Source organism: Pseudonaja textilis, chromosome 16 (genome assembly GCF_049901715.1).
Source record: "Pseudonaja textilis isolate UNSWEBS1 chromosome 16, rPseTex1.2, whole genome shotgun sequence".
Lineage (NCBI taxonomy): Eukaryota > Metazoa > Chordata > Lepidosauria > Squamata > Elapidae > Pseudonaja > Pseudonaja textilis.
Genome location: NC_142005.1, coordinates 9,505,277 through 9,577,365, shown reverse-complemented (window position 1 = coordinate 9,577,365; position 72,089 = coordinate 9,505,277). Strand labels below are relative to the sequence as shown.

The 72,089-nt window shown below is 43.5% G+C and overlaps 2 long non-coding RNA genes across 2 annotated transcripts; one reads left to right on the top strand and one right to left on the bottom strand.

The window, feature by feature from the left end:
- Nucleotides 1–11,606: 11,606 nt before the first annotated feature.
- On the top strand, nt 11,607–13,513 carry LOC148124597 (uncharacterized). The gene is made up of 2 exons (XR_015739714.1): nt 11,607–11,638; nt 12,700–13,513. It is a non-coding gene; the product is annotated as an uncharacterized LOC148124597 (long non-coding RNA).
- Nucleotides 13,514–48,883: 35,370 nt separating this feature from the next.
- Nucleotides 48,884–62,330, bottom strand: LOC148124596 (uncharacterized). The gene is made up of 2 exons (XR_015739678.1): nt 62,161–62,330; nt 48,884–50,100 (listed from the first exon to the last, which is right to left on the bottom strand). It is a non-coding gene; the product is annotated as an uncharacterized LOC148124596 (long non-coding RNA).
- Nucleotides 62,331–72,089: the final 9,759 nt, after the last annotated feature.

Genomic DNA, 72,089 nt, shown 5'->3' with positions numbered 1-72,089 from the left:
ACCATGACATGGAAACAGGACAGGACTTATGGACAGCGTCTTCAGAAAAACAAAACAAAACTCAGGGCCCAACCTGGGAAGGACTCTGAACTTCAAATGGTTTTTCTTTCTCACCTCTTGGAAAGGGAGGGTAATTTATTTTCTTTGACTCCTTCAAGCTTTTGTAAGTCAACCACCCCGCGGTGCTCTTCTGTGTATGTTTGGTTTTTGTTATGTTAAGGATATCACCCCCTCACCCTCTTTTTAATAAACGCTTCTCAGCATTGCAGTTACTGACTCTTGCATGGTTTTTGGTCTGACACAGGACGTCCACTTGGGGTAGAGTCTGCTTTAAAACCGTCCCTTAGAAGCAACCAGTGCCATCAAAGCATGCATAACTGGGAAGGATTGAGTTCCCAAGACAGGCTGAACCCACAGTCTGTCCAACTGCATATTCATTTAATGGAACATCTTGGGCAATTTTGGACAGCAATATTCAAGGAGAGGGCCTGGGTTTATGTTCCCCTCTTTTGCAAAAAGGGTAGCTGGGTTCCTGAGATTTGGAACTCTCAAAAGGCCCTTTGTTATTATCATTATTATCAAACGTATTTGTCACCACAATGGCGGCTCACAATCATAAACAATTGAAGAAATAGAAAGAAAGATTAAACAAAGAAAAGTAGAACAATAAAACAACCAAGGGGGAAAAAAAACACAAGGAATATATATGAATATGATTAACTTTAAAAAGTGTTAAACAATGCTGATGGTTCTGCATTATCCACACGGAGAACTAAAAGATTGCAGGACTTTTCACACAATGTACATAACATTGGAAAGCTCAACAACTGCACAGTGTTTAAAACTTGACAAGCTTTAACCTTTAGACTCTAATGATCCTACTTTGGATACAGGTGAAGGATCAGTTCTCTGGGGAAGGATTTAATTCTGGGGAAGATGGAAAGAAATAGAATGGAATGGAATGGAACAGAATGGAAAGGAATGGAATATCAGAATTGGAAGGGACCTTGGAGGTCTTCTAGTCAACCCTCTGCTCAACCAGGAGATCCTATACCATTTCAGACAGGTGGCTGTTCAGTCTCTTCTTAAAAGCCTCCTGTGATGGAGCCCCCACAACTTCTGAAGGACAGAAAAGAACGAGGACAGAAGAGGACAACAAGCAACAGGGTGGTTGGGCGCATTGGGAACCTGAAGGACCTAGTTAGAAACAAATCCTTCTGGAGAAAGTCTAAGGTAGATTCTAAGAGTTGACACTGACTTGACTATATATACTCAATCAAGTTTGAACCTGTGGCTTAGTATGTTGTACATAGATTCATATATGGTTTAATATCTTTTATGAGGGCTTTGTTGAATAACTAGGGCTAGCATCTTGCTAGACCTTAACAACACAACCTTCTCACTTCTCTCATCATGTCCATAAATGTAAATAGGCTTTGAATATATTTCTTACACACTCATGACCAGTTGTGCCAAAGTTGTTCATTTAAAGCTGACGACAGAAGAAAGTAGATATGAAACAATCCTATGGTATTCTTCAACTTAGCTTGTGATACAAGCTGTAGGTCAACCCAGCTTTGGCTTCATTGAGAAACAGATTTGGACATTAGAGAATGGCAACCAGGATAAATCCAAGTAAACCGGAATTGTCTATCCACAAAACTGCGAAGTTTGTGTGAAGACTCGCCAGTTGATGGCAAGCTAGAAGTTGGACAAAGCCAGAAGCATCAGTCCTTCTTATATACAACATTGTTGGGTGTTTCTTTTTGCTGGAGGAGATATCCAAACGCAGGGTGTTGGAGACCTAAGTTGTTATTATTCTTCCATCACTATCCCTTTGTCATCAGTTTTGCATTCCATTCATTTCAGGGGAATATTAAAAGCTGGAATCAGGTTGCTTCTCCTAATTTCCCCAAGCAGAATTAGTCTAAGTTACAGGCGTTAATTATTAGCAATGTAATTGGATGGAGAATTTCCCAGGTGACCTCTGCTGGTCGCCATCCAGATTTAGACTCCGGGATTGTTCTCAAAGCAAAATTCAATCTGTCTGTCTCTCCTTTTCGGTGGTCCTTTTCCTTCCCACACAAAGACTTGGGTCCCACCGCATGTTAAGCTATGTTTGACTAGTAATGATTTATCGAGTCGGCTAGAATTGGCTTGGCTCACCTGAGACCATTGACTCTAAACCAAATTTACACAGTCTACTAACCAACCAACCAACCAACCAACTACGTTTTAGGATGCAAAATGGTAGCCCTTGCTCATCGTAATCTTAAAAGGTTGTGAGGACCATCTCATTGGGAATCAACTTCCAGCTCACTTTTATATTTCTGATAAGGTGATCAAGCTAGCAGCATACCACACCTCTCATCTTTAGAAAAAAAAACAAACAGATGGAATTTTGCATTTAATTCAAAATTGTAACTGTCCTATGTATGGCGTTCAAATGTTGACTGTTTCAATGTCAAACCATGTCTTGGGAAACTAGTTCCATTCAGAAGGGAAAGGAAGGGAAGGGAAGGCTCCAGTTATTGAAACTGTATATATAAATTATTTTGCTTTAAATTTTTTTAAAAAAAGAAAGAAATATATGGAACACTGATGGAACAAAATAACAATCTAAAGTCATATGGTATTTCTAGAGGCTAGAAAAATGATGATCTAGGCCATTGCTGAACGTCCTTCTTCCTAAGCTCTGGAAATGCAGAGAGCAAATTATAAAAATGACTTGGCGAGACTAGCCATCATTTGATGACGATACAGAATTATATGGTGACTTTTCTTCTTCTAAGCTCTTAAATGGTAGGTATTTTCCTGGGTGATGGAAATTGAAGGCAGATAGTTTCAGATTTGGAACAGCAGGTGAAAAATTTAAAGAAGCCGCTGAACTGCAGGCTCCTGCCAATTAAAACCTGGCCATCTTCCAGGGAAGACAATAAACACAATAAACAAGACAATAAAGACAGCAGAGTGATGGGCCTACTTCCTCTAAAGTTCACCAATAACCTCAGGTCAAGGTGCTTCCAGATGTTTACACCCAGGAGGGAAATGCTTCTGATCCAAGCAATTTGGGATTGAGTGGGGAGGGAAGCTTCCTTCAACTCAGCCCATAGAATCCAAACATGTCATTTCCTTCTGGCTGTGATTTTGTTCTAAGAGACGCACGTAAGCACCAAAAGTGAGGGTTCCTCTTTGGCTGGACTAGCCAAAAACTTTGGAAGGGATCCCAAAATAAGGTTTTGATCAGGGAGATGAAGACCTTTGCCCCCCTTTGAACATTGATAAAAAGGTTAAAAGTAAATCTTTTTCAAGTTGGATTGAACTCCTGAGGACTTCAAGGAGATAGCCAAGTGTTTTTCTTGTCAATGATGCTGACTGTCATCTTTTTTTGACAATCAGTTCAATTCCTATTATTCTTCCATGAAATACCAGGAAATGTAAGGCAACTTCACTTTTTCATTGACCTTTGTGCTTTTTTTACAAAACCAACCAACCAACCAACCAACCAACCAACCAACCAACCAACCAACCAACCACTGAACCAGGGCAGACTGGATCTGGGCCCCCAATTTGATTTAATTTAGTTTCATGATATTTTATTGATGATGATGTCATACATTCAATCGAGTCCAACTCTGGATAATTCTATGGTTCAGGTTCCTCCCCATATTCTGATCTTGAACTGATCTTGATCTTGATATTCTGATCTTTGAGTTGTTCTACGCTCTGGCTGGCATCACTTTGATGGTGCCCAGCCACCGTGATCTTTGGCAGTCTGGTTTCCTTTTACCGCTAACTCTTCCCAACGCAATTGCTTTTTCCAGTGAATTCCCCTTGCATGACGTGGCCAAAATAAATAAGACACAATTTTATGATTTGGGTTCATTTATTACATTCCAGGTAATTCGACTATTTTATGGTATTTGAAGAACCTTCTATAATCTCAGGAGACTTCAGTGGGGCCATCTTCAAGAAGTTCAACCCAGGATTTTTTTTTAAGAATACCTGAGCTAGAAGATTTCTTCAAGGAAACGTACTCAACACGGGGGCTTCTCTTGAAGATAACAAGGATCACTTTTGTCTGCAGGAGCAAAAATGTATAAATTTGTGGAGGAATAAACACTTGAATTACATTGCCATGATGGGCTAGAGTTCTTCCTAACTTTCCTAACAATATTCCCTAAGTATGAGGAGATTTGTCCTTCTTAATTTTTCATACACATTTCCATCAAACTCAACAAAACACGGGCATTTAAAAATTCAGCTCCAAGAAATGTCTGCTCCTTCACCCGCACTAAACCAAGATCTTTAATTTGAAGGTTAAGGAGAAGTCTAAAATCACCGTAGAAACTAGTCAGCTGCGGAAGCTAGCTGTGGAAACTAGTCATCATTAATCCACCTGGTCTAATCCTTGTCCTTAGACTTTAATATACTCCAATGATAGGGAACATAACGCATAATATTAACACCCAAACACCCCAAAATTACTAGGGACACAATGACAACAAAGCAAGGATGGCTGTTCTAGAGCCCTTTCATTTGAGATGAGACACACATAATTGGTAGACTTTACTGGTCAAGGTGCTTGTCAGGTTCCCCAAGAAACTGTATAAAAGCTGCCGCCTGGGCTTCAGTTCTTCAGCAGCACTTCTTACTTCTCCTTCACCTCTCTTCTCCAGCTCTCTCCGGTAAGTTGGATTTGACGCTTTATTAAATGCATCTAATAACTTTTGAGAAGTCATTTTGGACTTTGACCAACAGCCTAACCCCAGGAGTCATGCTCCTCCTGGTTCAGTTATGAAGATCCTTGCTGATTGGTGTTTGTTTTCCTTGCTTGCTTCTAGCATGTAGTCCACACTAGCAGGTTGGTGGCCTAAGAGAGCTTAAATTTTGACTCGGTGTAAAAACCCTAACAAGTTTTTCTTTGCAAGTGTTAGAGGGATGTTGACCAAGTTTTCAACCAGGATTGATTCTCCAGGATTTTTGTCTGGACTTTTCCAGATCTACTTGGAGATGTAGAAGATCAGATAGCAACCTGAACATGGAAGGTAAAAGTAGGTTTCTTTGAGACCAGTTTAGGAAGATCTAGATTTGGGATTGGCTGACGATAGAGTTGTTACTCTACCTTATGAGTTTTGTTTTGTTAGAGAACCCTGTTTATTCTGAACCTATTGTAGACTTGCTTTTCAACCCATCTCTCTTTATTGATAGCATGGATCCAATGTTGACATGTTGCCATTGACCAAGGTGGCCAATTTATGAATGCAATCAACAAACTTATACATACTGAACATGCAGTTGAATATCTTACACTGTATGTATATCGGCTAGTTTGACTATCTAGCACATGATACAAAATTCAGGAGATCTCTTAACAATGGACTTGGGAAATTTACATGATGGTGGGCAAATGTTAGCTTTGGGGATAGTTAGAGGAAAAACATCTACAAGTATCATCCATCCTGCTTTCCCTGAGTCTTACATTCACAATATTCTGAGTTCTCAAGGAACCATAAGCTAGTTTCATGAGAACAAAATACTGGTTAATTGAGAAGGACAGGATGCTTCTAAGCTTGCTTGATCAGTGCTGGCTGAGTAGTTTAGAAATGCTATTTAAGTTTTCTTTGGAAGAAGTGGAATAAAAGTGTTGATTTGCTTGTAATGCTTACTGTTTCTTATCCTTTTTACCCGTTGCAGACTAACCTTCATTATCTCCAACATGGTGCTCAGCTGTCACAAACCATCTTGTTTCAGCCCATCTGGACCTATTTTCCCAGTCGGGGGTGGCTCCTCTTGCTGTGTCCCAGTCTGCCACTCCATGTCTTGTGGACCCTCCACTGTGTGTGTGCAACCTGTCCAGTCCTGCGTCCCAGTCTGCTCATCTCCGTGTGGCATGTCTTGCGGGTCGGCCACCGTGTGTGTGCAACCCCTCCAGTCCTGCATCCCAGTCTGCTCATCTCCTTGTGGCATGTCTTGCGGGCCGGCCACTGTGTGTGTGCAACCCCCCCAGTCCTGCTGCATCCCAGTCTGCTCATCTCCTTGTGGCATGTCTTGCGGGCCGGCCACTGTGTGTGTGCAACCCCCCCAGTCCTGCTGCATCCCGGTCTGCTCATCTCCCTGTAGCATGTCTTGTGGGTCACCTCCAATGTGTATTCGGCCAAAGAGCTGCTTTCCATCTTGTGTCTGCCCGTCTGGGCCTATCTTTCCTGTTAGCTCCTCCGGGTGTATGTCCATTGCTCCCATGTGTAAGCCATCCTGTGTCTGTCCCTCTGGCCCCATCTTCCCAGTCAGTGGTCATTCTTCCTGTATGCCAAGCTGTGCCATTCCTATCAGTGTCCACCCGTGCAGCCCCTGCCATTTGTTGTTTTGAACAACCATGGAGTGGCTCTCTAATATGGTCCTCCTGGAATTGAAAATTATGGCACAGATTAATGACCAAGGTTATGGCTTCTGGATCCTAAAATTCCATGAGCCTCCGCAGTTTTTAAAAACTTGATATATGGGGTTGCTCCACATCTCTGCAAGTTAATCTTAGTGTTTAAAGGGGTTGAATTCAAACTCAGCTATTTTTAATAGACACCTTGGAGTCAATTGGAGTTCAGATGAGTCTAGCTTAAGTATGTTGAAGACTCAATCCAAACTCCTTGTAACTGAGTTTCTTCTGTCTAAGTTCCAACAATTACATTCCCATAATGGTGGTAAATACTGTAGACTGTACATTGCAGCCAACCTTCTCATGAACATCTCCTGAAGAACTGAAGGAAGATATCATGGAAGCATGATGGAAGATGCCTTCAGAGACCATCATCGTGAGACAATACATGGCGTTCTGTGTAATCAAACAGGCCATCATCTCTCTGGGAATCATAAGATCTTCTGATTGCTTTCCATAGGCTTTGTTTACTTTTTGGAATGATGACACCTTAAAGACATTGGGGTTAAACTGGTTCTCATGGAATTCTCCAAAATCTTCACGTTTGCATGCATGTGCTTCTAGTTTAAGATCAACAAATGGCCTTTGCTTTTTCCCCATATGTTGAGAAAAAACAGTACCACACAATACTGTCCCTGGCATTTTAATCTGATTTCTCAAGCTTAGGATAATGCTTTAGAGTCTTTTTTTGTTTGTAACGCTGTTATGTTATGTTCTTCATGCATGGGACCCTGCACTTCCTCTGTTCACTCCTTGCTTCAACATTCAATAAAATTTCCTCTAGTGCACAAAAATATTTTCTGCTCTTCTGTTATTCTTTTGATACAACAATCCATCACAAAAGTGCTTTAATTCTTCCTCCAAGGATGTGCTGTCCTGCTCACACACACACACACACACATACACACACACACAATGTGGTGTAGTGGGTTTATTAATATTCCCCCTCAAACTCCCTTCACTAAAAACACAGGACTGTCCCGATTTTAAGTCCAGCCACAAGCAGACTGATGCTAATCTACAGAGCCAAGGAGTCCACAAAGCACTGGGAAGTTACCCAACCGAAATAAACCCACCAGGCAAAATTAAATCCACAACATCAGAGGGTTTAAGAGGCAAGAAAAGTCCAGAGTTCACAAGGCACGATCCAAGCCAAGGCACGGTGACAACTAGAAAATGAACACATTTTCCCCACCATCACTTCCATCTGTCTGCTGTGCTAAATAGTCAGCTTCTGGTGCAGCCCAGCAAGAAGGATGAGCCTGCTTCATCGGAGTAACCTGGTTGATCTTTGCTCCTGCCTTTTCTCTGCCCTATGTCTTCTTGGATCAGGTACAGAAGGCAGTTCCCCTTCCTCATTGCTGGCCGGCTGCAGCTGCATGCTTTCTCCACCTGAGGGCTCAGGGTTGTCCTGCTATAGCTGTTCTTCAGCCAAGTCCCTCTCAGGTGGCTGCTTGGAGCCATCGACCAGCTCCCCTCCAGATGTGCCTGGAACTGGTTCGTCACTCTCCAAGCTGACATCTGGAAAAGTATCTGAGGAAGTGTCCGGGGGATTCATCAAAAAGGATAAAAGTGGATCCTCCACATTGGAAAAGCCAAATTAATCGAGCATTCATGTTCAGGCAGGATTTGAGATGACTTTCCTCCCCAGAGGACACACGAGACAATCTTGTGTCATAATAAATAAGAGTTGCTTTTGGTTCCAGAACGGATCCAAACAAAAAACAATAGTCTGTGTATCAGTGGGATATTTCTTTGAACTTAGTATAACTCAGCTCAGCTCAGCTCCACTGAAGAATACCAATTGTTTGTTATCGTTAGAATTTTGTTTAGTTTCAACTAATTAAACAAACTCCACGTTTCATTTTGGAGTTTGTGGTAGTGATTTTCACACAGGAACCCAGGGACTCACGGTGCCTGGATAGTGAAATGGGCAGCACATAAATAAAATAAAAAATAAAATAAAATAATAAATTAAAATACAATAAATTAAAATACAATACAACACAATACAATAAAATATTAAATAATAAATAAAATACAATAATAAAAAATAAAATAAGTAAAATAACAAAACATAAATAAAATATAACGCAATGTAATGCGATACTACACAATACAAATACAAACACAATAAAAATGTCTGGCTCCTCCCTGCAAAGCAAAATGACACCCTGAAAACATTTGTTCCATAATCCGGGCTTTTGCATAGCAATGCCAAGTTTCTGTGGCAAAGAAATAATTGCCGGTAAATATTCAGATGATATTCAGATATCTGAACATGGGAACTAGATTTTAGGAGAGCTCAGTGGGCAACTTTATCCAAGTTCAGAGCTATTTTCCGTTTAATCTGAGGTAATGGATTCCTCCTCGTTGGCACAAAGAAGCAAAGCAGGGCAGTCTTGCTCCCCCTTCAATTCTGTGCCTCACGAAACTCTTTCTTGGTGCCATAATTGGCTTCTTTCTTCTGCCTCTTTCCTCAGTTTTTCATTTTTGTTTCTCTCTTGCTCTCAATTTATCTTGACTTTGCTTCTCCCGCCAAATTTCCTCTCTTTCTCTCCCCCTTGTTGCTACCCAGGCTATGTATTCTGATTGGTGGAGGACTGCCAGCCAATCAGGAACAACCGATTCTTTTACTGGTTCTCCTCAGCGGACACTTCAAAAATTTTTTAGTTTTTGCTCCCTGAGTGAAAAATGGTTTCCAGCCTTGTATTCCAACGGCTGATCTCTTCCACCTTCAGGATCTTGTGACACAAGACCACACATTCTTGATACACATAGTAACAAAATTCTGGCTTTGTGAGGAGAGCTCGGTGGAGATCTTTATTCAAGTTCAGTGGTATTTTCCAGTTGACATGAGGTAATGTATACCTCCTCATTGGCACAAAGAAGCCGAGTGGGGAAATCTTGATCTGTGCCTCACTAAACTCTTTCTCACCACCACAATCTGTTTCAACAACAACAATAATACCTAGGCAAGCACTTAAAAAACAATTGGTGCTGACAAGATCACCATTGGTCAGCTGCAGAAGGCCACCTTACTGGGATCTGCTCGCATAATCTCTAATCGATTTCTCCAAGAATTCTTTAAGTCATCAGATTTATTGCAGTGTGTGTGTGTGTGTGTGTGTGTGTGTGTGTGTGTATCTCTGTGTGTCTCTGTGTCAGCTTTGGAAGCCATATTGAGATGCGATGCTCCCACGCTGCCACAATTGAGCCTGGGAAAGTGGGAGGGAGGGAATTCATTTGAGTACATCTAGTTAGACAAAATAAAATTCTTTTTCAAGGTTACGCAGTGTTGCGCATAGTGAAAAGATGTCCAACTTCTCCAAGAACCTCAGTGACCTTCAGCTTCTGAATTTGTGGTTGCTTCTAAAGGGGTTCTTGGCTCCTTCGTTGCATAGTTCAACTCTTCCTTCTTCTTATGCTGCATCTATACATGTAACTGTGAGTGAGATCCTGAAGGGTCTAGAAAAACCACCATTTTTCTTCCATGGGAACTTCAAAATATGTGGAAGCAACTAGAAGTTTTTAGAAAAACCACCGATTTTCTTCCACAGGAATTTCAAAATATGCGGAAGTACCTAGAAGTATCTAGAAAACTACCAATTTTTTTCCCCGTCCGCAGGAACTTCAAAATATGTGGAGGCATCTAGAAGTATCTAGAAAAACTATGATTTGCCCCCACCTTCCACAGGAACTTCAAAATATGGTTGCACGCGCCATCGTATCTCACGTCTGCTGACATTTCCATCTTCTAAATAATTCTGGAGACCTTCTCGTTAGAACTGTGTGCTGAGACAAACGTTCTGGCTATTCTCCTCCGAGATTAATGCTCTTCCGACACACCAAACATGGTTCCTTTGTGTTTGTTCTACCTCTTCTCCCTGTGAGGATTATTATAATCCTCCACAGTGTAGAGAAACTGTTCCTGGGCACACTGGGACATGGAAGCATCTCTTGAGAAAAGTATCAGCAGGATTTGATCCTGTACATGGCACTGAAGGAATTGGCAGGTGTGTTAGCATGCACCTGTTCCTGCATTCCAGACGAAACCCATAATTATAGTTCACCCATGTCTTTTTTTTGACTCCCAACTCTGAAATTGTCTGAAATTACAACTCCGATTTTGTGGAACCTCCCTCCTTCTGGAGTGAGACCGCATCCCCACTTGACTGGCTGGCAAACCACAAAAACCACCCGATTGAATTGGTTGAGCCACCCAATCTCTTCGGTTCCTGCTGGTTCCATTTTTAGAATTTTTTAATGAAAGGTTGATCCTTAATCCTGATGGACTAATTCTGTCTTTGCTCGAAGATGTTCCTTAATAAGTAGTGTGGAAGCACCGAGAGGAAACGAAGCCATCATAGGAAGGGAATGGGAGAAGATTAGAATAGAATAAAATACCTTTATTGTCATTGCATTCTACGAATACAATGAATTTTGAAAGCTACTCCAGCACAGTACCCCAAACACCACATCACAATCACACTACAGAGTATTTAAAAATTAAAATAATTTAATAATAATAATAATAATAATAATAATAAACCTAGTCTAAAACATATCTAAAACAGATAGTAAGTTAGGTAGTTTAAAAATGCCACTATATACATAGGGCTAAATCACAAATGCACTGTTTGATTCAGGACAATTATTGCCTTGGAAAATAAACTTCTCAATCGATTAGTCCTCATTTTAAGACACCTATGACATCTCCCTGATGGTAACAGTTCGAAAGATGAATGACCAGGATGAGAACGGTCTGTGGAGATTTTTTGTGCTCGAGAGAGGAGTCTGCGTCTTCGCAATCTCTTCCAAAGAAGAAAGAGAGCAACCGACGATTTTTTTTGTGCTGTGTTTATAACTCTCTGGAGCATCTTCTTATCCACTACAGAGCATCCAGCATACCACACCATTACACAGTATGCCAAAATGATAAAATAAAAGCTAGCTCAATTCATTCCCTCAAGGTCTAATTGAGGCTGTGATCAAAGGACCCAGCCTTAATGCATAATCCGGATCTAATATCTAACAGCTGGTTGTAAATTACACAGTTTGCAAAATGCTGAATCGAAACAACAGGGTTAAATATGAGCCTTTAGCGAACCCCAGGGAGCAAAATCCTCCCCCCAAAAGGATATAAAAAGGGATTTGACTCTTCAATTCTTCCAACAGCATCTAGTCTGTTTCTCTGAGAACTCGGTAAGTGACTATATTCACCGTTCTCATTGCTCCATTCAGGGATTCCTTCTACCTTTCTGAGCTCAGACAACTTTCATTTATTAATAAGAGTACGGATTTTTTTAAAATAAATGCAGCATTGTGGAAACAGCCTGCATTTTGCGGATATGTCGGGATATCGGTTATCAGGCACCGAGCTATCGGGCTCCAATCCAGCACAGAATTATTCTGGCTTTTATTAGTAATGTTGTGGCAGAATTGAAGAATCGATAAGGTTAGGTTTTTGGGGAGGAAAACTAGAGTAGGTGTCTTCGTCCCTATATCAATTTCTGAAACAAGAAGAGGAAAGGAGGGGGGAAAAATCAATGATCTCAAGTGTTGTTTCTCAGAAAGAGAATTTAGTTTTAAAATTATATTCTATACCAGGTGGATATGGAGTATGCTACTTCTCTGTTTTCCTCTTTGGAGCAAGACCATTTTTTTTTTAGTAGCAAATCCTGTTTTTCACAACAATGTAGTGCAAGATTCTAAGGAATGAGATCCCTATTTTTTCAGGGTTCAAATTTATATTCTAATAATAAATGCAATCATTATTAATTTTTTGATTCCTAGGCAGCAGAGTTGTACAAGAAGTAGTCAATCGTTTGAGTTTTGTTGGGTTGGATTCCTAAACCCAAAGAAGTTTTTAAAAGGGGGAAGAAATGGAGCCTTCCTTCTTGTGAACCTGCACTAATAATAATAATAATAATAATAATAATAATAATAATAATAATAGGACAAGAAACAATGGATGGAAACTAATCAAGGAGAGAAGCAACCTAGAACTAAGGAGGAATTGTCTGACAGTGAGGAACAATCAACCAGTGGAACTACTTGCCTCCAGAAGTTGGTGGTTGTTCCATTACTGGAGATTTTTAAGAAAAGACTGGACAGCCATTTATCAGAAAGAGTGTAGATCTCCTGCAAGAGTTGGGTTGGACTAGATGACCACGGAGGTCCCTTCCCACTCTGTTACTGTTATGAGGGCTGCCATGATCCCCGTTCTCTCTTTTCTCCTAAAACCCTCCTGTGTTTCGTTTCAGACTTTCTTCCACGTTTCTCAAGATGTCCTGCTATGTCCCAACCTGCACCATCCCCACTTGCGTTCCTACGTGTATGCCGTCCTCCAGCTCTCCAATTTGCTATCCGGTCGGCGGTCTTGGGTCTCTCAGTTCAAGGGGCGGCATGATGAGTTCAGGGGGCAGCATGATGAGTTCTGGAGGCGGGGGTGCCACCACGGCGGCCAGCCTTGGCATAGCTCCCGGGGCCAGCGTGAGTTGTATCAACCAGACTCCCTCTTCCGAAATTGTGATCCAGCCGTCTCCTGTAATGGTTACTATTCCAGGACCCATCCTCAGTGCCTCATGCGAACCAGTTCGTGTGGGAGGATACACGGCGTGTGCTACTGGATCTTCTGGATCTTTGGGTAGAGCCTCAAGGTCCATGATGTACAACTCTAGACCTTACATTTGCAGAAGTTAATCAACACCCAGGAGGACAACCAGGAACCCAACTGAAGTGACCTAAAAGCCTTGGTGCCTGAATTCCTGGCTACCCTCACTCTCCTTCTTTCAAGCTGTCCACTTCTGTGGCTTCTCCGAGAACCACAGTGATCTGCGGCGTCTGAATTTGTGGCTCCGGATGTCTTGATTCTTTGCTTGCATAACTCCACTCTTTTCCTTAAGGTACAGAGTATGGAAGAGAAGCCCTGCAGTGTCCCGAAGAGCTACCTTGCTACAGATGACATTTCTATTCTATTCTGAATAGTTCAGGGCATTGCCTTCTCACTGGAAGTGTGTGTCGAGTAAAATGTTCTTGCTATTCTACTCTGAAATTAAAGTTCTTCTGCAATGCCAATATGGTTGTCTGTGTCTTTGTCCTCTCCTCTTCCTTTTAATTAATAGAATATGGTAGGGTATGGTGGGGTAGGGTAGGGTAGAATAGGGTAGGGTAGGTAGGGTAGGGTAGCATAGAGTAGGGTATACTCTACTCTATAGAATAGAATTGAATGTAGAATAGGAATTCAGAATGGAATGGAATGGAATGGAATAGAGTAGAGTAGAGTAGAATAGAATAGAATAGAATAGAATAGAATAGGATAGGATAGAATAGAATAGAATAGAATAGAATAGAATAGAATAGAATAGAATAGAATAGAATAGGCAAAGTGTGATTGGGCACACAAGGAATTTGTCTCTGACCCAGAAGTTCTCAGGGTACAATACAAACGACAAAGTGATAAGTCACCGATCATAAATCATAAGATACAATCAAAAGATACAAACAACAAGTGATAAGTCATATGATACCAATAGGGGGAGGTAGTAGGAAAGATGAGTAGGTGAGAAAGATGAGAAGATGACAAGGATAATAGCAATACAGTAAGCAATACAGTAAGCAATACAGCTTACTACATGGGTAGATATTGTTAGGCGTAAGACAACGCTGTGGGAATTAGGTGTTCAGTAGGGTGAAGGCATGGGGAAAAGCTATCTTTGTGTCTTGTTGTTTTGGCGTGCAATGCCCTATAGCGGCATTCTTAGGGGAGGAGTCGAAACCATTTATGTTCACAATCTGAAGGGTCTGTAAATATTTTCTCAGCCCTCATTTTGGATCCTGCAGTATACGCGTCCTCAATAGAAGGCAGGCTGGTTGCTATTGGTTCTTCTGCAGTCTGAAGTATCCACCGGAGTCTCTGTCTGTCCCGTTGAGTTGCTGTGCCAAACCAGACCATTATAAAGGTACAGACTCAATAATGTATCAGCAGATCCTTTGGGCAACTTGAGTTCTTTCTGTGTAATCATCCAGAACAAACAAAATCTATTCCCATACATTCCTAAAAGCCATCAATCTCCTCTCCACAGGACATTCATTCCTAAGTACCACCTTGGAAGCCTCCATGAGGAAATTATACCAGGATATACACATGGTAGTTCAAGAAGGATTGTTGGCAGGTGCATTGGTCTGCACTGTTCCTTAATTTAGAACAGCCCCGTAATTACAGTCCGTCGGTGTTCACTTTCTGCTCCAGATGTGTAGCCCAACTCTGTAGATCGCAGGTACCTTCTAAGGTGGGGTTCCAACCCAACCCAAAAGATAGACTATCTCTTAGCCCAACCAATCCTTCCCACTAAAGTTAACCCTCCTCCAAATTTGTTTAACAAAACTCTGCTTAACCAGAAATCTTTACGGTATTCCGGTTTGCTTCTAGACCAATTACACGTTCTCAGGTTGTGAGGAAAGAAGCAATCTAGAACTAAGGAGAAATTCCCGATTAGTCAGGTTTTGCCTAAACTGAACTGAATTCTTTTATTGGGCAAGTGTGATTGGACACACAAGGAATTTGTCTTGGTGCAAATGCTCTCGGTGTACATAAAAGAAAAGAGACATTCGTCAAGAGTCAAGAATCATCAGGTCCAACACTTAATGATAGTCATAGGGCACAATAAGCAATCCAATCATACCAGGAAACAATATAAATTATAAGGATACAAGTGACAAAGTTACAGTCACACAGTCACAAGTGGGAGGGGATGGGTGATAAGGAGTGAGGAGAAGATTAATAGTAATAGTAGTGCAGACTTTGTCAATAGTTGGACTAATCTGTGCTTAATTTTTCCTGCCTAAGTGAAAAACCTTGCTTTTCTCCACATTAAAATTCATTTTGTTGGTTAGGGCTCATTGTTCAAGTATGTCAAGAACTTTTGGGATCCTGGCTATTCCTGCCAGCTTAGTGTCATCTGCAAATTTGATGGGTTCCCCTTCTATTCCTCATCTAAGTCATTTATGAAGATATTGAAGTGCACTGGACCTAAGGCAGAACCTTGTGGTTCCCCACCGCTTACTTCCCTCCATGTAGATGTAGTACCATTAAGGGCTACTCGTTGAGTACAGTTGGTCAGCCAGTTGGCCAACTCATTTGTTGGTGATGCTCCTATCCCACATTTTTCTAGCTTACCAAGAAGTAGGCTGTGGTCTACTTTGTCAAATGCCTTTCCGAAGTCTAAGTATATTACGTCCCCAGTATTTCACTCATCTACCAATTGACTCACTTTGTCAAAGAATGAAATAAAATTGGTTTGGTGCAATCTGTTTTTAAGAAAACCGTGCTTTCATTTAGAATTTTATTTGTTTCTAGATGTTCGCAGATCTGTTTTTTGATCATCTTTTCTAGTATCTTCCCACATATTGATGTTAGACTGATAGCCTGTAGTTTCCTGGGTCTGTTTCCCCACCTCCCACTTCTTGAAGATGGAAACCACACCAGCCTTTTTCCAAACCTTGAGTAATTCCTCAGTGTTCCAAGGAAATGTTTGAAAGATATGGTACAATGATTGTGAGATAACATCTGCTAGTTCTTTCAGAAGCCTGGGATGTAAACCATCAGCTCTTAATGATTTATATTCATTGAGATCATATAGGTGTTCTCTAACCATTTCATTGTTTACTTTAATTTTTATTTCTAGTCTGTCTTTTTACAGTTAGGATTTTGGTAGTTTGGGCTAATAGTTTCTTTTTGTGTGAAGACTGATGCAAAAAATGAGTTAAGCAGTTCTGTTTTTTTTTCCTCAACTGCCTGTTACTTCCTTGCCACCTTCTCTCTTAAGTGGACCTACTGTTTCCTTGAGGTTTTTTCTTGTTATTAAAAGAAACTTTTTAAAAATTATATTTGACTTTTGTTGCAAGCCTTTGTTCATTCTGAGCCTTTGGTTTCCTGACTTCATCTTTCAATAAGAGACTGGACAATCATTTGTCTGAAATGGTATAGGATCTCTTCCTTGAGCAGGAGGTCAGACTAGAAGTCCTCCAAGGTCCCTTCCAACTCTATTATTCTAGGCTCTATGTTCCATGTTCTAGGTACACTGAGGTCAGAGTCATGAAAAAGTCTAGGGTGATTAAGGGGAAGCAGGATTTGATCTCAAGTCGAGATAAATATCCACAAGGTTGGAATTAGAAGTTCTAAAGGATCACCGACATTGAAGATATTTCTCCTACTCATTTATGGGAAGAAGGGATGTTGATAGATCCTCGGGTGGATTTCCTCCTTGTCTCAATTATTACAAGAGAAGACAACCTGACAACTTAAATGACATGATGATAATTCGTTACAGTGAAACCTTCTGAACCATTTCAAATGGAAAGTTCTTCCATCGGATCTTCCAAATTAGACGACCGTCCCCTGGCTCAGGTCCTGACTGTCAACTCAAAAGAGACTCCTTTGGTCTTTTTAGTTGCCAGAAAAGGGGAGTGGGGGAAAACAGTGCATTCTTGAAAGGCCTAGATTATCACCTTTGTTGCTACCAGCCACCGTCCCAAATCCAGTCTCCTCCAGGATGGAATGAGAAGAGCCAAACCTTTCCAGCTAGCGGGCATCATGAAATATCCAAATGCTAGGGTTGGATTTGCTTGGATAAACATACGACGTGGCCTCCTTTCCATCTTAGTTTTACACTGGAACCTGAGGCCATCTAGTTAAGAACATGTTGCTTTCTTGTCACCTTTTAATTATTTTAATGCTATGAAACCTCCCCTTGGCAAAGATTCCTTCGCCTGAGTGATGCCTTCATAAGGTTCTGAGCCATCCACCTGCTTTATAATTGCAGGAAACTTCCTTTCATGGGTGGAAATAAGAAAGAACCACTCTTGTGTCACCCAACACCTTCAGGCTGAATGTTTGAGTTGACCACTCAGGTTCAGGAAATGAAACAGGAAGAAGGCCAAACAAAAAAAAAAATGGGTCACTTGAGAAGCCAAATAACTTTCATGTTCATGACCACCTAAGCTGATCAATGCAAATATTTTGTGTAGACATATTTACTTACGATGACCCTGGACAAGGGGTGTCAAACTCAACTTCATTGAGGGCTGCATCAAAATTGGGTTTGACCTCGGGGGCACTGGTAGGATTCAAATTTTTTTACTACCGGTTCTGTGAATGTGGCTTGGTGGGCGTGGCAGGGGAAGGAGACTGTAAAATCTTCAGTCAGAGGTGGTATTTGCCGGTTCTCCGAACTACTCAAAATTTCCACTACCGGTTCTCCAGAACTGGTCAGAACCTAGATAGATGTTGTGTTTGGAAGTCCACACAACTGATTATGTGAGTATTGGCTGAGATGGGTCTGGAGTCACGTTTTCTGAGACTCCATCTTGGGAAACTTCATCATCATTAGAAGATAAATAAATAAATGCTACGAACTTTCTCAACTCTACAGCGAAATTCACCCCGTGTGCTCAAGTTTTACGGAACTTGACTTAGGACCACAAGTGAGTCCAGAATATCAGCCATTGTAGTCAAACCCTTTCAGAAACATATCAGGACACACCACCACGATGTCCCACCAAGCTCTATGGAATTTAAGGTCAGAATCTTCCATATGGAACAGCAGGTGCTGCTCCTCCAGGTGCAAACTCTTGACATTTTCTACATAATGGGAAATGAAGCAGACATAATCTCAAAGCTCATGATGAAGGGATGCGCCTAAAAGGTACTGTGCAGGGGTAAATTACACAGGGTTGAATTTAGGTGCAAATTGTTGAGTCAGGTTATTTGGTTAAGTATGGTCTCCTGCGAGCCTCAGGGCCACCATCTCAACTTTTGCATGGTATATAAGGACGCTTAGTCCTCAAGCTCACCATCAGCTTCTCTCTGCTTCTCCGATCTTCTCCTTTGAGAACTTGGTAAGTGTGAGATTATCTCTGCTGGTTTCTCCATTCAGAAATTCTTCTTCTCTCTCTCTCTCTCTCTCTCCCTCCCTCTCTCTCTCTCTCTCTCTCTTTTTCTGTTTGTCTATTTGGACTTCCTGGGACTACCTGATGGATTTTATTCAGCTGGGTAGAAATTGATACTCGGTTCTGATATCAGGAAGGATCTTCTAAGTGTATTGATCCTCATCTCCATTGTCAGTTTTGACCAAAAGACAAGCTAGGGAGAAATGAAGAACTACCCTGTGGAAGTTTATTGTCCATCAGGGATAGCACAGAAGGACAAAAGGATGAGAAGGGAAGAGGAAAGCAAGGAATCCTAAGGACAAGGTCCTCCAGAAGTTGTAAACGCTCCAACCCTGATGTTTTTAAGAAGAGACTGGATAACCACTTTTCTGAAGTGGGGGAGGGTTTCTTTCCTAAGCAGAGGTGGGTTGGACTAGAAGACCTCCAAGGTCCCTTCCAACTCTTCTGTTCTATTCTATTCATTTAGAAATCCCCTTGAGAGCAAGCAGCTGGCATGGACATAGTTCAGAGAGAGAATTCATCCTGCACTTTCCTTCATGCCATCATTTCCAAAGGTTGCAAGCTTAAAAGGGGACAGGAGAAACCAGGGGAAAAAAAAGAAATGAGAAGTTTAGCGGGATGGGTGGTGGGTGGAAGGGTAGTATGTAGTCAATGACCAAGAGGGGCTAGAATGATGTTCTCAAAAGAGGCCGATGGAACTAGATGGAACCACACAGAAGGAATCTTTCTCCATGCTCTCCTCAATACTTTCCATGTCACGTTTGACAATGGTTTTCCCTGCTCCCGAACCTCCCCAAATGATGCAATGTTGTGTTTCTTTTCAGACGTTCCTCCACCTTTCTCAAGATGTCCTGCTGTGCTCCAACCTGTGCTGTACCCACCTGCATGCCTTGTTGCAGCCCTTCCATTTGCTACCCAGTGGGTGGCTTGGGGTCCCTGACCTCATGTGGTGTTGGCTCCTATGGAATGGGCTCAGGTTCAATGGGTTCAATGGGTTCAATGGGTTCAATATCAGCGGCCAGCCTGGGTATAGCCCCCGGGGCCAACGTGAGCTGTATCAACCAGACCCCTCCATCTGAAGTTATGATCCAGCCACCTCCAGCTGCTATTGTCCTTCCGGGACCCATCCTCGCCTCCACGTGTGAGCCGGTTCGTGTGGGAGGATACACCGCATGTGCTTCTGGGTCTTCTGGTGGAAGCTCAAGGATGCGATACTACCCCTGTATGCCATGTAGAAGCTAAGGACAGGTCTTCTCCCAGAGGCACCACTGGCAAACGGACTCTTGAGACCTCAGTTTACAATGAAGATCTTGTAGATCTTGTTGCCGGTAGTCTCAAGCATCCTTACCTCGATCCCTCTACCATGGTCCAAAATCTCGGGTTTTCCAACAGCTACATTTTTCCATGTTCTCCAAGTTGTGTTATTTCAATGCTTCTTCCCTTCTTTGCTTTCTTTCATCTCCTGGGATGGCTCTTTCTCTCTCTTTCTCTCTCTCTGTCTCTGAAACGTGGAGAAAAAGCCATATTCTATAAGGGTTCTCATTTGATTTCATCCCTTGAATTTGGAAACGTGTAGAAATCTAGACAACAGTATTCCTGAACCTGGCCTTCATCTTCTTCTTCTGACTCCAGCATCTTCTTCATTTCATAACATCCAGATGGGATTCCAATTCTTTGCTTTGGACCACAGTTTCATGGCAAATGTTCTTAGGATTTCTGTTTGGCAATAAAGATTCACTTCAGCATCAACCTGAGTTTTTATGTGGTTCTTTCTTGTTCTGGGGGTTTCTTGGAAGTTCCTTGGTTTTATCAAATGCCCTTCAAAATTACTCCATTCTAAGGTGGACTTCCCTCCCTGGGGGCTTCCTTGATAAAGGTAAAGGTTCCCTTGCACAACCCTGCTAGTTGTTTCTGGCTCTAGGGGGTGGTGCTCACCTCCATGCTGTCCAAAGACATCTCTGTGGTCATGTGGTTGGCATGATTCAATGCCAAAGGCACATGGAACATTGTTACCATCCCACCGAAGGGGTCTCTATTTTTCTACTTGCATTTTGTATATGCTTTTGAACTGCTAGGTTGGCAGAAGCTGGGACAAGTAACGGGAGCTCCCTCCATCATGTGGCGCTAGGGATTCAAACCGCTGAGCTGCTGACCTTTCTGATCAACGAGCTCAGCGTCTTAGCCACTGAGCCATCGCGTCCTTGATAGGACCAACTTCAAAAGATCTATGACCTTTCTGTCCTAGAGCAGAGAAGAGGGGATAAGCTGTAGGAACAGGAGAAAGTGTGTTACCTACCAAGGTAACAACCAGCTAACAGCCTGAAAATCATGCTTGACATTGGTTTCATAGTCTGGTCCACCAGGGGGACCTGTGTCCATTGTGACACAGGTGCTGGTTCTTAGAGATACAGCATCAACAGGTGGCAGCACTTCTGCTCTGGATTTAACAGATTCCCCCAAAGCTAAGCAGGTAGGACCTCATCGGTCTGGAAAGGGAGAAGCCCAGAAAATTTTGGATGGAGAATTTAATCTATGAACAATGGAATGAGGGCAGTCCCAATGGATGGATGGACAGATGGATGGATGGATGGATGGATCCACTGGAAGGGGCACTACAGGCCAGTCCTTCACTGTTTCCAGGGTGGCCTCATGGGTCAGATCTAAATACCCCATGGGCTAAATTTGGCCCAAAGGCCTTGAGTTGGACACCCCTGGTATAGGGTTTATTTGACGTTCCCAAATGCCACTATAGCAGAGATGTCAACTCAAAAGATACTCCTTTAGTCTTTTTAGCTGCCAGAAAAAGGGAGTGAGGGAAAACAAGGCATTCTGGAAATGCCTAGATAACCAACTCGGCAGCCCAAAGTTGTCGGAGCATATGAAGGTTATTGGAGAGCATGATGGATGACTCTTGGAGACGGATATGTCCCTTTGGAGAAGTCACATCCAGGGGAGTGGGCTTAAGACCAGGGTCAAAGGGAAAATGTATGATGTGATTTCATACCGGCTGCACCCAGCCATCCACCAACATGGCAATTTCTAATAAACCAATTTACTTTTTCTGAGACGTGGCTAGAGACTTTTGATTTGAATGAGGGTGGATGTGTTGGAGCCCTGACACTGACATTTTCTGAGACAGGGGCAATGAAGTGGGTGAACTAATGAACTCAGAGTTCATTGAAACTATGATGAAAGGATGTGCCATCTTTATATTCCATGACTAATGGGTACCGTGCAATTCCTGTCACTCAGTGCAACAATGGAATCTTACGGTGGATCCTTATGAACTGCCTGACTTTCCAGAAGACACAACTTGAAAATGTCCAAAATTATACAAAAGGTAACCCGACAAAACACCAGGGACCCTATAGTTATCATGCACCAAGGTAGACTTCATTGAAAGATAACACTCTGGCATTGAAAAAAAAATAGACAAAGATGAAAGAGCATGTTGTTCAAATCTACCCTAGCATGAAGACAGAAAGCTCAGCTAGCTACACTGACGGACGTTTCCAGATACCTTGAGTCTGAGCAGAGCAATTATAAAAACTTATCAAGGAAAAATAAAATTCCCACTACTGAACAACCACAGGGTGTCACTAAGGAAAGGATCCTGGCTCTGAATACCAAATGGATGAAATAGGAAATACACAGAATATATATTTTTTTCTCTTCTTCCACTGGAATGGTGAATGATTGGAAACTTCAGTGTCCAGTTTCCAGGAGGTAGTCCGTGGATCCATCATCATAATGTTCTCAATTTTTTTTTTGAAAACAATTTTATTGTTTTTTTAACAAACAAACAAACAAACAAACAAAACATAAAAACATCAGCTCTCATCCGTATTTATATACAAACAGTGAGTCTGTTGGTTCATCAGTTTTGTGCATTCATTTCGTAGTCACAATTACAATTACCTTACATAATAACTCTTATTATCAATCCAAACTTATATATCCTCATATCATTATTAAAGAAAAAAAGATTTGACTATACTTTTATTCAATCATGCCTTATGAGATAACTATAATTTAAGTAATTTATTCTATAACAAATCATATAATCCTACCAATTCTATCCTAAATAAAAGAAAAAAAGAAAAAACATTTTATAAATATAATATCAAATACCAAAAAAGAAAAGAAAAGTGAAATCAATATTATTCCTTATTGTCTAACATTCTAAATATTCTATTTTTGTATTTCATCATTCAACCATTGATAGAAAAGATCCCAAATTATATAAAATTGTTTATCTTCTTGCTCTCTAATTTCAAAAGTCAATCTACTCATCTCAGCACATTCCAATAATGTTCTCAATTTTTGACCAAACTTGTACGAGGCAGCAACCATCCTTTGGAGGTTCAGCAAATGAAACAAGGGGAGCTTGACATAAAAAGAGGAAAACAGGTGGGTGGAGAATTAGACCTAGGAGAAAAGTTCATTGGGATGGAGATGGTAGGGCCAGAGCCAGAAGATGGTTGACTAGGGACAAGGGAAATACAAGGAGAACCATGGCCAGGGCAAAGGGGGAGAAAGCAAGGAGACTGGCTACTAGGAGATGGACTAGGTGCAAGTGAGATAGGGCCAGAACTGGAGGGCTGTAGACAAAGTGGGATGCAACAAGGTTGGCTATGAGGAGATGGAATGAGGGCACTCAATGAGATGGAGATAGTAGGGCTGGACCCAGAAGGTGGTTGACTGGGGGCCAAGGAGATAGAAGGAGGAGGTTGCATGGAGGACAACGAGATGGAGATGGTAGGGCGAGAGAGGGAAGATGGTTGGCTATGACAAAGTGGGATACAGGAAGGTGGTGGGCTAAAAGAGACTGGGATGGAGACAGATGGTGGCATGGGAGGTGGACGCGGGCTGCAAGAGATGTTGATGGAGGGCTGCTGAAGAGCCTGGGCACACAACGGGGAAATGGGTCGCATCTGGCATGATGGCAGGCAGAAGTGGAACATCTTGCTGGAGATGAAGAGGGCAGGTAGCCTGAAGCAAGAAGAAACATCAAACTGTCAGTCATGTACGTTGGACCAAATGAAGAAACCAATGTTGTATAGACCAGGACTTGTATTTTCATTGTAACTACAGTATCTTGGAAGTCTGAATCCATTCCTCTCACCATTCCATTACGTGTGTGTGAAGTAGGGATTTGTCTAAGATGTTTCCTCAAGTTATTGTCTTGAGATGTGGGCTCATGGCCAGTTATTTGACTATAGACCTGGTAGCATCTCTTCCTCCTGTCATACAACTCTGCTCTGTCCATCAACTCAACAGTTTATCACACCTTCCCTGTTAGCTACTCTACCAAATACCTGGGTGAGAATAACACTCGTTTGCCCATTCTGTTCAACTAGCCACCGTACAATGAAAAGACTTAGTGGTCTGTGGTCAGAGTGGATAGTTTTCCAGGCTACGAAAGGCCTTCATCCACCATAATGCCAAAGTCAAGAGCAGGAAGCACTTGGAGCTATGGATCTAGTAGGACGTTGGTTCCAACTAAGCCAAAGAGCTGGAGAAGAGAAGTTCAGAGGAGATGAGAGAAGCCGAGGGAGATCGGACTCAAAGCAGGAGCTTTTATACAAACCCCAGGAGCCCTGAAGGCAGAAGGGATTTCAATCAAAAGTATCCATCAATTACCTTCTATCTCACTTCAAAGAAACAGTACAAACTGTACCCTCTTTGCTTTGCCTCCACCTCTCAATTTGGAAATGGGAGAGCGATTATTATTTCTCTTCCTCCCCCTGATGAATATTAGAAGTCAGAAGAGGATGTCCTGCCAGGCGTTTGACCAACCTGGGTATTAGATTAATGGTAGATTACAAAAGCTTTTCTTCTACTTTCTGTGATCTTTAAGGGGTTAAGGAATTTGATGACTCCTCACTGACCTTCTATAATGACCGTTTACTTCCACAACATTTTTTTGTGCGGAAGTAGTCTCTCATTTTTGCCAGGATTGATGGGTACCACATCATGGTTCATCCCCAGAAGAGTTGTTGAAAGTCTCGCCCAAAAGTCAGTAGAAAGGATTCCTAATCTGGAGATGGCGACTTCCATGCTAGGGAATAGCTTCCTCTCTAATCTTTATGATTATGATTTCCCAATCTCTTACTTATTTATTAACACAGTTTTTTTATGGCCACCCAACTCACCCACAGTAATTCTGGGTGACTTACAGACGCCAAACCCAAATACACAACTCAGTTTTGTTAACCTTGCAAATCGCTTTAGACAACTTATCCGGCCAGTTTTGGGATGTTGATAGTGGTTTTGGACTGGCAGCTGGCAGTCAGCAGAAGTAGCCTGCAATACTGCACTCTAACCACTGTGCCACCAAGGCTCATAGTCCTTGACTTAGGACTACAGTTGAGTCCAGAATTTCGAGGGGCTCTGTCATAACTACAAACAGTCATTAAGTGACCACTGTAAGTTCATATGTAAACACAACAGCAAGCAGGTCAAGTGTCAAAGTGAACAAATTCCCAAACTGGGATGTGTCCTGTTGTAGAAGAGTTGCACCAAATTAACTCTTCGCCATTTTGAAATCTCTTCACAAAGATATTGGGAGGTGCCACCACGATGACCCACTAAACTCTATGAAATTTAACATTGGCACCATCCAAATTGAAGAGCAGGTGCTGCATCCGTAGGTTTCAACCACATGACTATATTTCTATACCTGGGGAAATGAAGTGGATGAGCCAAGAATTTGAAAGGTCATTGAAGCTACAAAAAGAGGAGTTAGGCTTATAATTCGGGCTTAATAGGAACCATGCAGAAGTAAATGATATAGATCTGAACTGGGGGTGCAAATTAATGAGTCTTGCACTTCAATTAATTTTTTTTAATGGTCACTTGTGAGGCTCGGGAGCCTCTCCTCAACTCTTGCACAGTATATAAGGATGTTTGGTCCTCAGGTTTTCCACAAGTTCATCTCTGCTTCTCCATTCTTCTCCTGGCAGAAGTTGGTAAGTGATGGGGTTGGCTCTGTCTCCTTCTGACTTTACTCAGCTGGGTAGAAATCTTGATTCTATCAGGATGTTGTGTAGGTTCTTATCCTAATCTCAATGGACATTTGGCCAAAAGACTTTGAAAGGAGAAATTAAGAACGACTCTATGGAGGTATATTGTCCATTTAGGATAGCACAGAAAGACAGAGGGATGACGAGGGATGGCAAGGTTTTAATATTACTCTGCTGAAGGTGGCTGTTTCTTCTCTTTGAACAAGGTCTATCTTCAGTAATCCATGTGTTCCCTGATTTTCAATTCTCGTATAGCCAAGTTGGGAGCACACGAGACATGGATCTACCAGTCGTGGAGGGTTCCATATTTTCCAAAATGTGCAAGCTATAAAGGGACATTAGAAATAAGAAGCAAAAAGTTTAGTGTGATGTGGTAGCATGTCGCCAATGGCCAAGAGGGGCTAGAATGATGTTCTCAAAAGAGGTTGAGGGAATTAGATGGAACCCCACACAAGGAATCTTTCTCCATGCTCTGCTTGATATTTTCCATGTCACGTTGGACCATGGTCTTCCCTGCTCACCAACCACCCTGAATAAAACAATGTTGTATTTCTTTTCAGACATTCCTCCATCGTTCTCAAGATGTCCTACTGTGCCCCAGCCTGTGCTGTACACACCTGCATCCCTCCTTGCAGCCCTTTAATTTGCTACCCGGTGGGCGACTTTGGCTCTCCGACTTCATATGTTGTTGGCTCCTATGGAATGGGCTCTACCGGGATTGGCTCAGCAGGTGACATGTCAGTGGCCTGCATGTGCCTAGACCCCATGGACAGTGGGAGTGACATCAGCGGGACCACTGCAGATGAAATTGTGGTCGAAGACACTCCGGTCGTTATTACCATTGCAGAAGGCATCCTCTCTCGCCGGTATCGCCCATTTCGTATCAGAAGATTCACCGCGTGAGCTTCTGGGTCTTCTTCTGGCGTAAGCTCAAGGTTCTGATACTTCCCTTGCAAGCCATGTGGTCCCTGTAAGTAGTAAGCATGTGTCTGCTCCCAGGGGGACCATTGGCAAACAGACTCTTGCAACCTGAGTTTACAATGAAGATCTCATAGACCTGGGTGCCCATAATCTCAAGCATCCCTAGATCGATCCCTCCAAAAGGTCCAAAACTCTGTGCTTATCCAATAACCAAAATCCTCCCCTGTTCTTCAAGCTTTACTTATGTCAATGCTTCTTTTGTTCTTTGCTTTCTTTTACCTCCTGGTGATAGCCCTCTCTGAAAGATGAAGACCAACTCACGTGGATTCTTTTTCGCTTCCTCCTTGGGCTTGTCAAAATAGTAGTGCCAAATGTGATTCTGATCTTTCTCTTCTGCTTCCAACATCTCCTCGTCCTGAGTTCTTTCCCTCCTATGGGATTCCACTCCTCCTTGTGGGGTTGGACTACAATTTCATGGGAAATGTTCTCAAAATTTCTATCTATTAAAGATTCACTGCAGCATCGACATATGTTCCTTTTGTGGTTCTTTCTTGTTAGCTCCTCCTTGGAGGATCCAAGTTCCTGGTTATGTCAGATCTCCTGCTCTGCCCTAGCGCAGGTTTTCCTTGCCAGCGTTGTGGCCCATCGGCTGCCAGCAGAGATAGCGGCAGAGTCAGAGGAGGAGGAGGGAGTGCCTGGGCCTTCTGGTGGGGAGGCAGCTGGGACTTTGGAGGTGTTCTAGTCCAGCCCCTGCTCAAACCAGGAGAACTATATCAGGGTCGGCTACGATAACTACTCCAAGAGCCAACAAAGGTTCTAATCAAAAGCCCCCCATTCAATTGTGGAGCTGACTGACAACAGGGAGCCATAGCAGAGGGATGAAAGAGCCACATGTGGCTCCAGAGTGGTGGGTTGCCAACCCCTGTCCTATACTGTCTCAGACAAGCGGTTGTCCAGGCTTTTCTTTGGACCCTCCAGTCATGGAGCACCTACAAGTTCTGGTGGCAAGTTCTTCCACTGATTAATTGTCCTCCTTATTAGGAACCTTCTCCTGAATTCCAGGTTGCTTCTCTCCTTGATCAGTTTCCAACCATTGTTTCTTGTCCTGCCCTCTGGTGCTCTGGAGAATAATTTGATTCCCCTCTCCTTTGTGGCAGCCCCTCAAATACTGGAGTGCTGCTCTCAGGACCTGTTTCCTCAAGTTATTTTCTTGAGATGTGGGCTCACGGCCAGTTATTTGACTATAGCCCTGGGAGCATCTCTTCCTCCTGTCATACAACTCTGCTATGTCCATCAACTCAACAGTTTATCACACCTTCCCTGTTAGCTACTCTACCAAATACCTGGGTGAGAATAACACTCGTTTGCCCATTCTGTTCAACTAGCCACCTTACAATGAAAAGACTTAGTGGTCTGTGGTCAGAGTGGATAGTTTTCCAGGCTACGAAAGGCCTTCATCCACCATAATGCCAAAGTCAAGAGCAGGAAGCACTTGGAGCTATGGATCTAGTAGGACGTTGGTTCCAACTAAGCCAAAGAGCTGGAGAAGAGAAGTTCAGAGGAGATGAGAGAAGCCGAGGGAGAGTGGACTCAAAGCAGGAGCTTTTATACAAACCCCAGGAGCCCTGAAGGCAGAAGGGATTTCAATCAAAAGTATCCATCAATTACCTTCTATCTCACTTCAAAGAAACAGTACAAGCTGTACCCTCTTTGCTTTGCCTCCACCTCTCAATTTGGAAATGGGAGAGCGATTATTATTTCTCTTCCTCCCCCTGAAGAATATTAGAAGTCAGAAGAGGATGTCCTGCCAGGCGTTTGACCAACCTGGGTATTAGATTAATGGTAGATTACAAAAGCTTTTCTTCTAGTTTCTGCGATCTTTAAGGGGTTAAGGAATTTTATGACTCCACACTGACCTTCTATAATGACAGTTTACTTCCACAACATTTTTTTGTGCGGAAGTAGTCTCTCATTTTTGCCAGGATTGATGGGTACCACATCATGGTTCCTCCCCAGAAGAGTTGTTGAAAGTCTCGCCCAAAGGTCAGCAGAAAGGATTCATAATCTAGAGATGGCGACTTCCGTGCTAGGGAATAGCTTGCTCTCTAATCTTTAGGATTATGATTTCCCAAACTCTTACTTATTTATTTACACAGGTTTTTTTATGGCCACCCAACTCACCCACAGTAATTCCGGGTGACTTACAGACAACAAACCCAAATACACAACTCCGTTTTGTTAACCTTGCAAATCTCTTTAGACAACTTATCCAGCCAGCTTTGGGATGTTGATAGTGGTTTTGGGTTGGCAGCTGGCAGTCAGCAGAAGTAGCCTGCAATACTGCACTCTAACCACTGTGCCACCAAGCCTCATAGTCCTTGACTTAGGACTGCAGTTGAGTCCAGAATTTCGAGGGGCTCTGTCATAACTACAAACAGTCATTAAGTGACCACTGTAAGTTCATACGTAAACGTAACAGCAAGCAGGTCAACTGTCAAAGTGAACAAATTCCCAAACTGGGACGTGTCCTGTTGTAGAAGAGTTGCACCAAATTAACTCTTCGCCATTTTGAAATCTCTTCACAAAGATATTGGGAGATACCACCACGATGACCCGCTAAACTCTATGAAATTTAACATTGGCACCATCCAAATTGAAGAGCAGGTGCTGCATCCGTAGGTTTCAACCACATGACTATATTTCTACACCTGGGGAAATGAAGTGGATGAGCCAAGAATTTGAAAGGTCATTGAAGCCATAAAAGAGGTGTTAGGCTTATAATTCGGGCTTAATAGGAACCATGCAGAAGTAAATGATATAGATCTGAACTCGGGTACAAATTAATGAGTCTTGCACCTCAGTTAATTTTATTTTATGGTCACTTGTGAGGCTCGGGGCCTCTCCTCAACTCTTGCACAGTATATAAGGATGTTTGGTCCTCAGGTTTTCCACAAGTTCATCTCTGCTTCTCCATTCTTCTCCTGGCAGAAGTTGGTAAGTGATGGGATTGGCTGTGTCTCCTTCTGACTTTACTCAGCTGGGTAGAAATCTTGATTCTATCAGGATGTTGTGTAGGTTCTTATCCTAATCTCAATGGACATTTGACCAAAAGACATTGAAAGGAGAAATTAAGAACGACTCTATGGAGGTATATTGTCCATTTAGGATAGCACAGAAAGACAGAGGGATGACGAGGGATGGCAAGGTTTTAATATTACTCTGCTGAAGGTGGCTGTTTCTTCTCTTTGAACAAGGTCTATCTTCAGTAATCCACATGTTCCCTGATTTCCAAATTATTGTATAGCCAAGTTGGGAGCACATGAGACACGGATCTACCAGTCGTGGAGGGTTCCATATTTTCCAAAATGTGCAAGCTATAAAGGGACATTAGAAATAAGAAGCAAGAAGTTTAGTGTGATGTGGTAGCATGTCGCCAATGGCCAAGAGGGGCTAGAATGATGTTCTCAAAAGAGGTTGAGGGAACTAGATGGAACTCCGCACAAGGAACCTTTCTCCATGCTCTGCTTGATATTTCCATGTCACGTTTGACCGTGGTCTTCCCTGCTCCCAACCACCCTGAATAAAACAATGTTGTATTTCTTTTCAGACATTCCTCCATTGTTCTCAAGATGTCCTGCTGTGCCCCAGCCTGTGCTGTACACACCTGCATGCCTCCTTGCAGCCCTTTAATTTGCTACCCGGTGGGCGACTTGGGCTCTCTGACTTCATATGGTGTTGGCTCCTATGGAATGGGCTCTAACAGTATTGGCTCAGCGGGTGATGTGTCAGCGGCCTGCATGTGCCTAGCCCCGTGGACAGTGGGAGTGGCATCAACGGGACCATTCCAAGTAAAGTTGTGATTGAAGGACCTCCGTTTGTTATTATCATTCCAGGAGGCTTCTTCCCTCCCTGGTATCCCCCAGTTCGTATGGGAAGATTCACTGCGTGAGCTTCTGGGTCTTCTTCTGGTGTAAGCTCAAGGTTCCTATACTTCCTTGCAAGCCATGTGGTCCCTGTAAGTAGTAAGGATGTGTCTGCTCCCAGGGGGACCGTCGGCAAACAGACTCTTGCAACCTGAGTTTACAATGAAGATCTCATAGACCTGGGTGCCCGTAATCTCAAGCATCCCTACGTCGATCCCTCCAAAAGGTCCAAAACTCTGTGCTTATCCAATAACCAAAATCCTCCCCTGTTCTTCAAGCTTTACTTATGTCAATGCTTCTTTTGTTCTTTGCTTTCTTTTACCTCCTGGTGATAGCCCTCTCTGAAACATGAAGACCAACTCACGTGGATTCTTTTTCGCTTCCTCCTTGGGCTTGTCAAAATAGTAGTGCCAAATGTGATTCTGATCTTTCTCTTCTGCTTCCAACATCTCCTCGTCCTGAGTTCTTTCCCTCCTATGGGATTCCACTCCTCCTTGTGGGGTTGGACTACAATTTCATGGGAAATGTTCTCAAAATTTCTATCTATTAAAGATTCACTGCAGCATCGACATATGTTCCTTTTGTGGTTCTTTCTTGTTAGCTCCTCCTTGGAGGATCCAAGTTCCTGGTTATGTCAGATCTCCTGCTCTGCCCTAGCGCAGGTTTTCCTTGCCAGCGTTGTGGCCCATCGGCTGCCAGCAGAGATAGCGGCAGAGTCAGAGGAGGAGGAGGGAGTGCCTGGGCCTTCTGGTGGGGAGGCAGCTGGGACTTTGGAGGTGTTCTAGTCCAGCCCCCTGCTCAAACCAGGAGAACTATATCAGGGTCGGCTACGATAACTACTCCAAGAGCCAACAAAGGTTCTAATCAAAAGCCCCCCATTCAATTGTGGAGCTGACTGACAACAGGGAGCCATAGCAGAGGGATGAAAGAGCCACATGTGGCTCCAGAGTGGTGGGTTGCCAACCCTGTCCTATACTGTCTCAGACAAGCGGTTGTCCAGGCTTTTCTTTGGACCCTCCAGTCATGGAGCACCTACAAGTTCTGGTGGCAAGTTCTTCCACTGATTAATTGTCCTCCTTATTAGGAACCTTCTCCTGAATTCCAGGTTGCTTCTCTCCTTGATCAGTTTCCAACCATTGTTTCTTGTCCTGCCCTCTGGTGCTCTGGAGAATAATTTGATTCCCCTCTCCTTTGTGGCAGCCCCTCAAATACTGGAGTGCTGCTCTCAGGACCTGTTTCCTCAAGTTATTTTCTTGAGATGTGGGCTCACGGCCAGTTATTTGACTATAGCCCTGGGAGCATCTCTTCCTCCTGTCATACAACTCTGCTATGTCCATCAACTCAACAGTTTATCACACCTTCCCTGTTAGCTACTCTACCAAATACCTGGGTGAGAATAACACTCGTTTGCCCATTCTGTTCAACTAGCCACCTTACAATGAAAAGACTTAGTGGTCTGTGGTCAGAGTGGATAGTTTTCCAGGCTACGAAAGGCCTTCATCCACCATAATGCCAAAGTCAAGAGCAGGAAGCACTTGGAGCTATGGATCTAGTAGGACGTTGGTTCCAACTAAGCCAAAGAGCTGGAGAAGAGAAGTTCAGAGGAGATGAGAGAAGCCGAGGGAGAGTGGACTCAAAGCAGGAGCTTTTATACAAACCCCAGGAGCCCTGAAGGCAGAAGGGATTTCAATCAAAAGTATCCATCAATTACCTTCTATCTCACTTCAAAGAAACAGTACAAGCTGTACCCTCTTTGCTTTGCCTCCACCTCTCAATTTGGAAATGGGAGAGCGATTATTATTTCTCTTCCTCCCCTGAAGAATATTAGAAGTCAGAAGAGGATGTCCTGCCAGGCGTTTGACCAACCTGGGTATTAGATTAATGGTAGATTACAAAAGCTTTTCTTCTAGTTTCTGCGATCTTTAAGGGGTTAAGGAATTTTATGACTCCACACTGACCTTCTATAATGACAGTTTACTTCCACAACATTTTTTGTGCGGAAGTAGTCTCTCATTTTGCCAGGATTGATGGGTACCACATCATGGTTCCTCCCCAGAAGAGTTGTTGAAAGTCTCGCCCAAAGGTCAGCAGAAAGGATTCATAATCTAGAGATGGCGACTTCCGTGCTAGGGAATAGCTTGCTCTCTAATCTTTAGGATTATGATTTCCCAAACTCTTACTTATTTATTTACACAGGTTTTTTTATGGCCACCCAACTCACCCACAGTAATTCCGGGTGACTTACAGACAACAAACCCAAATACACAACTCCGTTTTGTTAACCTTGCAAATCTCTTTAGACAACTTATCCAGCCAGCTTTGGGATGTTGATAGTGGTTTTGGGTTGGCAGCTGGCAGTCAGCAGAAGTAGCCTGCAATACTGCACTCTAACCACTGTGCCACCAAGCCTCATAGTCCTTGACTTAGGACTGCAGTTGAGTCCAGAATTTCGAGGGGCTCTGTCATAACTACAAACAGTCATTAAGTGACCACTGTAAGTTCATACGTAAACGTAACAGCAAGCAGGTCAACTGTCAAAGTGAACAAATTCCCAAACTGGGACGTGTCCTGTTGTAGAAGAGTTGCACCAAATTAACTCTTCGCCATTTTGAAATCTCTTCACAAAGATATTGGGAGATACCACCACGATGACCCGCTAAACTCTATGAAATTTAACATTGGCACCATCCAAATTGAAGAGCAGGTGCTGCATCCGTAGGTTTCAACCACATGACTATATTTCTACACCTGGGGAAATGAAGTGGATGAGCCAAGAATTTGAAAGGTCATTGAAGCCATAAAAAGAGGTGTTAGGCTTATAATTCGGGCTTAATAGGAACCATGCAGAAGTAAATGATATAGATCTGAACTGCGGGTACAAATTAATGAGTCTTGCACCTCAGTTAATTTTATTTTATGGTCACTTGTGAGGCTCGGGGGCCTCTCCTCAACTCTTGCACAGTATATAAGGATGTTTGGTCCTCAGGTTTTCCACAAGTTCATCTCTGCTTCTCCATTCTTCTCCTGGCAGAAGTTGGTAAGTGATGGGATTGGCTGTGTCTCCTTCTGACTTTACTCAGCTGGGTAGAAATCTTGATTCTATCAGGATGTTGTGTAGGTTCTTATCCTAATCTCAATGGACATTTGACCAAAAGACATTGAAAGGAGAAATTAAGAACGACTCTATGGAGGTATATTGTCCATTTAGGATAGCACAGAAAGACAGAGGGATGACGAGGGATGGCAAGGTTTTAATATTACTCTGCTGAAGGTGGCTGTTTCTTCTCTTTGAACAAGGTCTATCTTCAGTAATCCACATGTTCCCTGATTTCCAAATTATTGTATAGCCAAGTTGGGAGCACATGAGACACGGATCTACCAGTCGTGGAGGGTTCCATATTTTCCAAAATGTGCAAGCTATAAAGGGACATTAGAAATAAGAAGCAAGAAGTTTAGTGTGATGTGGTAGCATGTCGCCAATGGCCAAGAGGGGCTAGAATGATGTTCTCAAAAGAGGTTGAGGGAACTAGATGGAACTCCGCACAAGGAACCTTTCTCCATGCTCTGCTTGATATTTCCATGTCACGTTTGACCGTGGTCTTCCCTGCTCCCCAACCACCCTGAATAAAACAATGTTGTATTTCTTTTCAGACATTCCTCCATTGTTCTCAAGATGTCCTGCTGTGCCCCAGCCTGTGCTGTACACACCTGCATGCCTCCTTGCAGCCCTTTAATTTGCTACCCGGTGGGCGACTTGGGCTCTCTGACTTCATATGGTGTTGGCTCCTATGGAATGGGCTCTAACAGTATTGGCTCAGCGGGTGATGTGTCAGCGGCCTGCATGTGCCTAGCCCCCGTGGACAGTGGGAGTGGCATCAACGGGACCATTCCAAGTAAAGTTGTGATTGAAGGACCTCCGTTTGTTATTATCATTCCAGGAGGCTTCTTCCCTCCCTGGTATCCCCCAGTTCGTATGGGAAGATTCACTGCGTGAGCTTCTGGGTCTTCTTCTGGTGTAAGCTCAAGGTTCCTATACTTCCCTTGCAAGCCATGTGGTCCCTGTAAGTAGTAAGGATGTGTCTGCTCCCAGGGGGACCGTCGGCAAACAGACTCTTGCAACCTGAGTTTACAATGAAGATCTCATAGACCTGGGTGCCCGTAATCTCAAGCATCCCTACGTCGATCCCTCCAAAAGGTCCAAAACTCTGTGCTTATCCAATAACCAAAATCCTCCCCTGTTCTTCAAGCTTTACTTATGTCAATGCTTCTTTTGTTCTTTGCTTTCTTTTACCTCCTGGTGATAGCCCTCTCTGAAACATGAAGACAAACTCACATGGATTCTTTTTCGCTTCCTCCTTGGGCTTGACAAAATTGTAGTGCCAAATGTGATTCTGATCTTTCTCTTCTGCTTCCAACATCTCCTCGTCCTGATTTCTTTCCCTCCTATGGGATTCCACTCCTCCTTGGGGTTGGACTACAATTTCATGGGAAATGTTCTCAAAATTTCTACCTATTAAAGATTCATTGCAGCATCAACATATGTTCCTTTTGTGGTTCTTTCTTGTTAGCTCCTCCTTGGAGGATCCAAGTTCCTGGTTATGTCAGATCTCCTGCTCTGCCCTAGCGCAGGTTTTCCTTGCCAGCGTTGTGGCCCATCGGCTGCCAGCAGAGATAGCGGCAGAGTCAGAGGAGGAGGAGGGAGTGCCTGGGCCTTCTGGTGGGGAGGCATCTGTCTTCAGGGCCTGAGCTGAGTGAGGGGAAGAACAGATAGGGCCCATCCCATATACGTGTACGCAGGGAGAGGAGAGGAGAGCAAAGGAAAGCAATAAGCCGGCTCTCAGGGAAAGGCAGACATATTCGCTAGCCAGCCCCTCCCTGGGAAACAGTACATAGGTTTGGGAGGGGCCAGTTGTTGCAGACAACCATATATTTTTAGTCCACAACAAGCAATTTGGATTCCTACAATGTCCTACCTGTCAATGAATACTTCAGCTTCAACACACAAGCACACAATAGATACAAACATAAGGCAAACCACACCAAACTTGGTTGCAGAAAATACGACTTCGGCAACAGAGTGGTCAACGCCTGGAATGCCCTCCCTGACTCTGTGATCTCTTCCCCAAGCCCCCAAAACTTTAACCTTAGACCGTTGACCTCACCCCATTTCTAAGAGGTGTGTAAGTGGTGTGCATAAGAGCACCAATGGACCTACAGTTCCTGTCCTCATGTCCCCTGTTATTCGTACCCATTTCATGTACTCTTAATCATGTTTTCGATTATATCTGTTACCTAAAACATGCTTGACAAAAGAAATAAATAAAATAAATAAGAAAGACTCCCATTCAGGGTAGATAAAAACAAAATATGGACGGATGGATTTTGTCTTGTTTGTGACACCTTAATTTGGGGATTATAATATCATAATGGCAAGCCCTGGCAAAGTGGTCAGAATACAGGGGAGAAGAGGATGCGAGAGCAACCTGCAGAGGGGAGAATTATACCAGGTTTGCTTCAGAAAATGTTTGAGCAGCTGGGTGAGGTATGAGCAAAGGAATTTTAGTGGAAGAATGAAAGAAATTTCCAGAGGTGATAAATGTTTCTCAATAAGTCCAGATTTTTACATGGCAATGATGGATGCTAACCGAAAGAAAAATGGAAATGATGAACGACGTAAAGCCCAAAACTTTTGAGTTTGTGGATAAACCAGGGAAACGGCTTGGTTAAAAAAAAAAAAAAAGTCAAGTGGATTCGCTTAACAATGGTAGTGCTCCCTTAAGGACTGAGATGTATCTTTTATGATCTCCTCATCTGTTTAACAGTGGCTGCCAAAGCTGTGGTAAAACTGGGTGCAATGGCATGGTGAACCACTGAATGACCTGCGGGACTTATGACCCGTGAAGCTCCAAAAATGAAGTTGAAGTTAATAAATGAAGGTTAATGAGATGTTGGAGTTCCTTGGAAGAGCCAATTGGGGAACTGGATGAGATTTCTTGCCAAAAATTTAGAGTATCTTCTTTTAAAATAAAAATCATTTTTTACATTCCCCAGTTTCACCCTGATAATCTCAACTTCAAAAATTACAATAGAATAGAGATGGAAAGGGACATTGGAGGTGTTCTAGTCCAGCCCCCTGCACAAACCAGGAGAACTGTATCAGGGTCGGCTACCTTAAATATTCCAAGAGCCAACAAAGGTTCTAATCAAAAGCCCCCCATTCAACTGTGGAGCTGACTGACAACAGGGAGCCATAGCAGAGAGATGAAAGAGCCACATGTGGCTCCAGAGCGGTGGGTTGCCAACCCCTGCCCTATACCGTCTCAGACAAGTGGTTGTCCAGGCTTTTCTTTGGACCCTCCAGTCATGGAGCACCTACAAGTTCTGGTGGCAAGTTTTCCCACTGATTAATTGTCCTCCCTGCTAGGAACTTTCTGCTGAATTCCAAGTTGCTTCTCTCCTTGATCAGTTTCCAACCATTGTTTCTTGTCCTGCCCTCCGGTGCTCTGGAGAATAATTTGATTCCCCTCTCCTTTGTGGCAGCCCCTCAAATACTGGAGTGCTGCTCTCAGGACCTAAGATGTTTCCTCAAGTTATTTTCTTGAGATGCGGGCTCACGGCCAGTCATTTGACTATAGCCCCGGTAGCATCTCTTCCTCCTGTCATACAACTCTGTTCTGTCCATCAACTCAACAGTTTATCACTCCTTCCCTGTTAGGTACACTACCAAATACCTGGGTGAGAATAACACTCGTTTGCCCATTGTGTTCAACTAGCCACCTTACAATGAAAAGACTTAGTGGTCTGTGGTCAGAGTGGATAGTTTTCCAGGCTACGAAAGGCCTTCATCCACCATAATGCCAAAGTCAAGAGCAGGAAGCACTTGGAGCTATGGATCTAGTACGACGTTGGTTCCAACTAAGCCAAAGAGCTGGAGAAGAGAAGTTCAGAGGAGATGAGAGAAGCCGAGGGAGAGTGGACTCAAAGCAGGAGCTTTTATACAAACCCCAGGAGCCCTGAAGGCAGAAGGGATTTCAATCAAAAGTATCCATCAATTACCTTCTATCTCACTTCAAAGAAACAGTACAAACTGTACCCTCTTTGCTTTGCCTCCACTTCTCAATTTGGAAATGGGAGAGTGATTTTTATTTCTCTTCCTCCCCCTGAAGAATATTAGAAGTCAGAAGAGGATGTCCTGCCAGGCGTTTGACCAACCTGGGAATTAGATTAATGGTAGATTACTCAAGCTTTTCTTCTAGTTTCTGCGATCTTTAAGGGGTAAAGGAATTTTATGACTCCTCACTGACCTTCTATAATGACAGTTTACTTCCACAACATTTTTTTGTGCGGAAGTAGTCTCTCATTTTTGCCAGGATTGATGGGTACCACATCATGGTTCATCCCCAGAAGAGTTGTTGAAAGTTTCGCCCAAAAGTCAGTAGAAAGGATTCCTAATCTGGAGATGGCGACTTCCGTGCTACGGAATAGCTTGCTCTCTAATCTTTATGATTATGATTTCCCAAACTCTTACTTATTTATTAACACAGGTTTTTTTATGGCCACCCAACTCACCCACAGTAATTCCGGGTGACTTACAGACGCCAAACCCAAATACACAACTCAGTTTTGTTAACCTTGCAAATCTCTTTAGACAACTTATCCGGCCAGCTTTGGGATATTGATAGTGGTTTTGGGCTGGCAGCTGGCAGTCAGCAGAAGTCGCCTGCAATACTGCACTCTAACCACTGTGCCACCAAGGCTCATAGTCCTTGACTTAGGACTATAGTTGAGTCCAGAATTTTGAGGGGCTCTGTCATAACTACAAACAGTCATTAAGTGATCAATGTAAGTTCATATGTAAACGCAACAGCAAGTAGGTCAAGTGTCAAAGTGAACAAATTCCCAAACTGGGACGTGTCCTGTTGTAGAAGAGTTGCACCAAATTAACTCTTCGCCATTTTGAAATCTCTTCACAAAGATATTGGGAGGTACCACCACGATGACCCACTAAACTCTATGAAATTTAACATTGGCACCATCCAAATTGAAGAGCAGGTGCTGCATCCGTAGGTTTCAACCACATGACTATATTTCTACACCTGGGGAAATGAAGTGGATGAGCCAAGAATTTGAAAGGTCATTGAAGCCATAAAAAGAGGTGTTAGGCTTATAATTCGGGCTTAATAGGAACCATGCAGAAGTAAATGATATAGATCTGAACTGGGGGTGCAACTTAATGAGTCTTGCACCTCAGTTAATTTTATTTTATGGTCACTTGTGAGGCTCGGGGGCCTCTCCTCAACTCTTGCACAGTATATAAGGATGTTTGGTCCTCAGGTTTTCCACAAGTTCATCTCTGCTTCTCCATTCTTCTCCTGGCAGAAGTTGGTAAGTGATGGGATTGGCTGTGTCTCCTTCTGACTTTACTCAGCTGGGTAGAAATCTTGATTCTATCAGGATGTTGTGTAGGTTCTTATCCTAATCTCAATGGACATTTGGCCAAAAGACTTTGAAAGGAGAAATTAAGAACGACTCTATGGAGGTATATTGTCCATTTAGGATAGCACAGAAAGACAGAGGGATGATGAGGGATGGCAAGGTTTTAATATTACTCTGCTGAAGGTGGCTGTTTCTTCTCTTTGAACAGAGGTCGATCTTCAGTAATCCATGGGTTCCCTGATTTTCAATTCTCGTATAGCCAAGTTGGGAGCACACGAGACACGGATCTACCAGTCGTGGAGGGTTCCATATTTTCCAAAATGTGTAAGCTATAAAGGGACATTAGAAATAAGAAGCAAGAAGTTTAGTGTGATGTGGTAGCATGTCCCCAATGGCCAAGAGGGGCTAGAATGATGTTCTCAAAAGAGGTTGAGGGAATTAGATGGAACCCCACACAAGGAACCTTTCTCCATGCTCTGCTTGATATTTTCCATGTCACGTTTGACCATGGTCTTCCCTGCTCCCCAACCACCCTGAATAAAACAATGTTGTATTTCTTTTCAGACATTCCTCCATCGTTTTCAAGATGTCCTCCTGTGCCCCAGCCTGTGCTGTACACACCTGCATCCCTTCTTGCAGCCCTTTAATTTGCTACCCGATGGGCGACTTGGGCTCTCTGACTTCATATGGTGTTGGCTCCTATGGAATGGGCTCTATCGGGATTGGCTCAGCGGGTGATGTGTCAGCGGCCTGCATGTGCCTCGCCCCCGTGGACAGTGGGAGTGACATCAACAGGACCCTTCCAGATGAAACTGTGATTCAACTACCTCCGTTCGTTGTTATCATTCCGGGAAGAATCCTCTCTCCCTGGTATCGCCCAATTCGTATGGGAAGATTCACTGCGTGAGCTTCTGGGTCTTCTTCTGGCGTAAGCTCAAGGTTCCTGTACTTCCCTTGCAAGCCATGTGGTCCCTGCAAGTAGTAAGGATGTGTCTGCTCCCTGGGGGACCGTCGGCAAACAGACTCTTGCAACCTGAGTTTACAATGAAGATCTCATAGACCTGGGTGCCCGTAATCTCAAGCATCCATACGTCGATCCCTCCAAAAGGCCCAAAACTCTGTGCTTATCCAATAACCAAAATCCTCCCCTGTTCTTCAAGCTTTACTTATGTCAATGCTTCTTTTGTTCTTTGCTTTCTTTTACCTCCTGGTGATAGCCCTCTCTGAAAGATGAAGACCAACTCACGTGGATTCTTTTTCGCTTCCTCCTTGGGCTTGTCAAAATTGTAGTGCCAAATGTGATTCTGATCTTTCTCTTCTGCTTCCAACATCTCCTCGTCCTGAGTTCTTTCCCTCCTATGGGATTCCACTCTTCCTTGTGGGGTTGGACTACCATTTCATGGGAATGGTTCTCAAACTTTCTATCTATTAAAGATTCATTGCAGCATCGACATATGTTTCTTTTGTGGTTCTTTCTTGTTAGCTCCTCCTTGGAGGATCCAAGTTCCTGGTTATGTCAGATCTCCTGCTCTGCCCTAGCGCAGGTTTTCTTTGCCAGCGTTGTGGCCCATCGGCTGCCAGCAGAGATAGCGGCAGAGTCAGAGGAGGAGGAGGGAGTGCCTGGGCCTTCTGGTGGAGAGGCAGCTGGGACTTTGGAGGTGTTCTAGTCCAGCCCCCTGCTCAAACCAGGGGAACTATATCAGGGTCGGCTACCTTAAGTACTCCAAGAGCCAACAAAGGTTCTAATCAAAAGCCCCCCATTCAATTGTGGAGCTGACTGACAACAGGGAGCCATAGCAGAGGGATGAAAGAGCCACATGTGGCTCCAGAGCGGTGGGTTGCCAACCCCTGCCCTATACCGTCTCAGACAAGCGGTTGTCCAGGCTTTTCTTTGGACCCTCCAGTCGTGGAGCCCCTACAAGTTCTGGTGGCAAGTTCTCCCACTGATTACTTGTCCTCCCTGCTAGGAACTTTCTGCTGAATTCCAGGTTGCTTCTCTCCTTGATCAGTTTCCCACCATTGTTTCTTGTCCTGCCCTCTGGTGCTCTGGAGAATAATTTGATCCCCCTCTCCTTTGTGGCAGCCCCTCAAATACTGGAGTTCTGCTCTCAGGACCTAAGATGTTTCCTCAAGTTATTTTCTTGAGATGTGGGCTCACGCCTAGTCATTTGACTATAGCCCTGGTAGCATCTCTTCCTCCTGTCATACAACTCTGCTCTGTCCATCAACTCAACAGTTTGTCACACCTTCCCTGTTAGGTACACTACCAAATACCTGGGTGAGAATAACACTCGTTTGCCCATTGTGTTCAACTAGCCACCTTACAATGAAAAGACTTAGTGGTCTGTGGTCAGAGTGGATAGTTTTCCAGGCTACGAAAGGCCTTCATCCACCATAATGCCAAAGTCAAGAGCAGGAAGCACTTGGAGCTATGGATCTATGGATCCAACTAAGCCAAAGAGCTGGAGAAGAGAAGTTCCGAGGAGATGAGAGAAGCCGAGGGAGAGTGGACTCAAAGCAGGAGCTTTTATACAAACCCCAGGAGCCCTGAAGGCAGAAGGGATTTCAATCAAAAGTATCCATCAATTACCTTCTATCTCACTTCAAAGAAACAGTACAAGCTGTACCCTCTTTGCTTTGCCTCCACCTCTCAATCTGGAAATGGGAGAGCGATTATTATTTCTCTTCCTCCCCCTGAAGAATATTAGAAGTCAGAAGAGGATGTCCTGCCAGGCGTTTGACCAACCTGGGTATTAGATTAATGGTAGATTACCAAAGCTTTTCTTCTAGTTTCTGCGATCTTTAAGGGGTTAAGGAATTTTATGACTCCTCACTGACCTTCTATAATGACAGTTTACTTCCACATCATTTTTTTGTGCGGAAGTAGTCTCTCATTTTTGCCAGGATTGATGTGTACCACATCATGGTTCATCCCCAGAAGAGTTGTTGAAAGTCTCGCCTAAAGGTCAGTAGAAAGGATTCATAATCTAGAGATTGGCTCAGCGGGTGAGGTGTCAGCGGCCTGCCTGTGCTTAGCCCCCGTGGCCAGTGGGAGTGGCATCAACGGGACCATTCCAAGTAAAATTGTGATTGAAGGACCTCCGTTCGTTATTATCATTCCGCAAGTCATCTTCCCTCCCCGGTTTCGCCCAGTTCGTATGGGAAGATTCACCGCGTGAGCTTCTGGGTCTTCTTCTGGTGTAAGCTCAAGGTTCCTATACTTCCCTTGCAAGCCATGTGGTCCCTGTAAGTAGTAAGGATGTGTCTGCTCCCTGGGGGACCGTCGGCAAACAGACTCTTGCAACCTGAGTTTACAATGAAGATCTCATAGACCTGGGTGCCCGTAATCTCAAGCATCCATACGTCGATCCCTCCAAAAGGTCCAGAACTCTGTGCTTATCCAATAGCCAAAATCCTCCCCTGTTCTTCAAGCTTTACTTATGTCAATGCTTCTTTTGTTCTTTGCTTTCTTTTACCTCCTGGTGATAGCCCTCCCTGAAAGATGAAGACAAACTCACGTGAATTCTTTTTCGCTTCCTCCTTGGACTACAATTTCATGGGAAATGTTCTCAAACTTTCTATCTATTAAAGATTCATTGCAGCATCCACAGATGTTTCTTTTGTGGTTCTTTCTTGTTAGCTCCTCCTTGGAGGATCCAAGTTCCTGGTTATGTCAGATCTCCTGTTCTGCCCTAGCGCAGGTTTTCCTTGCCAGTGTTTTGGCCCATCGGCTGCCAGCAGAGACAGCGGCAGAGTCAGAGGAGGAGGAGGGAGTGCTTGGGACTTCTGGTGGAGAGGCAGCTGTCTTCAGGGCCTGAGCTGAGTGAGGGGAAGAACGATAGGGCCCATCCCATATACGTGTACGCAGGGAGAGGAGAGGAGAGCAAAGGAAAGCAGTAAGCCGGCTCTCAGGGAAAGGCAGACATATTCGCAAGCCAGCCCCTCCCTGGGAAATAATAAATAGGTTTGGGAGGGGCCAGGAGGTTCTAATCAAAAGCCCCCCATTCAAATCTGGAGCTGACTGACAATAGGGAGCCATAGCAGAAGGATGAAAGAGCCACATGTGGCTCCAGAGCGGTGGGTTGCCAACCCCTGCCCTATACCATCTCAGACCAGTGGTTGTCCAGCCTTTTCTTTGGAACCTCCAGTAATGGATCACCTACAAGTTCTGGTGGCAAGTTGTTCCACTGATTAATTGTCCTCAGTTTTAGGAACTTTCTCCTGAATTTCAGGTTGCTTCTCTCCTTGATCAGTTTCCAACCATTGTTTCTTGTCCTGCCCTCTGGTGCTTTGGAGAATAATTGACCCCGCCTCTTCTTTGTGGCAGCCCCTCAAATACTGGAATGCTGCTATCAGGTCACCCCTAATTCTTCTTTTCTTTACACTAGCCAGACCCAAAACCTGCAGCCGTTCTTCGTATGTTTTAGTCTCCAGGCCTTTGGTCATCTTAGTTGCTCTTCTCTGACTTTCCCCAAAACCCTCAACATCTTTTTTTGTAGTAGGCTGACCAAAATTAGTTGCAGTATTCCAGGTCTGGCCTTTCGAGGGTTTTGTAACACGGCACAAATACTTCCTGTGATCTCAATTCTATGCCTCTGTTTGTACAATCCAGGATCGGACTAGCTGGCCAGGAGGTTCTCTTTCAAGAAATACCGGTCAACCATGCCACGCAGTGGTAGGTTTCAAAACTTTTTCCTACCGGTTCGGGGTGAGCACGTGCTTTGCACATGCATGCATGCTTCATGCGCTTTGCATGTGCGCAGCGTTTGCAACTCACCTTCTCCTGCAAGCCCTGTGTGTAAAACGGTGGATGCGTAGCAATCGGCTGTGCCGCGCGAAGCAGCTGGGGTTGAAAAGCAGGAAATAAAGGTAAATAGAGTTGGGGCAGGTGGGAGGACCCAGCAGCTGATCGTTGGAGCGAACCATTTTGCTCACAGATGATCGTTGGAGCAACCGGTTTGGTCAAACCAGCCAAACCGATAGAATACTACCACTGATGCCATGTGATCCAACTGTTCTCTAGCTTTGAGACCTTTTCTTCCCCTCAAAGTTGACATTCTTGTCAACTTTTTAAAAAAAATATCTAGGATGGCTTTGTTGCTTCCAGCCACCGTCCCAAATCCAGTCTCCTCCAGGATGGAATGAGAAGAGCCAAACCTTTCCAGCTAGCGGGCATCATGAAATATCCAAATGCTAGGGTTGGATTTGCTTGGATAAACATACGACGTGGCCTCCTTTCCATCTTAGTTTTACACTGGAACCTGAGGCTATCTAGTTAAGAACATGTTGCCTTCTTGTCACCTTTTAATTATTTTAATGCTATGAAACCTCCCCTTGGCAAAGATTCCTTCGCATGAGTGATGCCTTCATAAGGTTCTGAGCCATCCACCTGGTTTATAATTGCAGGAAACTTCCTTTCATGGGTGGAAATAAGAAAGAACCACTCTTGTCTCACCCAACACCTTCAGGCTGAATGTTTGAGTTGACCACTCATGTTCAGGAAATGAAACAGGAAGAAGGCCAAACAAAAAAAAATGGGTCACTTGAGAAGCCAAATAATTTTCATCTTCATGACCACCTAAGCTGATCAATGCAAATATTTTGTGTAGACATATTTACTTACGATGACCCTGGACAACCCAGCAACTGGGCAAAGAACCCTTTGCTAAAATTTTTGAATCCCACCCCTGGCCAAATCTAAGCACCTTGCAGGCTGGACCCGGTCCACGGGCCTTGAGTTTGACACCCCTGTCTTAGAGGCTCCATTTTCTAGGATGTGGTAGAAAATCCCGGATTTGTGTTTAGATAGCAATAGCAATAGTGCCTAGACTTATATACCGCTTTATAGTGCTTTACGCTCCTCTCTAAGTGATTTAGAGAGTCAGGCTCTTGCCCCCAACAATTTGGGTCCTCATTTTACCCACCTCGTAAGGATGGAAGGCTGAGTCAACCTCAAGCCTGGTGGGATTCGATCTGCCAAATGGAAGTGGAAATAGCTCTCTAACCACTGTGTCACCGAGGCTCCAAATAGATGTTGTGTTTGGAAGTCCACACAACTGATTATGTGGGTATTGGCTGAGACGGGTCTGGAGACACGTTTTCTGGAAATTCCATCTTGGGAAACTTCATCATCATTAGAAGATAAATAAATAAATGCTACGAACTTTCTCAACTCTACAGCGAAATTCACCCAGTGTGCTCAAGTTTTACGGAACTTGACTTAGGACCACAAGTGAGTCCAGAATATCAGCCATTGTAGTCAAACCCTTTCAGAAACATATCAGGACACACCACCACGATGTCCCACCAAGCTCTATGGAATTTAAGGTCAGAATCTTCCATATGGAACAGCAGGTGCTGCTCCTCCAGGTGCAAACTCTTGACATTTTCTACATAATGGGAAATGAAGCAGACATAATCTCAAAGCTCATGATGAAGGGATGCGCCTAAAAGGTACCGTGCAGGGGTAAATTACACAGGGTTGAATTTAGGTGCAAATTGTTGAGTCAGGTTATTTGGTTAAGTATGGTCTCCTGCGAGCCTCAGGGCCACCATCTCAACTTTTGCATGGTATATAAGGACGCTTAGTCCTCAAGCTCACCATCAGCTTCTCTCTGCTTCTCCGATCTTCTCCTTTGAGAACTTGGTAAGTGTGAGATTATCTCTGCTGGTTTCTCCATTCAGAAATTCTTCTTCTCTCTCTCTCTCTCCCTCCCTCTCTCTCTCTCTCTCTCTCTCTTTTTCTGTTTGTCTATTTGGACTTCCTGGGACTACCTGATGGATTTTATTCCGCTGGGTAGAAATTTATACTCGGTTCTGATATCAGGAAGGATCTTGTAAGTGTATTGATCCTCATCTCCATTGTCAGTTTTGACCAAAAGACAAGCTAGGGAGAAATGAAGAACTACTCTGTGGAAGTTTATTGTCCATCAGGGATAGCACAGAAGGACAAAAGGATGAGAAGGGAAGAGGAAAGCAAGGAATCCTAAGGACAAGGTCCTCCAGAAGTTGTAAACGCTCCAACCCTGATGTTTTTAAGAAGAGACTGGATAACCACTTGTCTGAAGTGGGGGAGGGTTTCTTTCCTAAGCAGAGGCGGGTTGGACTAGAAGACCTCCAAGGTCCCTTCCAACTCTGCTGTTCTATTCTATTCATTTAGAAATCCCCTTGAGAGCAAGCAGCTGGCATGGACATAGTTCAGAGAGAGAATTCATCCTGCACTTTCCTTCATGCCATCATTTCCAAAGGTTGCAAGCTTAAAAGGGGACAGGAGAAACCAGGGGGAAAAAAAGAAATGAGAAGTTTAGCGGGATGGGTGGTGGGTGGAAGGGTAGTATGTAGTCAATGACCAAGAGGGGCTAGAATGATGTTCTCAAAAGAGGCCGATGGAACTAGATGGAACCACACAGAAGGAATCTTTCTCCATGCTCTCCTCAATACTTTCCATGTCACGTTTGACAATGGTCTTCCCTGCTCCCGAACCTCCCCAAATGATGCAATGTTGTGTTTCTTTTCAGACGTTCCTCCACCTTTCTCAAGATGTCCTGCTGTGCTCCAACCTGTGCTGTACCCACCTGCATGCCTTCTTGCAGCCCTTCCATTTGCTACCCAGTGGGTGGCTTGGGGTCCCTGACCTCATGTGGTGTTGGCTCCTATGGAATGGGCTCAGGTTCAATGGGTTCAATGGGTTCAATGGGTTCAATATCAGCGGCCAGCCTGGGTATAGCCCCCGGGGCCAACGTGAGCTGTATCAACCAGACCCCTCCATCTGAACTTTTGATCCAGCCATCTCCGGTCACTGTTGTCATTCCGGGACCCATCCTCGCCTCCACGTGTGAGCCGGTTCGTGTGGGAGGATACACCGCATGTGCTTCTGGGTCTTCTGGTGGAAGCTCAAGGATGCGATACTACCCCTGCATGCCATGTAGAAGCTAAGGACAGGTCTGCTCCCAGAGGCACCACTGGCAAACGGACTCTTGAGACCTCAGTTTACAATGAAGATCTTGTAGATCTTGTTGCCGGTAGTCTCAAGCATCCTTACCTCGATCCCTCTACCATGGTCCAAAATCTCGGGTTTTCCAACAGCTACATTTTTCCATGTTCTCCAAGTTGTGTTATTTCAATGCTTCTTCCCTTCTTTGCTTTCTTTCATCTCCTGGGATGGCTCTTTCTCTCTCTTTCTCTCTCTCTGTCTCTGAAACGTGGAGAAAAAGCCATATTCTATAAGGGTTCTCATTTGATTTCATCCCTTGAATTTGGAAACGTGTAGAAATCTAGACAACAGTATTCCTGAACCTGGCCTTCATCTTCTTCTTCTGACTCCAGCATCTTCTTCATTTCATAACATCCAGATGGGATTCCAATTCTTTGCTTTGGACCACAGTTTCATGGCAAATGTTCTTAGGATTTCTGTTTGGCAATAAAGATTCACTTCAGCATCAACCCGAGTTTTTATGTGGTTCTTTCTTGTTCTGGGGGTTTCTTGGAAGTTCCTTGGTTTTATCAAATGCCCTTCAAAATTACTCCATTCTAAGGTGGACTTCCCTCCCTGGGGGCTTCCTTGATAAAGGTAAAGGTTCCCTTGCACATCCCTGCTAGTTGTTTCTGGCTCTAGGGGGTGGTGCTCACCTCCATTACAAAGCCAAAGAGCCAGTGCTGTCCAAAGACATCTCTGTGGTCATGTGGTTGGCATGATTCAATGCCAAAGGCACATGGAACATTGTTACCGTCCCACCGAAGGGGTCTCTATTGTTCTACTTGCATTTTGTATATGCTTTTGAACTGCTAGGTTGGCAGAAGCTGGGACAAGTAACGGGAGCTCCCTCCGTCATGTGGCGCTAGGGATTCAAACCGCCGAACTGCTGACCTTTCTGATCAATGAGCTCAGCGTCTTAGCCACTGAGCCATCGCGTCCTTGATAGGACCAACTTCAAAAGATCTATGACCTTTCTGTCCTAGAGCAGAGAAGAGGGGATAAGCTGTAGGAACAGGAGAAAGTGTGTTACCTACCAAGGTAACAACCAGCTAACAGCCTGAAAATCATGCTTGACATTGGTTTCATAGTCTGGTCCACCAGGGGGACCCATGTCCATTGTGACACAGGTGCTGGTTCTTAGAGATACAACATCAACAGGTGGCAGCACTACTGCTCTGGATTTAACAGATTCCCCCAAAGCTAAGCAGGTAGGACCTCATCGGTCTGGAAAGGGAGAAGCCCAGAAAATTTTGGATGGAGAATTTAATCTATGAACAATGGAATGAGGGCAGTCCCAATGGATGGAAGGACAGATGGATGGATGGATGGATCCACTGGAAGGGGCACTACAGGCCAGTCCTTCACTGTTTCCAGGGTGGCCTCATGGGCCAGATCTAAATACCCCATGGGCTAAATTTGGCCCAAAGGCCTTGAGTTTGACACCCCTGGTATTTGACGTTCCCAAATGCCACTATAGCAGAGATGCCAACTAAAGAGATACCCCTTTAGTCTTTTTAGCTGCCAGAAAAAGGAAGTGGGGGAAAACAAGGCATTCTGGAAATGACTAGATAATCACCTCGGCAGCCCAAAGTTGTTGGAGCATATGAAGGTTATTGGAGAGCATGATGGATGACTCTTGGAGATAGATATGTCCTTTTGGAGAAGTCACATCCAGGGGGGTGGGGTTAAGACCAGGGTCAAAGGGGAAATGTATAATGTGTTTTCATACCGGCTGCACCCAGCCATCCACCAACATGGCAATTTCTAATAAACCAATTTACTTTTTCTGAGACGTGGCTAGAGACTTTTGACTTGAATGAGGGTGGATGTGTTGGAGCCCTTACAACAGACGCAAATGGACATACACGAAAAAAGCGGAGAATCTATTCCTACAATATCCTTGTCAGACATCAACTATGTTACATCTCCTTTCTGGAGATTCTTGTGCTCACTTTCTCCGGGATGTTCCTAGTATCCCATCATCCTTTCTTGTCCAAAACTTCGTTCCGCCCCGCACAGAAGCCACTCAGAGCCAGACACAAGAGATGGATTTTTGCAAACCGTTTATTGACATGTTTCAGGAAAAGGTCTCACTCCAGTTTTGGGAGCTGAGACCACGAACAACAGCAGCTCACGATTTCTTACACAGTTGATTTCCAGAAATAAGAAAGTAACATTTCACAAAGCCATTATGCTGTGGGTTTTTTTTTGGGGGGGGGGAGTTCTATCTTGCTTTTAGTCTACATTGTCTGTTTGTCTACGGAGTTATGCCTTCTTTGAGCACACACACCATAAGTTCTACGTGTCCTTTTTTCCCTCCTCGGGGTTTTTGCTGTTTATTTTCTTGTTGCCTGTCTTGTAACTTCCTATCTACTCTTGAGTATGCGTTATTACAGTTCCTTCATCTCTAACTGACACATTGCACATTCGTTCTACTAAATCTATACTCCTTCCTACGATGGGGTGGTATTGCTTCTCAATGGGTAATCCATCATCTTTGGGCTGGGAAACTACTGACATATCTCCAAGGTTACTCCTTTCCATTGGCCGGTGGGCAGCAATAGGCGCGGTTTGACCTATTCAGCCAATGTTCTCTTCTTCTAGTCTTGACAACGTGGTAAGACTTCTTTCATCTCCTCCTCTCTTTCTTGGAGGACTAAGTTGGCAGAAGTGGTCAATTGATTGGGTTGAGATGTTTCTACACCTTGGTTGATAGGAGGAAAATGACCCTTAACTCTTGCCTTCCCCTTTGTTTTGTGTTTTCCCACCCCAAATGTCCTGGACATGGATGAACAAAACTGGAAAGATCAATCAATCAATCATATTTATTAGATCCATGATCAGCAAAATTTCAAAAAAGAAAAGAATCAGGTCCATGTCCATGCTCTGGACACGGATGGATAAATCCATGAAGAAAGACTCAGGTTACCGTTCAGTCTCTATGATGATTATAAGGTCTTATTCGTCAAACTACACCTACATGACTATGCAAAATGTTCTAACATTTCTACTCTGGTCCCTACGGAGTAAGGAACTCCATATTTTGTTGTTTCAAGAGTCTAACTCCAGCCCTATCTAAATTGGATTCCTCTCTCAGACTTACACTGGTCTGTAGCTTCCTTCATGACCCTGGCCTCTCCACAAATGGACATTACGTTGGGCCTGCTTATATCACATGCAGGCTAGTTTCGAAGAAACCCACCACGACTGGAGGTTCGTGGTAGCAAAAGGCAGGTGGGCTACAGGGGTGTGAGCAAACATCTGGGACTTCCCAAGGTATGTGTTCTGGAACCAGGATTTCCAGGTCTGTTAACCTTGTTTCGGCCACAAACGATGGAGGTTGCAGCAAGAATGCCTTTGAAGGCAGGCTGGTGCTATAAGCTGGGTTGTAGCTGCAGAGCCCAGGACAAGCCATGGTTAGGTGGTGGAAGATAACTGTGAAAGGAGAAAATGGTCATTGGTTTCCAGTATGGTTTTTTTTGTTCATAGTTTAATTTGCTATTACAACATATCTTGTCCTCTCTCTTTCCCCAAAGAATAATCCTACAAAATGGCAGAAACTTCTTTCTGGTCTGAATCCAAGTTCTTCATCATTGGTTTCTCCAACCTGGCAACTTTCCAGGGGTGTGAACTCCAGATCCCAGAATCCCCCCAGTCAAGATTCAGCTTACCAAGAATTCTGGGAATGGATATTCCCTGGTATGTAAACTTCAGTTCCCAGAATTCCTCAGCCAAGATGGACAATGCTGAGAATGTGGGAAACTGAAAACCTGGTATCAAAATTCATGTGCCTTTCCTCCTTAATTTATTTCCTTCCTTCCTTCCTTCCTTCCTTCCTTCCTTCCTTCCTTCCTTCCTTCCTTCCTTCCTTCCTTCCTTCCTTCCTTCCTCCCTCCCTCCCTCCCTCCCTCCCTCCCTCTCTCTTTCTCTTTCTTTCTCTCTTAATGAGAATTGTGTGGGCAGTTTTTAAAAAAATATTCATGGGTAAGTTTGATCTAAAAACAAACTGAGAAAAATCCAGTTATTCAGGGCCGAATTACACTTTTTACTGTGACAAAATAATAGTAATAATAATAATAATAATCCATCGTACTAATTGTCCTACAACTCTTATCCATGCTGAGCTCCTGAGGGGTGAGAAGAAATGATGCAAACAGGATAAAATACTCAAAAATCCAAATATTTTGTTTCCTTCCTCATCTGATTCTTTTTTAAGGTCACAAGTTTCCATCCTCTAAAGAAAAGAAAAAAATATCAAGATTTTTATGAAATAAAAACAAAGGCGCCTCGGATATTGGCTTTGAAAAATAAAGACCGGAGTAAATTTAATGCAGGAAACACCTGTTTTTCTGATGTGGGAATCTCCCAATTCAATTATTTTGTCCACAGATATTCCTTAATTAAAGGAACAAAATGCCACAAAACGTAAGAGAAAACTCCTGACTTAGACAGCTTGAGTATCTTTCCATCTTCAGCTTTGTGGCCAGAATCGAAAAACAAAAGCTGCTTTCTGAAATTGAAATCAAGGAATCAGCAAAATCAGTAAACAAATAACACGAAATGGTGCCCTGGCATTTCTCAGCTGGCAGCAACGCGTCAACGGAAACCAAAATTGCTCTGAAAATTTAACTTGAAGAACGGGCTCGAGCAAAACTTGAGAAACCAGCCAGATTTGCTTCGGTTGGGAGTTCTCCACAAAGGTTGGGCCTAAATTTCCCCACACATTTTCCTCACGCAGTCTGAGAAAAGAGAACATCTGTGAATCTTCTTCTGATGGAAAGGAGAAGAAAGGTGGAAAGAAGAGGTTCCCATCCAGGAATGGGCCTCGCAGGTCTGAACGCCTGCTTCGCCATAATCAACCTCCTCTCTGGACAATTCTGCCACCTTCCTTTCTCGCCACATTTCTCCATCCTTGCCTCTCCCAGCATCAAAATCACCTCAAAGTGTGTGTGTGAGAGAGAGAGAGGGAGGGAGAGGGAGGGAGAGATATACAGAGAGAGAGAGGGAAAGAAAGAAAAGAAAGAAGAGAGAGAGAGACAGAAAGAGATACAGAGACAGAGAGAGAGAGAGAAAGAGAGAGAGAGGGAGAGAGAGAGAGACAGAAAGAGAGAGGGGGGAGGGAGAGACAGAGACAGGGAGACAGAGAGAGAGAAAGGAAGGAAGAGAGAGAGAGAGATACAGAGATACACAGAGAGAGATATACAGAGACAGAGAGAGAGAAAGAAAGAAAAGAAAGAAGAGAGAGAGACAGACAGAAAGAGATACAGAGACAGAGAGAGAGAAAGAAAGAGAGAGAGAGGGAGAGAGAGAGAGACAGAGACAGGGAGAGAGAAAGAAAGAGAGAGGGGGGGAGAGGGAGAGACAGAGACAGGGAGACAGAGAGAGAGAAAGAAAGGAAGAGAGAGAGAGAGATACAGAGACACACACAGAGAGATATACAGAGACAGAGAGAGAGAGAAAGAAAGAAAAGAAAGAAGAGAGACAGACAGAAAGAGATACAGAGACAGAGAGAGAGAAAGAAAGAGAGAGAGAGGGAGAGAGAGAGAGACAGAGACAGGGAGAGAGAAAGAAAGAGAGAGGGGGGGAGAGGGAGAGACAGAGACAGGGAGACAGAGAGAGAGAAAGAAAGGAAGAGAGAGAGAGAGATACAGAGACACACACAGAGAGATATACAGAGACAGAGAGAGAGAGAAAGAAAGAAAAGAAAGAAGAGAGACAGACAGAAAGAGATACAGAGACAGAGAGAGAGAGAGACAGAGAGAAAGAGAGAGAGAGAGAGAGAGAAAGAGAGAGAGGAGGAGAATGTCAAATCTTCTGAGAATGAAGCAGAAAATGAGGTGCCCTGGTTGAATTTGGGGGCAAAGGGGGTGATCTGGGAGACCTCGCAAAGGACGGGCTGCTAAGTGGGCAGGACTTACCTGGTCTGTATGTTGTTCAGGAGCAACAGCTAGTGAAGCAGGGCTGAGAAAGATGTTTTATATGAGCTGCTCAACAGACCGTAGGCGAGAAAACAGCCGGGGTTCATCAGCCTTAATCTGATTGCACATTTCAAAGTATCTTTAAATTGTTTTAATTATCGACCTGCCTGTTTACAAAGTTCAGATGCCTCTCGGGAGTTGCTTTAATCTAGAAGAGCTTTGTTCTCCTTTTAATAGCCTTAATTTCAGCTGACTTCCCTCTTTGTAGACACACACATTCCCCCTTTCATCAAGAATGATTGTTTACTTACTCCTTGGGCATTTAGCTTGGTTTTTTTTTTCTTCTTCTGGGATTTTAATTGTCCTCTTTTTTCCCCCCAAGAACCGAGTAAGTGGATCTCTGAGTAAGTGGATCTCCTTGCCAGGGCCTTCAACTCTATCCAAAGTCCTCTTGGGCATGGTGTTAAATCAGATTAATAAATGAAATGAGTCCGATTCACTTTCTTGACTTTTGTTCAGAGTAAAGATGTTGATAGAAAGCAACTGTCAGAAACAGTCCTTTGAGACGGGCAGATTATGTCAAGGAATCATTTGTGGTCAGGAGATTGTGGTTGGGAGCCACAAGGAAGCCAAAAGCTGGTCTTGAGGATATACTAATCAATGAGCAGTCAATTTCTATTGTTCATAACATTTAAGTTTGCTAGTATCCTGGTCTCAGTTTCTTTTCTCGCTGCAATCTGAAACATCTGGGTTTATTAAAGGATTAAAGGATTTGGGTTCCTTCAATGACAAGAAGATCTGTATCCATTCAATGCTGGAAGATCTTCTTCATTCAATGTTGGCAGGTCTGCCTTCATTCAACATTGGAAGATCTGCTTTCATTCAGTGTTGGAAAGTCTGTCTTCATTCAATGTTGGAAAGTCTGTCTTCATTCAACGTTGGAAGATCTGTTTTCATTCAACGTTGGAAAGTCTGTCTTCATTCAACGTTGGAAGATCTGCTTTCATTCAACGTTGGAACCTGTATCTTCATGCCACGCATGGAAGATCTCTATTTCAAAAATGACTGAAAGAGTTATGTTTATTCCTTTCCTCAACAATTCCTCCTTAAGCTCAATCTAATTGATTAATAAGTTTGATGGCATAGATGAGGTAACAAAAGAGGAAACTTCACAATGTAAATGATTTTGTGGCATTCTGTCTAAATCAAGCTGGGACAACCAGCTGGGACAGATGTGATGGAAAATAACGGCATGTTAGGAGACAGGTCCTCTGTCAAATCTAGTCAAGGGTGACTCCACATGTTCTTCCACCTTCCATCTTCTCTCCTCCATCTTTGGAGGGAGGGAGCAAAATGATAGCACATAAATGGAAGTAACCAAGGTTAACCTTATGATGGATTAGCAACATTATAGCAAAGCTTGAGAACAACAATTAAAATTTAAATATCATGGGCCACTTTCCCAGGAATCAATCATATTTTGTCATCATTGTATCATTGTTCAGGACAATGACACCCAAGATGTCTTCTCGGTAGAAGTAGAAGATAATGTAGGGTCTTGAAGAACAATCATTTTATCTACATCTTATGCAGTTCTACACTCAGAGGCCATGCTGGATTTTCATCAGTTGTCCGTGCAAGTGGCTTCCAGGGAAGTAAACTATGGTTAACACAAGTGTTTTCTCCCATGTTAGGAGGGTACAAATTGAGACGTCCTAAGAATCTTAGGTTTTACTGCAAAGCAAGTTCCTGGATTTCAAGATGGGGGCAAGATCATCTGACAATGTCAGAATCAAAGTCAAAGTCAAAGTCCTACAGAATCAAAGTCCTACAGAAGAACTTTGTTGGTCTGGAGAACCTCTTAATCGCCTCCCCGTATAATGTGATTAACACAGTGCTTGGTTATGCACTGATGGATTTTTTTTTTCGGTGAGTGTTCCTGTAAGGACATTTGATCCAGATATTTAACTAAAAGGCAAGGCACCTGGAAGTTTCTCCTGGTTGTGGAGAAGAACTCTTTAAGGATGAAGAGGCCATGGAAAACTTGTTCTTCTTTAAGAAATGGTAGAAAGCAGTGGTGGGATTCAAATTTTTTTACTACGGGTTCTGTGGGGCATGGCTTGGTGGGCATGGCAGGGAAGGATACTGTAAAATCTCCAGTCAGAGGTGGTATTTGCTGGTTCTCCGAACTACTCAAAATTTCTCCAGAACTGGTCAGAACCTGCTGGATAAAGGTTTTAGTCTCCATGAAAGTGTTTCAAACAGTATTTCTGTCTTGGAAATCCAACATTTTCCGACTTACGGATCGAGTCCCCATTTGAGGATCCAAAACTTTCTAGGTTTTCCAAGGAAAATCAAAGGAAGGCAGTGATTTTTTCTCAAAGAACTGTAATTTCAGCCTCAGCAGCCTTTCATAAGGCTGTAGAAATTAAGAATAGGGACATTCATACCTACAAGCTTGGATGGGCAGGAAGTTCACATTATGCTTTAAGCTCATGGGGGAAATATTCAACTTAAGCAGCTTTGTCACATTATAATAATTGTGTTAACCATGATTATCCCCCAAAGAGGAAAGAATTACAATTAAGCCAACTCGTCCTCAAAGAGATGGCTCAATTAATGCTTCACCACTGGGACACCACAGCTGGGGAACCTGTAGCTGTCTTGATTTTGATCAGGGTTGATATTTTGAGGTTGGGTTCCCTCCAGGTCTCCCCAATCAGAAAATCTCAGGGGTGCTACCGTCAAATTCTTGTCAAGGCTTTCCATGGTGGTGAATCAGTTTTGAAAGAAATCGGTGAAGGTTTTGGCAATGGCTGAAGAAGAGAGGAAGGGAAGGTCACCGTATCTGAGTTAAGGAATCTGAACTCTTGGGTAACTTGAGGAGGTCCGTGTGAAGGTTTGTGGGATCTTCATTGGACTCAAGTCCAAGAGATAATAGAGAACCGGTTTGTGGAATGTGCAGAAATGAAACTTCCAGCTCACCCATCAAGGTTGACAGCTTCAGACATTTCTCTTGAAACAGTCCATCTTTGGATCCCTGAGGACTTTGTTGTTGTGGTTGCTGCTGTTGTTTTGGAGTGGCTCAATTATGGTTATCAGGACTTCTTCTTTGACAGATCTATGGCAAGATGCTGTCAATAGAAGGGAAGAACTTATGAGAATCTTCCCAGAAGCAGATAGGTGAGGGTTTTCCCCAGAGTGAGATATTTAGGAGTGTGAAAGTCTCCTGCTGTTGAGTAACAAGCTGTGGGGCTATGGAGAGGTGGCTGCAGGGGTCTGCTTGTTCCAAAGAGATAAGAGGGAGACAAGAAATATCAGGAAAAAGAGAAATGTGTGCTTCATAATTAAGGCCCAGGAGCTGAAGGGTGGAATGGAAAAGAGATACGTTTGATGTTCTACCTGACAGGACAGGAAGAGGAAGAGAAAGAGGCCCAAAGCTTTTCAGATTGAGTGAAGAGGCAATATGAAAAGTATAGACTAAAGAGAAGAATGTTATGCACTTATGGAAGAACAACAACTTCAAGAACAACTTCTTCTTCTTCTTCTTCTTCTTCTTCTTCTTCTTCTTCTTCTTCTTCTTCTTCTTCTTCTTCTTCTTCTTCTTCTTCTTCTTCTTCTTCTTCTTCTTCTTCTTCTTCTCCTTCTCCTTCTCCTTCTCCTTCTCCTTCTCCTTCTCCTTCTCCTTCTCCTTCTCCTCCTCCTCCTCCTCCTCCTCCTCCCTCCTCCTCCTCCTCCTCCTCCTCCTCCTCCTCCTCCTCCTTCTTCTTCTTCTTCTTCTTCTTCTTCTTCTTCTTCTTCTTCTTCTTCTTCTTCTTCTTCTTCTTCTTCTTCTTCTTCTTCTTCTTCCCACTCTCCTCCTCCTCCTCTTCTTCTTCTTCTTCCTCTTCCTCCTCCCTTCCTATGGAGCAACCTTATCCCATGCAGACTTCCCATCTTGCTCTTGACAAGTCCAAGTCCTTTTCATCATGAAGAAACTTCATAGCTCACTCTATTGTTGCTCTGGAATACTTGCTCAATGGACATTCACCTGCATCTCCATTTTAATTGCAGGTATTAGCTTTCATTGCCCTGGCTGGCCTTCCAGCTATGTTGGCACAACACTCCCCATAATTTTCATGGGGCTAGAAGGTTGGGGTTTGTTGGAACTAGGGATTACAACATGCCCAGAAGGGCAGTCAAGTTAAGAAGAGCCAGTGATCTGACCTCTTATTTTAAAGCATTTAATTCTAGGTGTGCTCCATGGAGCCACTTTGACCCAACCTTTGCTTGATTGGCTGGGAAGACTGGGGAGTGGAATTTAGCAACATCTGGAGAATTATACAGGTGCTTCACTTTAACAATTCATCTGAGTTTGTGTCAGATGATCTTCTGAGTTCCATCTTTTTTTCTTGATGTTCTCCAATCAAATCTACGTTCTGATGGCCTCTACTATGAGAAGGCCATCATTTTCAGAAGGTTGTTTCCTGCCACTGGAGATACCGTCCCTTGTAAGATCTCTGGATTAAGCCAGGATAGGGAACAACAAGTGGCTCAAAGTCACCCGGACAACTTCCAAACCAAGTTTGGAAGACTTGAATCTGTTTCTTTGACCTTTTGTAGCCTTCTCAGGACCACATGAGACTTGAGGAGGGGTTCATCTTGACCCTGGGCACCATATCTCAGGGAACCTTCACCTCAGCATCCTGATTCTTGTTTTCAAGGCTGAGATGCAGAACGTGGGCCCAGAAAAATTCAGATTGGGGGCGATCTCTTAATTACTTTATTTATGGGCATTGTTTCCAAGAGTGAGTGAGTGATCAGCAATGATATGTCTTAAATTAATAGCTTAATTGATGGCTTTTGGCTGTGATAAACCTTGTTGCAATGTGTGAAGTGATCAAGATAATTAGATAAAGAATTGGGAAATGATTAGTTCTCCTTGTAAGTTAAACTCAGGCTATCTCCTCGTTGGAAATGGGACTTTCGAACTGCTACAGGAAGCCTTCCTTCTGCTAGTAAAATACTACTAGGAATGATCCTGTCCCATTGTTCATAGGATACGCAGATACCCAAGTGATGATAGAATTCTTTAATTGTGATAATAATAATACATCAATAATACAGGATATCTCTTAAGGATTAATTGCAATGTGGATCCCCAGAGGAACTAATTGATGGAGCCTATCAATCCATTTTTTATTTGCAATTTCCTGCTCTCAGTCTCCTTGTAGATCCTAGGAATTTTGCTAAAATTCCTCCAACGACTTGCCTTCAGAAGTTGTGGTTGCACCATCACTGGAGGTTTCCAAGAAGAAATTGGACAGCCCCTTGTCCGGAGTGGTATCGAGTCTCCTGCTTCAGCAGGGAGTTTGGACTACAAGACCTCCAAGGCCCCTTCCAGCTTTATTCTGAATTGAACCGAAGGGTGGGCTCTCATTTCTTTCCAAGCGAAGGATGGGAATGCAAAGGAAATATTCAGATTGCATTGAGGGCAGCAATGTCACCCCTACCGACGATTTGATTTCCCCAAATGTTGTTGTTTGTCAAGTTAATATCTCCCCAAGGCTCTTCTATCCTGTAATTTGCTCGCTGTAAGCTCCTTCCCTATCTTTTTAATATAACTACTGGTTTTCACGCGTGACTTTCTTAGCCACATAAGAGGCTGTTTTCTAGGTTAGTGACAAATTCATCCGTATCTATGATTCAGTTTCCCTAATGTCATCCTTTGCCAAGTCAGTGTCCCACTTTGGCTTTTTCATTCTGTACTTCCCTGATATAAACTCTTTTCTCTCTTGTTCACATAACTACAATTTTTTTTCATACGCAACATTCACCACTATAAAGAAGGCTGATTTACCGAACATGCAGGACCAACTTAGGAACAAACCAAGTTCATAGGCTTATTAATAAATCTTGTGCCACCGCAGAGAATAGACTCACTTAGAAACTAATGGCTGATTCATGTCCCAACTTGGAAATGTACCTGTTTGTTCCGTTGTGTGAATTCAATTCCAACCCCTGCATAAAAAGGGCCAATAAGTTAAAAAGGGCACTTTTGAATAGCATAATGTTTGAGTAATGTTTGAGTTTGAGTAATGTTTGAGTTTGAGTAATGTTTGAAGAATGTTTTGAGTAATTGAGTAATGTTTGAATCAGAAATGAGGAGGTGATAAGCCACCTGGGAAAGCCAAGAGAAATTATTAAAACCATAAAAAAAAGCAAAAGTTAGAATATTTTAGTCATGTGTTATGACACCCAGAAAAATATAGCATACTTCCCTTGATCCTCCAGGAAAAAAAAATGAAGGCAAATGAGGACCAGGCAGAAGAAGAATATCATGGCTTCAAAATCTAAGGGATTGTTTTGGACAAAACTGAACAGCACTTTCTTGTGTGGCTGTTGATAAAAATAGAATCACCAACATGATCGCCAACATCTGATGTCAGATATGGGAGAAGAAGGAGGAGAAGGGGAGAGGAGAAGGAGAAGGAGAAGGAGAAGAAGAAGAAGAAGAAGAAGAGGAGGAGGAGGAGAAGGAGGAGGAGGAGGAGGAGGAGGAGGAGGAGGAGGAGGAGGAGGAGGAGGAGGAGGAGGAGGAGGAGGAAGAGGAAGAGGAGGAGGAAAAAGAAAAAGAAAAAGAAAAAGAAAAAGAAAAAAGAAGAAGAAGAAGAAGAAGAAGAAGAAGAAGAAGAAGAAGAAGAAGAAGAAGAAGAAGAAGAAGAAGAAGAAGAAGAAGAAGAAGAAGAAGAAGAAGAAGAAGAAGAAGAAGAAGAAGAAGATCATTTGAGTTACAACCATAACAGAATCCATTACAGTCATACTGGCTACTATATTGACACGTATCTCATGATGATTATAAAGTGAGTCACTTACCCAAGTGACCTGATTTCATGAGCATTGTTGCAATGGTTGTTAAGTGAAAATGGCAGTCGTAAAGCAACCACCATGGTCCTTAAGTGAACTAATAGTTTGCAACGGGGCCGGTTGGATAGAAAATTAGGACAATAAATGCTACTTTTCAGCAACACCATCACAAAACGAGAGTCACATGACTTTAGCATCCTGCAAACTGTTGTGAATGTCACCCAGTTGCTGAGTACCTGTCAGAACTTGAAATCCAGGTTGTAAATAGACCCAAGAGAAGTCCATCAGAACTTTGAAGGGTCACTTAAACTGACTGTTCCTATCTCGAGGATTATTTATAAAGTGTAATGATGGTTGGGGCCTTTCCAGAGGGAGAAAAGGAACAGAAGAGGTGCATATCTGATTCCTCGCTTCATATTCATTTAGCTAACATTGATATAATTAATTAGGAATAGCCAAACAAGTTTATATCATGTCCCAGGCATCCAGCTCTTCCAGAAAAACCCTTAGCACTTTTGTAATCTCTTTTTATCTGCAGATAAAGACCAGTTCTGACCAGTTTAGGTGCTCATGTGAATTCCTAAATTTAATTTGAGAGAGAGTGTTCTTTCCCCCAGTGCCAATTATTTCCTGTTTTTCCTTGCTGAATCTGCTTGCTTCGTTGTTGTTTTTTTCCTTCTCCTTTTATTAACCAAACCTCTGCAGGTTGCTGGTGGTTGCAATTGGGCTTTGAACTTTGGTTTTATTGTGATGCAATATTCATTGTGGGCTAACACCGAGTCAGGAGAGATGACAGGAAATGGGCCCGAAGAGCTAATTCTACTTTATTATAAGACTACGTCAACAGAAACCTGCAAGTCTGAAAATGCAAGTCTCTTGCTGTCTCGTTTTACAGCCTGGTAGAAAAATCCTTTTTGAGTTTCTTTGCCTGTTATGCAGCGGTGGGATTCCCTTCCTTTTATCTGATCATTCCCTAAGCAGTTTCTGTCCCTTCCTCCATCCCCCTTCCTAAGTCCCAAATACCAACAAAAATGATATTGAAGACAAAATGACATTAAAAAAAAAAAAAACAGAGAGAGAGCTAATTCTATTTCATTGTAAGACTATATTAACAGGATCTTGCAAGTTTGAAAATACTAATCTCCCTCTGTCTGTTTTTTTTTTTTTTTTTACAGCCTGATCGCTTAGAAATAATCCTGTCTGAGTTTCTTTCTTCCTCTCTCTCTGCCTGTTATGCAGTTGTGGGCTCCCCTCTCCTTTTATCTGATTGTTCCCTAGTCAGTTTCTCCCACTCCCTCCCTCCCTGAGGTCCCACATACCATTAGACGCAACAGGAATGTTACTGAAGACAAAAAGACCATTAAATAAGATGAGAGAAGGAAAAAGACAGAGAAAGATTCATAGTAGTGGGAAAAAAAATCCTCTTCTCCATCTCTCTCTTTTTCCCTTCCTTCTTTTCTCCCTCCTTCGTTCCCTCCCTCTTTCTCCCTCCTTTCCTCTCTTTTCTCCCTTCCTTTCTCTCTTTCTTCCTTCTTCCTCCTTCCCTCCCTCCCTCCACCCCCTCTTTCTCTCCTTCTCTCCCTCCCTCTTTCTCCCTCCTTCCTTCTCTTTTCTCCCTTCCTTTCTCTCTTTCTTCCTTCTTCCTCCCTCCCTCCCTCCCTCCCTCCCTCCACCCCCTCTCTTTCTCTCCCTCCCTCCCTCTTTCTCCCTCCTTTCCTCTCTTTTCTCCCTTCCTTTCTCTCTTTCTTCCTTCTTCCTCCTTCCCTCCCTCCCTCCACCCCCTCTTTCTCTCCTTCTCTCCCTCCCTCTTTCTCCCCCTTCCTTCTCTTTTCTCCCTTCCTTTCTCTCTTTCTTCCTTCTTCCTCCCTCCCTCCCTCCCTCCACCCCCTCTCTTTCTCTCCCTCCCTCCCTCTTTCTCCCTCCTTCCTTCTCTTTTCTCCCTTCCTTTCTCTCTTTCTTCCTTCTTCCTCCCTCCCTCCCTCCACCCCCTCTCTTTCTCTCCCTCCCTCCCTCTTTCTCCCTCCTTCCTTCTCTTTTCTCCCTTCCTTTCTCTCTTTCTTCCTTCTTCCTCCCTCCCTCCACCCCTCTCTTTCTCTCCCTCTCCCTCCTTCCCTCTTTCTCCCTCCTTCCTTCTCTTTTCTCCCTTCCTTTCTCTCTTTCTTCCTTCTTCCTCCCTCCCTCCAGCCCCCTCTCTTTCTCTCCCTCTCTCCCTCCTTCCCTCCCTCCCTCCTATCCACTGGAATTCCCCTGGAATTCTAATCAACGGCACCATCACAGTCCTAGGAAAAGCTTCACCTCCGCCATGTGTTCTCCAACTGGTCTGGGCAGTTCACATCAGGCGGAGTCTTTTGAAGGAGTTGGACTCCCCTTTAAGGCGGAGTCCAAGTTTTAGTGATCAGCGTCAGTAAGCTGAGGATTTAAATCGAGTTGGATCGAATACTCCCTTAAACGAAATGCTTAAGAATAGCAGTGAAACCTTTCAACCTAGTTCTTGGCATAAACTGTTCCATTGTTATTGCTGTTGTTGTTATTCACAATCACAACTCCACCCACCCACCCCCGGTGGCTTCATAGTTTCCATTTATGATGTTCGGAGTGTAAATAACTCATTTTTTTTTTAAAAAAAACTCACCTTAGCAAACAAAGAAACCCTGCCAAGAACAGAATAAACAACAGATAAACAGTGTTAGAGATCATGTAGTCCCAACCCCTTCACCCAAGCAGATCTTACACCATTTCTGACAGGTGGCAGTCCAGTCACTTCTTGAAAGCTTCCAGCAGTGAAGCTCCCATGACTTCTGAAGAAATATATTTCATCCAGATGAAAAAAAACAAAACTTTTTAAAAAAAACATAAATGAGTTGTGTGTGTGTTTTAATAGTGACCACTAGGAGGTGGACTTATTTGATTAACGTCCTAAAAGAATGGCAAAACAGGAAATGGGAAATTTGTACACGTATACGTGTATACACACACACACACACACACACACCTAAACACACAGAAGCACAGTCACTCGGTCATGGGTGTTCAGTCATGTTTTGTTCACTTTATTGTGGTGGTTTATAATTCCTTTCAGAAGTTCTTTAGATATTCTATGGCACGGAAATGATGGTCTTTCCCCCATCATGGTTAATTAAAATTTGCTTGGTGCTATTTTTAATTGGTGTGGAATGAACTGCCAATACGTCTGTCTGGTAGACATTATGCTATATATTTGGTTGATAGGTTCTCTTCCTTCCATAATCAACATAGCTTTCCAGATTCTGGTCATATCTTCTGCTCCTTCTCCGGTGAAATATTCTTAAAAGAGGGGATTTAGAACGGGACACCAGAAGGTAGATCTTCGCCAATAAGGACATCGATTTGTGTTTCTTCTTTCGCAAGCAACTTCTTAATCTGGTCTTGTCTTTTTCTTTCAGGCACAAAGATCCGTATTTTCATTCTTTTCTCCTCCCCTGGCCCAGGAATTAACACTTGGTGGGGTGTTAATAAGTTCTTGAACATGGTTCCTTCTTTTATGGAAGGGAAGGAGAAGGAAGAGAATGAGGAGGACAAAGGAAAGGAGGAGGAGGAGGAGGAGAAGGTGGAGGAGGTGATGAAGGAGGAGGAGGAGGAGGAGGGCAAGAAGAAGAAAGAGAAGAAGAAGCATAAGGAGGAAGATGAGGAAGAGAAGGAAGGGGAGAAGAAGAAGGAGAAGGAGAAGAAGAAGGGGACGGAGAAGGAGGAGAAGAAGGGGAAGGAAAAGAAGGAGAAGGAGGAGAAAGAGAAGGAGAAGGAGGGGAAGGGGGAGGAGGAGGAGAAAAATAAAAAGAAGGAGAAGGAGAAGGGGGAGAAGGAGGAGAAGGGGGGGAAGGAGAAGGAGGGGAAGGAGGGGAAGGAGAAGGAGAAGAAGAAGAAGAAGAAGAAGAAGAAGAAAGGGAAGGAAAAGAAGGAGAAGGAGGAGAAAGAGAAGGAGAAGGAGGGGAAGGGGAGGAGAAAAAGAAAAAGAAGGAGAAGGAGGAGAAAGAGAAGGAGAAGGAGGGGAAGGGGGAGGAGAAAAAGAAGGAGAAGGAGGAGAAAGAGAAGGAGAAGGAGAAGGAGGGGAAGGAGGACAAGGAGGAGAAAAAGAAAAAGAAAAAGAAAAAGGAGAAGAAGGAGAAGGAGAAGGAGAAGGAGGAGAAGGAGAAGGAGAAGGAGAAAGAGAAGGAGGAGAAGGAGAAGGAGAAGGAGGAGAAGGAAAAGGAGAAGGAGGAGCAGCAGAAGAAAGAGGAGCAGAAGAAAGAGGAGCAGAAGAAGGAGGAGCAGAAGAAGATACAGTGTCAGAGGAGGAGGAGGAGGAGGAGGAGGATCGTCATCATCACTGGTCCCAGGCCATGCCATTCAATTTGTCACCATCCACCTGCGCTCTCAAACCCTAGAAAAGATGAATAGAATTTCCCAAGCAAGCAAGTCCATCTTTAGCATTCCAGAAGACCAGAGAGCTTTCCACAACCACCTGTAGAAGATTGCCATGTCCAAGACGATCTCACAGGGCTCCTGCATCGGGATGACCTCTTCTGCTGTGATTGCCATGTACCGCTTCCAATGCTTTAACACCCAACCCAGTCGCATTTTCCAAGGCTTGTCCACCTATAACCCTTTTCTTCCGTTCTTCAGTGAAGTTCAGGAGGAGCCTACCAAGGTCTAGAGCCAATTGTGTCCCTTTGCTGTCATCTAGTGGACAATCTTCAGTTCTTCAGTGAAGCTCAGGAGGAGCCTACCAAGGTCTAGAGCCAATTGTGTCCCTTTGCTGTCATCTAGTGGACAATTTGAATACCTAAGACTTCTACTTCCTCCCTCCCTCCCTTCCTTCCTTCCCCTTTTTCTATTTCCTCCCTTCCTCTCTTCCTCCCTCCCTCGCTCCCTCCCTCCTTCTTCTACTTCTTACCTCTCTTCATCCCTCCCTTCCTTCCCCTTCTATTTCCTCCCTAGCTCTTTCTTCTACTCCCACTCTCCCTTCCTCCTTCCTTCCTTCCTTCCCCTTTTTCTATTTCCTCCCTTCCTCTCTTCCTCCCTTCCTCCTTCTTCTACTCCCTTCCTCTCTTCATCCCTCCCTCCCTCCCTCCCCTTCTATTTCCTCCCTCCCTCCCTCCTTCTTCTACTCCCACTCTCCCTTCCTCTTTTTCTATTTCCTCCCATCCCCTCTTCCTCCCTCCTTCTGCTACTATCTTCCTTCCTTCCTTCCTTCCTTCCTTCCTTCCTTCCTTCCTTCCTTCCTTCCTCCCTCCCTCCTTCCTTCCTTCCATCCATCCATCCATCCATCCATCCTTTCTTTTCCCAAATGGTTCTTCATCCTCCTTTCTCTGGAAGAACCCCACAATGGATGCCTCTCTGAAGACGCACGTCAGCTTGTTCACAAGAGCCAGCAGGGCCATCCAGGTTTCAGAACGAAAATAAAGTTTTCCCATTATAGCAACTGGTTTTCTCTCCGCTCTCCACTGTGAATTTCTGAACTGCACCAGTGTTTTCTAACTCTCTGGAGGGGGTTACTTTTATTCTTAAGGACGCTAAACGGAGAGAACTTTCCAAGAGGCTGCATGCTTTTATGCTATGTTGTTGACACCCCTCGTGATTAAAACACGCCCCTTCAGAATTGGGCTTTTAATTAACTTCGTCTGTGTCTTTTCTTCCTGGATGTTATCACCACCCACCTATGGCCATGAGATCTAGGAACCTGGGTTTATGAAAGCACCAGAAACATTGGATGTTCCCATGACAGAAGGGAGTGGTATGGAAGCTGCACTCCCAGTTCAAAATTTCTCGGACGCGGCACACCTGTAGATCGGAGAAAAGTCAGAATTAATCCCTTTCCTAAGGCCCGTGTGAGAAGTCTTGAGATCACTATTGCTCAATCTCAATAACTTTGTGAGGACTTCAACTCCCAGAATTCCCCAGCCAGCAGGAATATGGCTCTGTGTGTGTGTGTGTGTGTGTGTGTGTGTGTGTATTAATAAATGTCCATTTTGAATACGAAGTGGAAAAAGGAAACTTTCCCCTTTATATTTCCCCTACTGGATATTTTTTTAAAATGTTATTATCAGAATGGCTATTCTTTTTCTTTTAAAAAGTTTTTAGATAGAGACGACTACACAGCCAGTTAGCCCATAAATCCTTATGTCATGTTTTATGTTATGTTGGTTATGTTACATTATGTTTGATGGTTTGTGTTATGTCATAGTTTACGTTATCAGTTACGTTTATATTATGCTATGTTTTGTGCTAGGTTGTGCTATTTATTAAACTTACATCCCACCCATCTGGCTATCGAAATGCGAGAAAATCTTACTGAGGTGTGGTAAAAATGCATTTAGTGGTAAGATGCAGTGTGAAGCCAATTAAAAATGTTGTCGCTCCGGATCTCATACACACATTTTTGCAACCAAAACCACTCACTAGGTATTCTTCCCCAGAGGGGTGTTGACTAGAACTCCAAGCCTCCCAGCCATGATGGAAGAACCTTCTAGAACTATAACTCATTCGTTCGATTTGGGGTTTAAGTAGTTTCCCATTTCTGCTTCTGATTCTGAGCCACGGAAGCAACAGTTTTAGATACTGGTCATGTTGGCTGTCTTGATCCAAGGAAGAGGAGACCAAAAATCGAAAGAAAAACCAAGAGACATGGAATTACGTGCCTGGGGATTTATTGAAAAGGGTCATGAAGCAACACAGTGGGTGAAAAAACCAGGAATTTCACAGAGAAAAGGAGCTGAGTCTTGAGCAGTTCAAAGGAGAAAAGAACTCAGGGAGAGAAAAGCAGAAAGCTCAGACCTTCTACAGAAGGTCTTCCATCCAAATCTTCTCAATCCAAGACCAGCAGAAGCAGTCTCATCATTCCTGTCAACATGAGGGTCCATTCTTTGGATTCTACCTGTCCATCAGTAACCACAAGGGGTCAAGGTGATGTTTCCACGGCCTCCCTGAAGATTTCTCCCACCGAGCAATCCTCTACTCAGGACTGAGGGCCTTCCTAGGATCCCAGATCCAGGAGCAGCACATGGTGTGTTGCCTCCAACGGCAACAGGGTCACAGCTGGCAGAGAGGATGGGACCAGGGATGGTCACAATGAAGGGAGGAGGCTGGATCACGATTTCTGAAGGTGGGATCTGGTTGATGGGTTGTGGGACGATTCCAGACAGGGTTCCAAGTTCTCCAGAACTTACGCCTCCTCTGAGAAGGCTACTTCCCAGGCCACTCATGCTTCCTCCTTGAAGGCCACCTCCAAGACCTCTACCACCAAGGCCAAGGCCACCAGCGGAGGCACCTCCAGAGACACCAGCAGAACCAAGACCAAACTGTGGGGTGGAGGCACAGGATGGGATGGTGCAGGATGGAGGACAGAAAGCCATCGCTGAAATCTGGAGACAAGGTCAAGAAGGAACTAAGTCAGAACAAAGGAAGAAGAGAAGAAGACAATCTCTCCATCGGTTATCATATTTCTCTCCTACCAGTTTCCTACCCAAATCTGCAGAAGACAAATGAACTTACCTGTTCTTTGAGGAGAAGTTACGAAGACAAGAGAGTCAAGTGAAGCTGTTGGATTTTGGAAATGGAGCTGGGCTTTTTATACTCTTGTCTTGGCATCTGGACTGGTTTGGACTGGTCAGACCCTGCCTCTTTTCTGGCTTAAAGGTTGTGTGAGCCATGGCTGGTTTTCTTTTCATGTGGGTAACCTAGCATTGCTCAGCAGAAAATGCTGGAGAAGTAAGCTGCCATCATGAATATATATATATCCCTTTGTTGTATTTAATGTTCCCAATTTGTTGATTGGCGTTGTGGTCAGCCTTGGTTGTTTTTTATTTGAGAGGTGGAGAGGAAGGAAGGGAGGAAGGAAGAGAGGAATGGAAGTAGGAAGGAAATAGAAGAAGGGAAAGCAAAGAAGGAAGGATGGATGGATGGATGGATGGATGGATGGATGGATGGAAGGAAGGAAGGAAGGAAAGAAGGAAGGAAGGAAAGAAGAATAACCAAAGCTGTAATTCTTAAGGAAGCCTCAGAAATAATCCAACTACTTCAAAAACAATTAATTAAAGTCCCAAGGCACATCATGCTGGGGTGATTAGCAAAAAATCTAGGTGTTAACATGAGAACATGATTGCCATATGAGGGCACTTCAAAGAACTGGCCCATTAAGGATTTAATACACTGAAAATTGCTTCATAAGGAAGGCTGAACATAGTATATTTCAGGAGTCACAATCTGAATCTTAATTTTACTACTCAACCTGAAGCCAAAGCGAAGATCAAATGAGCAAACATGTTCTTGCAATACCAAGAAACTAGGACATCTCAAAGTCATATTCTCTTGAGTCTAGTTCCTTGGATTCCTCTATTGGGAGGCTCAAATTTGATCCTCCTGGATCCATCAGAGAGGGTTGAGTTGTCTTTGAAGCCCGACCAGGAAATTGCTACAAATAACTGCTTTGTTCGGTTGATCAAATGACTCTCTAAGGAACTGAGTTGAGTTGAATAATTTTATTTGGCCAAGTGTGATGAGACACAGAAGGAATTTGCTTCTGGTGCACGGGACCCTCAAGTATTACAACTTTGGTTATCCTTCCTTCCAAAGCAGTCCTTGGTTGCATTCATTGAGGGATAGAATGAAAATGATGTGCGGTTCTAATTCCCTCTTTATAAACCTTGATTGCATCCTGTTTTGGCCCCCATGATATGAAAACGATGTTGAGAACGTGGCAAGAGTGCAGAGAAGAGCAACAAAAATGGTTAAATGGGGCTGGAAGCTAAAACATACAAAGAAGAGTTGCAGGAATTGGATATATCTAGTTTAATGAAACGAAGCATCAGGTGAGACATGATAGCAGCCTTCCAATATTTGAAGGGCTGCCCTCAAAGAAGAGGGGGATCAACCTATTCTCCAAAGCCCCTGAAAGCAGGACAAGAAGCAATGGATGGAAACTAATCAAGGAGAGACTCAACCTACATCTAAGGAGGGATTTCCTGACGGTGAGGACAATCAATCAGTAGAACAATTTGTTTCTGGAAGTTGTGGGTGCTTCATCACTGGAGGTTTTTAAGAAAAAGATCTGTCTGGAATGGTATATAGGGTTTCCTGCTTGAGCCGAAGGTTGACTAGAAGACCTTCAAAGTCCCTTCCAACTCTGTTATTCTGTTAAATAATAATGCTACAGCCATATTAGTTGGGTAAATACACGTAGACAAACACAGCCATTGCTTCAATTAATGACCGAGTCCTGATTTTGGTGCTACATGAAGACAGTCTGTAGGTGTAAAATTAGATTTAAATCAGGCCTCCTTTAAAAAAAAAAAGTTTGGATTTAAATCAGACAAAAGGGTGATGCAAAATCTGTCTGGTCAATCCACAGGTAGTGACCCTTTTGATCTCGTGGCATTACAAATCCCATTGGTAGCCACGCTGCCTACAAGCAAGAATTTCTGAGCTGTCAGAAGAAATTTGGGAGTGTTTAGATGATTCCTTGAACTCCAGGGTATTTGTAATCCATTTATTTATTTATTTTCCTTCCCCGGGGTTTAAATCAAAGGAAATGCAAAGAACAACGCAAGACGAGAGGAAGTGACTGATGGGCTATTAACTTTCTTTGATGGTACCTTAATTCTGCTGAGTTCTTAATAAAACTATTCTGACTCAGGAAAAAGGGTAAAAATGGGTGTTGCAAACTAAGAACATCAGACAAAAGAGGTGGCTTCTTAGACATTTGAGAAGGCCAGCAGAATGGTATAAAAGCTTTGGCCTCTTCAGGTATCTCAACGGCTTCACTTGAGTTCTCCTGTCTTCACACAAAGATTTCAGAAGAAGAGGTAAGAGGCCATGGTTCTTGGAGAAATGTCCATGCTTAGCTAATGTGTCCTTTAGGATCCAGTGAGGTCTTCTGATTCTTCTCCACGCTAACACCTTTTGTGAGAATGGCTCTGTGTGGTCATGACCAGCTTGGTCTTCCAAAATTGATAGCTGAAATTTTCCACGCTTGGTACCTCCTAAGATCCATGGATAAAGTTTTTGTGTCTGAGGAGGAAAAGCTGTAAAAATTAGGAGAACTTATCTTGGGAAACTGGTAGGAGAGAAGTGTGATAAATGATGAAGATACATCCATTTGTTTTCTTCTCCTTTGTTCTGACTTGGTTCCTTCTTGATCTTGTTTCCAGATTTCAGCAATGGCTTTCTGTTCTCCATCCTGCGTCGTCCCATCTTGTTGCTCCACCCCACAGTTTGGTCTTGGTTCTGCTGGTGGCCTTGGCCTTGGTGGTAGAGGTCTTGGAGGTGGCCTTCAAGGAGGAAGCATGAGTGGCCTGGGAAGTAGCCTTCTCGGAGGAGGCGTAAGTTCTGGAGAACTTGGAACCCTGTCTGGAATCGTCCCACAACCCATCAACCAGATCCCACCTTCAGAAATCGTGATCCAGCCTCCTCCCGTCGTTGTGACCATCCCTGGTCCCATCCTCTCTGCCAGCTGTGACCCTGTTGCCGTTGGAGGCAACACACCATGTGCTGCTCCTGGATCTGGGATCCTAGGAAGGATCTCAGGCCTGAGTAGAGGATTGCTCGGTGGGAGAACTCTTCAGGGAGGCCGTGGAAACATCGTCTTCATCCCTTGTGGTTATTGATGGACAGGTAGAATCCAAAGAATGGACCCTCATGTTGACAGGAATGATGAGACTGCTTCTGCTGGTCTTGGATTGAGAAGATTTGGACTGGAAGACCTTCTGTAGAAGGTCTGAGCTTTCTTCTTTTCTCTCCCTGAGTTCTTTTCTCCTTTGAACTGCTCAAGACTCAGCTCCTTTTCTCTGTGAAATTCATGGTTTTTTCACCCACTGTGTTGCTTCGTGGCCCTTTTCAATAAACCTCCAGGCACGTAATTCCATGTCTCTTGGTTTTTCTTTCGATTTTTCGGCCTCCTCTTCCTTGTAGCAAGGTGGAGGCAATGTAGAAAACAGCAGTCCAAGAGAGGAGTTCACACATTTCAAAATGTGGTATTTCATCCATCCATCCATCCATTTATTCATTCATGGCTTAGAACAAAGTCAAATAGGGGATGACAAAAATCAAAAATCTTACCTGGAGAATAAGGAAAATATAATCCCTGATATATTTTTTTTCTCTCCCCCATCTGTCTGTAAAAGCTAAGGTCTATCTGGAAGAAACTTGGATGGATAAACTTCTGTGAAATTAAATTCTGAAACTGACCACAGTTTGAAAAAGGCTTCATCTGGATCATGCAAACCAGCTCAGATAAAATGGAAAGGCCCTGAAAATTCAGGATATCTTAAATTGGGCACCCCAAAATTATGAACCTGCATCCCAGACTCCAAGAGTCATCCTAGACACTCATAAAAAGCAGAGGAATTTAAATTAAAAATTGTAGCCATCTCGATGTCAGCACGACGCGAGAATGTTTTTCTCGGTCTTTTCCGCTGACTCAGTGCTTGACAAAGCTGAGCTCACAAAGAATTCAGCATATCAAATAATTAGTGGGAAATGCATACCTTTTCCTTGATCCCTTATTAGGATCCCCGAGACGCCGGGAGTTTCGTGTTACAATGCACCTTCTCTTATGCCCTCGAGCTTATATTTGCAAAATTGGCTTGACGTTTGCTGATGCAAATGTTTTCTTTTTTTTAAATTTGTAGCGAAAAGTGTCCCTGAATGATTGCCCTCAGGATACAAAAAAAGAGAAATTATAAATTATCCTCAAATGATGAAAAATAAAATAAAATAAAAGCACAGATAAACAATCTCAAGGAGACATGAACCTGGAAATAAGGAGGAACTTTCTGACAGTGAGAATAATCAACCCACGGAACAGAAGTTGCCCTCGGAAGTTGTGGGAGTGTCATCACTTGAGACTTGCAAGAAGAGATTGGACTCCCATCTGCCAGAAATTGGTGTAGGGTCTCCCGCTTGGGTGGGGGGTTAGACTAGAAGACCTACAAGATCCCTTCCAACTCTGATTATCTGTTATCTGAAAATAGGTCTCTTGTTGAAAAGAAATATGCAAGAAATTCCTGCCCTGGGTTTAAATCCAGGTAACGAGAAAGAAAGGTAGGGAAAAATGCAGGTTGGCTGTGGTGTTATTAGAAAAATAAAATTAAACACAATTAAGGCAGAATTAAATACGTGAGGCTCCACGGACATCCTGTTGGAGTTGTTTATTCACCTTTATTGCTTGCATAAAGGTTACAATGTGATTTAAGGTGCAGAAGACATTCAGAAATTATTCGCACAGATCCAAATTTGAAAGTAAACCATAAAAATGTCACAGGATTAGGATGATGATGGACTTAACTTGGTCAGTCAGTTCACCTCTGCTTGCCCAGAACAATAAGCCATAATCCTAAAATATAACAAGAGATCTGAATACAACAGAGAGATCTTTATCACACCTGGTGAAACCTATTGTGTGTGAACTTCTGTGTATTTTGCCACAGCTATGGAAAAACAAGATACAGTAAACCTGTAGAGTAAGGGTTCTGGAGTTCTCCAGAACCCCTTTCAGAAAGAGGTCAGTCAACTCTTCAGAGGTCCTTCCAGGCTAGCATAGCTTCTTTTGAAGACCTCTTGTATTCTCAGCCCCATTAGTGAAGATCTGATGATGAAGAAGGTTCTTCTTAGAAGGCAAAATAGAAAGAACACAATATCATAGCCCTCTTT